At 36.7% G+C, this 72,089-nt stretch overlaps 2 protein-coding genes across 13 annotated transcripts; one reads left to right on the forward strand and one right to left on the reverse strand.

Annotated features, from left to right (window-relative positions):
• Positions 1–9,417: 9,417 nt before the first annotated feature.
• On the reverse strand, positions 9,418–20,726 carry LOC18446677 (uncharacterized). 3 transcript variants are annotated; one of them, XM_020675113.2, is made up of 5 exons: positions 20,507–20,726; positions 18,676–18,964; positions 10,378–10,496; positions 10,254–10,304; positions 9,418–9,632 (listed from the first exon to the last, which is right to left on the reverse strand). In XM_020675113.2, exons 2-5 carry the CDS (start codon positions 18,749–18,751, stop codon positions 9,519–9,521), a joined length of 360 nt encoding a protein of 119 aa, XP_020530772.1. In that variant the 5' UTR covers positions 18,752–18,964; positions 20,507–20,726; the 3' UTR covers positions 9,418–9,518. The 3 variants fall into 3 exon arrangements, with proteins under 3 accessions (XP_020530772.1, XP_088705612.1, XP_006856849.1); XM_088849486.1 differs by lacking the exon at positions 18,676–18,964; XM_006856787.4 differs by lacking the exon at positions 10,254–10,304.
• A 14,083-nt stretch (positions 20,727–34,809) lies between these two features.
• On the forward strand, positions 34,810–58,046 carry LOC18446676 (sodium/hydrogen exchanger 4). 10 transcript variants are annotated; one of them, XR_016042545.1, is made up of 16 exons: positions 34,811–35,351; positions 36,841–36,959; positions 37,073–37,170; positions 37,779–37,838; positions 37,961–38,007; positions 38,112–38,306; positions 38,477–38,523; positions 38,628–38,694; positions 38,815–38,874; positions 39,003–39,103; positions 40,388–40,489; positions 45,787–45,818; positions 50,835–50,976; positions 55,961–56,023; positions 56,142–56,225; positions 57,491–58,046. XR_016042545.1 is itself a non-coding variant. In XM_020675100.2 (15 exons), the coding sequence occupies exons 1-15, from the start codon at positions 35,196–35,198 to the stop codon at positions 57,749–57,751; spliced, it is 1,602 nt and encodes a 533-aa protein (XP_020530759.1). In that variant the 5' UTR covers positions 34,811–35,195; the 3' UTR covers positions 57,752–58,046. The 10 variants fall into 10 exon arrangements, 7 of the variants coding, with proteins under 7 accessions (XP_011627976.1, XP_020530759.1, XP_088705616.1 ...); XR_016042546.1 differs by lacking the exon at positions 38,815–38,874 and having other exon boundaries at positions 34,810–35,351; XM_020675100.2 differs by lacking the exon at positions 45,787–45,818.
• The last annotated feature ends 14,043 nt before the right edge of the window (positions 58,047–72,089 follow it).

Consider the following 72,089-nt stretch of genomic DNA (forward strand, 5'->3'; position numbering starts at 1 on the left):
TGGAGTATATAAATTTTGTGTTTTATATCTTCAAACTTCTTAAACTAACTTTATCTACTTTAATTTTATTTTTTTAACTCAAACTAATTTTAAAAAACAACCCTTTTTAAACCATCCTTTCTCTTTCCCTGTAACTTTCCTTCTCTCTCTGTATTACCCCCTTTCTCTCTCCACAGTGTAACTCTAGTTTCACAAACTAATGGAAATTCCTCTTATTTTTATATGTGGAAAGCATTATAAAGGGAGTTTTGGACTTTAGTGCTAGTTTTGGACTTTAGTGCTAGTGGAAACCCGTTTCATATTTGCATAATGACCTAAGGATTTCTTTGAGGTATTCAGAGTACCAACCAGAGTTTGTGATTGGCCAGAATTTCCGAAAGGCACCCTATAACACAAAGTGGGTTTGCTATGCTTGCGTGAATTTCTTGAATAATAATGTCTCTGATAGCTTTATTGATCTATAATTCTTATCATCTAATTTTCCCCTATTGAAGAAGACTGCCTTCTAACGCTTTGCTATTCAACACCTACATGCACAAAAAGATGGAATTGTGCATAACACCAATTCCAAAGGTGAAATTATTCAAAGAAGCAGCAGTAGTAGTCAAAAAGGCTGAGCACTGCTCCCCTAGAATCACAAAGGCAACTGCAGCACGAATCACAAAAGCACTGTTCCCCTAGAGAGAAGGGGTTTGGGGAGGGTTACGAGGGAGAGAAAAGTTTGGGAATTGTCAAAATAGTTTAGAAAGAGTTGTCTTTCTAAAAAGATATTAAACCTAGGATTTTTATGCTTCAAGATATATTTTGACTATAGTTTTATAGAGATATAAAAACTAAAAATAGAAATATCAAGATATTTTCCCAATTGGATATTTACATAAAACCCTAAAACACTAAATAAATAAAAAAAGAAAGAAAATAATTACATATTTTATATGCATGAAAAATAGTCATTATTATGCTAATAATTATTATGAAAATTAAAATAAAAAACAAAATAATAGCATTAAATAAAGAAGGGAAAATAACCCCATACCTCTTATTTTTTGTTTTCATTTATCAAGAGATCCAAGAATTTAAATTATTTCTTGTAATATAAAGTCTCTATTTTTTCTACCTTCTTACCCTTGGACCCTTTTTATCTTTTCTACCTTCCTACCGTTGGACCCCTTTGACCATATTTTATTGACCTAAACATTTTATAAAATAACTCTCTATCTCTCTAAAAACTCTATATCTCTCTCCTCTTTTTCTCTCTCTATAAAGTTTATCTCTCACCTCTCTCATCCTCTCTTTCAATTTTTTGAGCTTGTAAAAGACTAGTCTACTCAACTGATGAGGCTTATCTTTCACATGAGAAACAAATTTCCCACCCTTAATTCTGCAAGAACTGTCGTCAGACTTTGGGGTTCTATTGTTTGAGTTTTTGGGCATGGAAGGGTTTAATGGTCTTCTTGTCCATCAGTGAAAGGGTTTCTGGAGAGAGAAGAGGTCGAGTTTTTGGGCATGGAAGGGTTTCATGGTCTTCTTGTCCATCATTGAAAGGGTTTCTGGAGAGAGAAGAGGTCTTAGAATTAGAGGATGAAGCTCCACGACCTTTGAAATGAGCATCATCATCAGATGGGCTGTTAGAAAATTTGTCATGAACATATGTAGAGGAAGTCTCTTTGAGGAGGGGGAGGAGGCCAAGTTGCGCCATGATGAGATGCTCATTCCCAATTGAAGGGCGAGTCTCGTCTCCACCAACTCTGCGTGTTCTCTCTTCACCGGAGGCTTGTCTAGGGAAGACGACAATGATTTATTGAGCAATTGGTAGAATCCAGTGTTGTTCCTGTACATCTCGAACACCATCCAGACCTGCCCACCATGGTTGAAGCACATGCCAAGGCAGCAGCCACAACATTGTTGTTGAGCCCCCAAGTGCCGATCCCACAGTCGCAGCGGCAATCAAGATGGGCCCAGCCACAACCATCTCCCTATTGCAATTCAAAACCAGCTTGCTGAGCATCATGTACTCCGCCGTGTTCCTCTCCCGTACCACACCTGCCAACTCTGCCATCTCCCTTTCCATCTTAGTGCTCCACCCATTGTCAGTCGTCTCCTCCTCAGTCTTGGAAGGCGTAGCAGCAGCTCTCTTGGGCCACCACATTGCGGGCTTCATTTTAGAGGGGAACTTTTCGAGCATGCCAGGGAGCAAGGACAGGGGGTAGGCTTTGTTGATGGCCAACACTTAAGCCATGGCATCATCCAGAAATTGAGAAAGCTCTGGGCAGAGAGGAGTGAAGGCCCAATGTGGATTGGATATGTAAGTGGAGGTTCTTGAAGAGTCGCGCGGCTTTCCTCAGCTCCTCTGCTAACTGAGAGGGCTGGATCTTGCTTATCACGCACACCATGCCAGTGGCGGCCGACTAGAGGAAGCTGGACGAAAGGGTGAGGGAAAGAGCTCGAAAATGATGCGCGGGCCGCCATGGTTGCAGCCGTGAGTGTGATTGAATTGGTGTTTTTCAATAGAGTTCTCTTTGAGGAGGTCTGAACTGAGTTTGAGTTTTTTGACTGTTTATCTTTGTTCTTTTAAAACTCTTTCCATTTTTGGGGGCAAAAATAATAGATGCAGAGTTTTAGAGAGAGATGGGGGACTGAGATACAAAGTTTTGAGAGAGATAGAGATGGATTCATTTTACACAATGTTTAGGTCAATAATGTACGGTCAAGAGGATCTAAGGGTAAAAAGATAAAAAAGATAGAGATTTTATGTCTCAAGAAATAGTTTAAATAAGTGTTTTAAAAAACGTTGAGTCGAACCGAAAATCGTGAAAAGGGGACCGGATCGCCTAAAAAATCGGAAATCGTCCGGTTTTAGAGAGAACCGGACGATTCTGTACAGTGAATCGCCGATTCACTGTACGGAATCGGCGAGTCCGAACAGTGAATCGGCGAATCCGTACGGAATTTTTTTTTTTTTTTTTTTTGTAATCCATGATAGATTTTTTTGTAATACTTGATCGATTTTTTTGTAATCCATGATCGAATTGTTTTTGTTTTTTTGTAATCCATGATCGAATTTTTTGGTTTTTTGTAACCCATAATAGAATTTTTTGTAATCCATGATCGAAATGTTTGTTTTCTTTTCTTGTAATCCATGATCGATTTTTTTGTTTTTTTTGTAACCCATGATAGAATTTTTTGTAATCCATGATCGAATGTTTTGTAATACATGATCGAAATGTTTGTTTTTTTTTTGTAATCCATGATCGAAATGTTTGTTTTTTTTTTTGTAATCCATGATTGAATTTTTTTGTTTTTTGCTTTTTTTGTAACCCGTGATAGAGTTTTTTGTAATTCATGATTGAATTTTTTGTAATCCATGATCGAACTGTTTTTTTCTTTTTTTGTAATCCACGATTGAATTTTTTGTTTTTTTTTGTTTGTTTTTTTTTGTAATCCATGATCGAATTTTATGTAATCCATGATCGAATTTATCGAATTTTATGTAATCCATGATTGAATTTTTTGAAAATTTGTGATTTTTTTTTTTTAATCCATGATCGAATTTTTTTTTGTAATCCATGATAGAATTTTTTGAAAATTTGTGATTTTTTTTTTAAGCCATGATCGATTTTTTTGAAAATTTGTTATTTTTTTTTTTTAATCCATATTATTCAAAGAGAAAATGAGAGAGATGATGATTCTGAGGCCACCCTATCCCAGCAATATTATTCACATATCGAGTCCCAACAGCAACAGTGTAGAGATGAGCACGAAATACTGTAAATTAAATTCTGAATGGCGGTTCATGCAGGGAAAGAACATATCAATATTCGCATATTCATTCAAAAACATGAAAATTTTTAATGGAGTACCCTCATTTTTATTGAATTCCTAAAAAACAATATTTATAATGAATTTTAATAATTTTTTCGAATTTTTTTTAAGCTTTATTCTGACCGATTCACCCGATTCCCGATCCGGATCGCCGATTCGCCGATCCGGATCGATTTTTAGAAGCCCTATCCGGGTCACCGATCCGTTTTTTAAACCATTGGTTTAAATTATTGAATATCTTGATAAATAGAAACCAAAAATAGAAGGTCTAGAGATATTTTCTCAATAAAGAACCTAAAATTAATGAATCTAGCATAAATACAGGTGAATTAGAAACTATAAATGAAGAATGTTGTACTAAATGCTCTTTTATAAGCGTTCTAATCACAGTACAAAATATGCTATTAAAAAACTTCAGAGAATTAGAAGATGGTGCAAAATTACGACGACCCGGTTTCTATGTAGCCAGCCCTCACATGTAAAAACATAGGCATATGTAGAAACGTGGGCCTCTTAATAAATCTATTTTGAGATGGATTTTAAGACTTAATTTTTAAGGACATGTAATCTCTAACTTGGAGATCATGAATATAAATATATAAATAAATTTTAAAAACTAAAAATGATAATTCTTGTAAAAAAATATTTGGACCGTTAGTTTTCATAGTTTTTAGATGAAACACCTAGTTGCATCCATCTATAAGATGGATGTTTTACACGACCGCATATGTAGAGGTGCAGTCTAGCCCGCATGAAACAAATTTTCAAATTACAATTAATAGGAGTGTTTTGTAAATCTAAATCAACCAAAACCTAAAGAAAATAAACAATTTTATGATTTTCAAGAAAGACAAAGGAAGAACTTTATGTTGGAGATATGAAAAGAGAAATAAACGAAACCAAGCAAGAAATTAAGGAACTAAAACAGAGAGTCAAACGTTTAGAAAAAAAGAGAAGCCTTCTATGAAGAAGAAGATTTCCGACATTCCTTAACAATAATAAAACTTGGCAATTTTGTTTTCCAACTACTGCTCTAATGGATTTAGGTGCATATTTAAATTTTTATTAAAGAAGTAATTCCACCAAGATATTTTGAAAAGATTGATAAGAAATTATATAATTTAATTGATATGCAAATGTGTGTGCACACGCGTGTATGTCTTATTATAAAATTAAAATTATATAAATGACATTTATTTTGAATATCTTATGTTTCTCTCCCTTAATATCTCATCATTTAGGACATAAAAAAGAAAAATAAAAAAAAAAGGGTATGTGAAATAATGGTATCGTAATATTGGCGTATATTGTCTTAATATTGATGTTATATGATTATAATATTGTAATTATTACAATTACGACATTATAATATAGTTACAATATTGACATTTAATGCCCCTACAAAGTTTTGAGGGTAATTTCATCATTTTATTTTATGACTATTATTTTTAAATATTTTATTTTAGTGCGACTTGATCATATGTATACATGTTCTAAATTTTAGATAAATCTGATTTGTACAATAATTATAAAAATTCAAATATTACCGGACAATTGTAACCGTATGATGAACTTTTGACGGTGATGAGATATAGGTGAAGTACGTTAGAACATCACCTATAAGCGGTTTGTAGATGCTTCCTTTTATTATGGAAAACACTACAAAACACCTATAAGTAAAGTTCTACAATACTTCACCTACAGTTTTATCACCGTTCAAAATTTATCACACGATTACAGATGATAGTGTTTGAATTTTAATATTTTTTTTACAAATTATAATGATTTAAAATTTTATAGGTTTGTGCGCCTTAGTGAGATTCACATGATAAAAATATAAAACAAACAATTTAATGATAAAAATTACGTAAAATACCCCTACAAAGTTTCGGGATAATTTCAGCATTTTATTTTATGACTATTATTTTAATAATTTTTGGTACAACTTGATCATATGTACACACGCCCTAAATTTTAGATAAATCTGATTAGTACAATAATTATAAAAATTCAAATACTACTGGACAATTGTGATCGTGTGATGAACTTTGGACGGTAATGAAGTATAATTGAAATACTATAGAACTTCACCAGAACTTCACCAGTAGAGATAGTATCATCATCATGAATTGGGTATGCATGGTGTACAATCCTATTTGTTTTTTTGGTGATGTGCAACAGTTTTGAGGAGAGAGAGAGAGAGTTCAGAGTGCTCTAAAGCGTCATATCGGTATGGGTTTCAAAATTTCATCAACAATGAGAGAGAGAGAGAGGGAGATGAAGCTTCATGTCTGACTTAAAAATCAAAATTTCATTAACAATTAAAGAAGCACACTTCCCAAGAAGCCTCGGAAACCGAAAAACAGTTGTATTCAGTGTCAACCCTTGAAATGCATTGGGGGAACCAACTGAAACCATGCACATAGAGCACACCAGTAGGAAATACATTAAATTCAGCCCTTCATTGAAACTAAGTCCAGCTTCCTCTCAAATTGCCTATAAAGTCACCAGTTTAGGAACAAATTTCCACTACTTCAACTCTCTCCCTCTCTCTCTCTCTCTCTCGCTGTGATATAAATAGCGTTTCTGGAATTCTCATGCATAAAAGCAGCTAGAAAGAGGCGATTGAGAGGAGGATGGATAGCGTGATAGAGGTAAGGTGGGCAAATGTGGTAGTACTAGTAGTACTAACAATGATAGTATCGCATTGTGTGGCACGGAATGAAGATAATGGTGGCAGCAACTGCAAAGGCTGTATAACCAATCATTTTGACCACAGGTGCCCCCTGTGTAGGCCGGTGCTTCGATGCGTGGCCGGTTGCCTTTGGAATGGTATATCGAAGAGCAAGTGCGTCAAGACATGCAACTCTCGCAAGCGGAAGCCTCGTCTTGAGGACTGCAAGAGATGCATGGCTAGCTGCAAGTGCTCTTGTGTCACATAACCACCCCCTCCCCACCACCACCAGCTCTCTCTCTCTCTCTCTCTCTCTCTCTGTATCAGTTGATCTTTAGTAAGAATAGAATTCAATGGATTTCACTGAAATTTGGCGATATAAATCAGACCCTTGTGTCATGCTTGACGGTCAGTGCTCTAAAGCATCATATCGATTGGGAATTTTCATCTTAATGGTCAGAGAATTTGTCTCACACAAACATTCGGCCATTTCCAACAGAGGTTGTTCGGTCAATTTTAATTGAGTTTCGTAATTTTCATTAATAAATAATTGTTTCTAGTTTGATTTACTTGAATTTCTGCTAAAATCAAAACTAAATGCAAAATATAGCATGACATGCAACTCCGTGACATCACAATATGGTATTCATCCATTTACACCACACCGTTCATGGCACACATATTCAAGTCCTTCGATGGCCTCAGCTCCGGCACCTATTGATTTAGCACCTTCTAACATCTCGAGTTTGAGTTGAGAATATCATGCTACTCTCTTTTCATGTCCTGACATTATGACTCCTTCCTTTCCCTATCTCACCATGCACTCGTTTCAAATGCATGATGGACTGGAATAGATTACCTGTAGATGTTCATTACCAACGATAGGTATCGATTGATACATTCCTGCTTGCTTTGCCATCAATTCCTTTACATGAGAGGTTACGTCTACCGACTCAACATGGGAAGGCTCAGGCAATTCTGATTTACAAAATCTTTTCTAACTTCATTGGGAGATTTAAGTAATATCCATGGAAATAAGATAAAAATTCCCAATCCTTTTGATATCCCCTCATGCCCATCAAATGTGTTGTTCATCATAGGTCACAGTAGTCGTAAGCATTCTCTGTAAATCTGATAAAAACAACTCCCTAGTTGTCTTTTCCATGCCAAACGACCAAAATTCACGAGAGAAAATAAGCCACTGGCAACAAAAATCGTTGCATGGAGTAAAATTCCCTGATGTTTGCTTTTAAAATCTGTTACACAGAGGCCATAGATGGATATCTAAAAGGAAATCAATGTCCTAAACGTGGTTTTTCTTAGTCCACTCACAAACACAGATGAGATACTTGCGGCCTTCATCCTTCAATTATTTTTTACGTGTTCACCAAAAGAAAGCAAGCTTATACCCTTCGACCCACAAAACATATCCACACCCCATTCCATCAAACACCAAACCTCCATGTGTGGTTGATACAAGCAATACAGTCCTGAAGATATTATTTGGGTTTGTATTGAATAGTACATGAAAGATATGCCCTTAACGAATAAGAAACCAAGCCACTAATGCATGCTTCTGATTAAGGAAAAATAACTACATCAACAAGGATGTTCTTTCCTAACTAAGTAACCCTCAGATACTATGAAATATTGGGTTTGGAACATGTGAGCAGTTTGCTACACACACCCACGACAAAGAATGCATCAGCCAAAACTAGAGTATTGGATATTCCCTTTAGAGCCATCCAAAGCTCTTCAGGTCAGTAGACTCTAGTCCAAATTACATGTCAGTTTTATCAGAAGTTCACTTGTTAAATTCGAACTTAGGATGAAGGGTTGCAATGGCCAACACCTCACCTCAAACGGTGAAGCCCAAACCCAGAATCATGATTCCCCATATGATCAAATAAACAAAAAAAGAACATTTTTTTGAGGTAATTAAAAAAAACAATATTCAAATTATGAAAACCCAAAACTGAGCAACTATAACAAGCACGACTTTTTTGATTTCCTAATACTAAAAACATGAAATGAAACAAGCAAATAAATCATGTCCCTAAAATTTTTGAACCTTTGCGTCAAATACAAATATCATTCAACTAGTACCAGGTTGAATAAGCAAACACCAAACTTTATTACCAAACTACAAATAGCAATCATGAATTATCGCTTATCATAAAGATAAGCACAAGTTCAAACTTTTAGGAGACAAATTGTCTTCATTTAACCATCTTCCCAAATCTGAAAGTAACTTTTCAGATTAATTAATCCAACTGGATGGTCTACACTAGGCTTTGATTTTAGAATTTTTTGAAGTTGCTCCCTAAGTGACAATATCAAGATGCCTGTACGTGAAATGTTCATATAACCTTCTTTGAAGTTGGAGGGGTTTCAACTTTCAAAAATATAACAATGCAAAAGTGTCTCACTATAAGGCGTGGTTCGAAGGAACCTTGATTGAAATATAACTCAACCCATATGAACAATCCTGTTAGGACAATTATTAGCTTGAACCCAATGTCCATCTTCAGGTTTCTAAAGTCACTCACAGACAAAATGGACACAATTATATTGAGTGTTAAATGTAGCACGTAGTCAAATGTGAAGCACATTTCATAAAAGCACCAAAAAAAGCATGGAAACCAAAACAATGGCAGAAGGCTGCCAGTTGGTTAAATTTGATGCCGAAACCTAAGCTCAGCCCAATTGTACAACCACCACAAGAATAAAGTGGAAGACTCACAGCTTATTTGCGTGATTTATGTGTCAATTCTTTAAACAAAGTGGTGGTGTTTCTTGTACCGATGCACACATAAAAAACAAGTAAAAAGTAGCATCCAAAGAAGCCACTGGCACATATTCCAGTCCTCAGTGAAAAAGCCACTGAAAACATGTAGCATGCATTTTGGGAAGCATCCAGACACACCTTTAAGCAGAAATTTTATTACTTGAGACTCGAATTTTTACAATTTAATTCCAAGGGTAAGCATGAATATACCCAAAAGCCAGCAACATGTTTTTGTCATTCACCCTCATTTATGTGACCAAACAGTTCTTGCCAATGCGTCGAAGCTTCCTCCACATTTCGGAATGACCAAATATGGGTCCTGCTCTTCTCACGAGCCTCAAGAATCTCCTGAATCACAACCAATATCATGGAGTGTTACCAAAGAGAAATCAATCTTCAATACACTAATGAGGCATAGGCACAAACATGCAGGACCAGTATATAAAGATCCCTGATATGAAGAAAGCAGGTAACACAAACATGTGATACATGACAAGCGGCAGATACTAAACAATTGAAAAGTACTAGGAAAAAGTATAAATCCAATCATGGTGCCGTTCTTGCACTATAAGACTGAAAACTGCCCTGGCTTGAATTCAAGATAGTCAGTCATGGTCCTCTTGAAGTCAAACGTGCAAATGATATTTTGATTCAAGATCTGATACCATGTCCCTTTGATAGCATTCAAGTTACGTCAGCAGTATCAGGTTTGGTAAATTTCAGAATTTCAGAATGCACAAATGGCAGCACCGGGAAGTAGAAACACATATATTCACTATGTTTTGTTCAAATAAAGAGAATACCCTCTCAAGCCATATGGAGACCTCAGAAAAGAGCCCCTATAAATGAATATATATCTATACCTGAACAATATCAAAATCAGACAAAGGTTATACATAGATGATAAGGAAGGCTTCAGAAGAAATTATCCTCTGTTAGAGATAAGGAATGCCTCAGAAGAAATCATACTTCTTTAGGTGCTGCACTTGCATCATGCTGAGGTGAATTGTCAGGAAAGTACTGTATAGAAAGCAATGAAAGTCTCTCATATCAAGATGTAGATAAAGCCAACAACTCCGGTTTCTTATATTACCTCGACTTCAGATGTCCGTTTTGTTTTTAGATTAAGACAATCAACTAGTGCATTCCACTTTTCAGAGCAATTATCCAGAACTCCAAGCCTATAATACTGCTGCATTTGGTGAACCGGAGCTGCCAAGAGAAGCAGAGAGATAAGCTTTTCATGTTAACAAAAACAGACATGAGAAGTACATAAAGCCTGCCATAATGGAAACAGAAGAGTGATATCAAATCCAAACAAAAGGATTTATATATCAAATATAAAGTTATAATCCTGCACACCAGAAGTCTGATCTCTGGAAGATGTGAATCTACCATATGATTAAACGGAAACATGCTTTCCTTTTTGAGATAGACACCAGGATCTCTTTTAAACCCAAGCAAAGAAACTGACGCACCCACATATAGCATAGCAGGCACACTAACAATGGAATCTTGTTAAATTTGAAGGATTATTTATGATTCAAAATACAAGAAAAATAAAGCAGAGGTGCTCAAAAGTTCAGAACAGAAAGGACACTCTTTAGGAGCCCTCCGCCTCAACCTAAGTGAGTTAAGACCATGGTTTTAAAATGCAGCTGTATAAAGAGTAAGCGCTGGGAAGTGCATCACAACAGACCGGACATGCGGCTGCATCCTGCATAATCCGCATATGCGGCCAGTCATTTCCGTGGAAAAAAAAAAGCCCTCGGGCAGGGGTACGTTGGACATGTTGAGCCCTGAAAATGGGGGGAAAGGGTTTTAGAGCGTATTATACCACCCCCAAAAAAAACAACTAAAAACAGCCACATCATGGCTTTTTATGAATCAAATCAATAAAAAAATAAGAAGTGGAAATAATTTTTTGTGAAGTTATTAGAGTTTTGTATTGCTTAATGATTGGTTGTCGATTTACTTCTTTTGGGGTGTTGATTTGAGGAAGTTTAGGCGAAGTTTAGAATGATGATGCACATGGAGACTCTCAAGATAACTTCTCGGATTAGGATTTGAAATTTAGAATCTCAAGACTTGAGAGTTGAGAAATGACGATGATTTGTCTTGAGCTTGACTTTTGAACTCTTTAATCTTCATAGACTTTTAGTTTGTATTTTGTAACTTTGAAGTTTGTGGTTGCAAATATGTGTTTATGGTTGTTGAAGGTTTTATGAAGCTAGTTTCAAGTTTCTAGTTTCTATCAGGAGATAGTCGATACAGAATCTCCGACAGGCGACAACTGATACTTTTGGAGTTAATGAATACTCTAAATACTTGATAAAACATAAATCACCTCCATATTTTTTCTTTTATGCATTAACCTATTTTATTAGATTTTTTAGAATTTTTTATATTTACTGATCGCATCACAGCGATGTACCCACGTTTGGACCGCATCGCAGCGATGCACCCGCGTCTGGACCGCATCGCCCCCCCCCCCAACACATTGGGTCGCATCTTGCATTTTAAAACACTGATTAAAACCAAATCAAATTAAGAAACCATATGGAAAAGGCAGTCCCATTCAAGTTGAAGCATTTAATAAGCCATTCAACCCAGTGATGAAGGTTCAACTTGGTTCTCTGGGCTTCTCAAGAGGAAGGAACCATCAAGTAAACCAGTTGATAGTCCACTTCAGATCCAAAGCGATTGAACTGGCCAGACTGATCCAATCGTTGTCTTACTGGTATCAAGGTCAATGTCTGGCCTTGGAGCTATTATTTCTTTCTTTTCTCTTTGTTTTTTATTGGAAAAAGTTTATATGGAGCCGAGGCTCTAAACAATCAAATTAGAGCCCACCTCAAAAATTTCACTAGAAGAGGTTGTTTTGATGCTCAAATATCCTTAAATTGATCATCACGACATCAAGATGCATGGACATGAGAAAAAATTGGTTTTCAAGTTTTGGAAATAGTGCATCTTGTAACGCATTTTTGGACCGTCAATTTTCAAGATTTTCAAGTTTTCATAGATCTGCTCGGTCTACACTATTTTTGAAGCTTTAAATTTTATAATTAAAGATGAAAACATATTTTAAGGCCATCACAAAGATTTTAAGCATTGAAACCACATTTCTCAACACTATTTGAAGGTGCGCTATACTTTGATTGTTAGGGCCTTGGCTCTAAACAAACCACACCTTTTTTTTATTTTATCTTTTGGTATGAAGCTAAAAATACACTACACAATAAACACGAGTACACATATACCGAGTTTAAACCAAAGGTACAATGAAAGACACTAGTTTAAAAACATAATCATGGAGAAAAAAAATTGTCCCAACCAACAAGAATTTTCCCCCCAAATGCCATTCCTTCAAAAAAGCTTTATCTCCTTACTAGATTTCATGTTCACACGGGAGTAAGGATTAGGCATCCTCCCCAAGCATTATGATTCTTTGATCGTGTTAGCTTGGCTCCACAAATTGCCACTCTCAAACTTCCCATTTGATGATGTTACATTAGTCACCTGCTACTCATGTAAGAATATTTTTTATCAACATCTAAGAATTCATTTTTGACCTCAATATAATTGGTACTCTTAATTTCACTTGTCAAATAATGGTTTCATTGTAGTTAGTGTGTTTCAAAGAACATGCTAGACCAAATTATGAGTATAAAGCATGGCTTTGTGAAATTATGTAACACTATTTGTCCGTGTTTCAAAAAATTATAGGGCAGTACCTAGGCGGCCAAGGGGATCCTGGTTGTCCAGTGCCTAGGCATGCACCCAAAGACCTGGGCAGCCCAGGTTCAACATGGGCAAGAGGGTGTCCTGGGAATCTTGTTTTAAGTCCAAATTTTGTATAAAAATGCCTATATTCCGGCATTTTTATACATTTTCATGTGGAATCATACCAAATCCCAACCATAATACTATGGTACTACCAAAAGTACACAATCCATAAACTCACTCCAAATTCCATAAACATAAAACTAGTACCATATCACATTGGGCAAATGACAATAATACATTGGCACGTCATAAAATATTGAAGTCCCATAATCCAAAGTTCCAAACCAAAGTACTAGACTACTAGAACAACCAAAACACACACACACACACACACACACCCCATAGTCACAAATCACAATTCATAATTTATAGTCCATAGACCATACTCCATTGTCCATCATCATCAAATCATCTCCCTCTTCAACATAACACTCGTCCTCCTCCAATTCTTATAAATCTGCCTCCTCCTCTTCTTCCTCTCACCCCTCCTCCTTTGTGAAGATAATCTCATAGTTACCAGGATCTACTTTGGTAAGTGATCCCTTCTAGGATCTCGATTTTGTAGCTCCTAGATCGGATCTCTCGGGGATCTTGATTTTTAAATTTTGGGATCTCGAACCCCACTCATAGGGATCCCTATTCCTGCTGTTAGGGATTTTGAGCCCTACCTTAAAGACCAAGACAACAACCAAACTGATAATTTTCTTTGTTTATAGCCAACTAGCAACACAACCATTGCTTGCTTGCTATCAATCATAAGATCCCTATGTTAAAAACTATACATGATTCTAGATTATCATACACATTAGGCTAGTACGAGATCCCCAAAAAGTTGGGATCTAGATCCCAACAGGTCAAGATCAAGATCCCCAAAAGGTGGGAATCTTGATCGCCAACATATAGGAATCTCGATCCTTAACATGTGCATCGTACAGAGAACGTTCCCGAGCATAGGGATCTTCTAGCATTTTACAATCCCTTGCACCCGATCCCGATCCTGGTACCATTCTCGCTCCAGATCCCAACAACTGTGGATAATCTAGTGGCCCTACGAGAGTCGACTGCTCTACTAGATACCTTTTAAACCATATCCCATGTCAGTCCCTCATGCCCCTTGACCTCATCCTCTTAAACAAACCACTCAATAGCATTCTCCATGTCCTTCATTTTAAGTGGGTCTCTTTTATCGCCATTGGCAAATCTTTCCTTTAATCTTCAATTGTACTTCAAATAAACGAAGTCATCGCACCTCCTTGATCCAAGCATGTTTCTTTTCTTTGTATGAACCTATATGGGAACAAACACATAAAATGAAAAATATCAATTATATTATCATCATCATCTTCCAAGCCTTATCCCAACTATTTGGGGTCGGCTACACGAATCTTGTTAAGTTATTCTGCTCTATCAAGGGTCATACCCTCAATAAGACCATAAGTCACCATATCTTTTCTCACTACTTCAAACCATGTCCTTTTGGGCCTTACCCTCTCCCTTTTAGAGCCTTCTACTTGAACCAAATCGCACTTCCTAATCAGTGTTGTATTAGGCCTATGTTACATGGCCAGCCCATTTAAGTCTACTTTCCCAAAAATATTAATTAGATAGTAATTACTAATTGTTGAACTAATAATTTGATTAAATTTCAGTTTCACAAAAAAAAAAATGATAAAATTTAAGTACTTGATAGAGTAAAGTTAAAGACTTAACATGACAACATTATATTAAGCAAAGTAACATACCATTTCAAAAGCACTCCATTTCCGCTCATAACCAAATGAGCTAGTGGTTAGGCTCAAGAACCCAATGGCCCCGATTGTTAGTTTGGAGCACTATACTCATGCTTGCTCCACCAATGGGCTGCAAATTGATTGCGATGTCCATAGTTAATTATGAATTATAATGAAATGAAACATCAAACGTGAAACCTGACCTAAAAAGTTGAAACTCAAAACGTGAAAGTAAGTAATTAAAACACATAGAAATTTAAATATTACTTGGATCAAATTTTGACCCTTTGCCTCACCGTCGTGGCACTCCCAAATGGCTTCAATGCACACTTGTATAGAATTATTTCCTCAGCACATATCTAATCCTAGATTTCCTAACTAGGAACGAGCCTCTCAAGACAAAGATTAAATCCAATCATAATTATGTCATTTGTCTAAATATCTATATCAACAAAACAGAAAAGTTGGGTTCAAATAATAACTAGGTAAATGCAATGGTAAAGATAGCAGCCTATCCCACTTCTCATCAACAATCTCCCAAACTGGCTTAGAGAGGTTCTCATCATCGCCCAAGTTCTCAACTATCTATCTCTTATGACTTTCTATTGACTCACATATGTAGCCCATGGAGGGGAAAAAAAACACTCACTAAAGGGGGAAAAAATATGCCTTAAGCACTTGCTTGACAGCACGCCAAAAATTCCTAGATAGGATGGTATCTCATGCCTTCTTTCCTTATTGATGCTTGGCCCACTTGCATCCTATCCAATCCTCAAAAGTAAACATCTCCCTCAACTAGTTTCTCCTCATATATATGCTATGCAAACTAGAACCAAGTAGCAAATCTTGTGCCCCCCGGCCTCACTATCTCCTTTTCTGTAAACTTGTGCGTCATGTTAAAAGTGAGGGTGTGGCATAGATGAAGGTTGTAACTGACCTAGCCTTACTAATTGTGCCTTAATCCTAAACATACCGCCAATAGCATCAAGCATGAGTCTATGCAATGGGCTGAGCATGGTGTCCAAAAGATACTACGGTAGTTTGGGCTCAACAAATTAGAAGTAGCTATGTTAGGAGCAGCATTGTCTGTGACTACCTGATTAACACACTGCTAAGTAACCTCCTCAATACCCATCTCAATCATTTATATATGTATCAAGTATCATGTAGTCATCAATAGATTTCAAAAAAATTGTCCCTAAAGAATAGTTGACCAAAATTCATCTAACTCGTCTTGCTATCACTCCAAGAGTCCGTCATACTAGATACCCCATATTAAGCTGATGCCTTCTCTTGTCAGTTGACAAACTCCTTCATAAGTTCCACCTCTTTTTCAAAAGAGGCTCTAAAATCTCATATGGGGTTGATGACCTCAACTCAGGCCCAAATTGGCCAATTGCTTCCACAATGGTGTAGAAGCTACTTCAGCAAGCAACATTGAAAGGAATGCCCACCTCATATGTCCACCGAGCAATGTACTTATTTACTCAGTTTCTCTCTTCTTGATCGAATTAATTTTCAAAGGTGGCCTGCTTCTTTATTTTCTCAACTGTAACATCAAGGTTAGGGACAAAAACAATACATAGGCCCCTTCACCCTAGACCTCTTAGGCCCACACCCAATTGCAACTCCCTTACCTCTCCTAGACTGGAACAAAGCCATTGATCTACCTTAGCACCCCTTCATCCTCATTCTCATCATAATCAAATACACAAACCCCAGCCCTTAAAAATTGCTATGCAAACCTCCTTTTGTTCTTTTTCTGTTTTACCAAATTTGAATATTGTTTAGTTTCCTCCCTGAAAGCTTCAAGGACCTTCTTACAATGGGCATCCCCCAACACCGGCAAGGTGTTTCTTGAACTGGTTTATACCCCCATTAGTATCTCGTTTACAATCCTTATACATTTTTTGTCCTTCCAATTCGGGTTATGACCATACTTCCAACCCAATCGTCAATGTTTTGAGATGTTTGCCAATCTCAAAATCTCGCTGATATTCCTCTAATAAACATCCAAAATGCATGAAAATGTATCCTAAACAAATGAATGATGTTTCAAACAATTTTTGAAAAATTCAAATTTGAAGTTCAGTCCAACCAAATTTGAAATTTGATAAAGTTTTTGAGTTTGAGTCTATTAGGGTTGAAAATGGGTTTAGGGGCTTAGAAACCTCATTTCCCCCTTATCTTCGGGAAAAAAAAAAAAAATGCCCCCACCTGAGGGCCATTTTGGGCCTTTGGCAAGGTCTTGTTCCTAGGTGCCTGCCTAGTTGACCCGTCCAAGCCTAGGCAATGCACCTAAGCCCCCCTGGCCTGCGTAGGCGCTAGGCGAGCTGCTTTTTGAAACATTGCTATCAGATTTAAATTTCAATAATATTTCTAAACCCCATTTCCCCCTTATCTTGGGGAGAAAACACAAAAAATGCCCCCACCTGGGGGCAATTTTGGCCCTTTGGGGAGGTGTTGTCCCTAGGTGCCTGCCTAGTTCACCCGTCCATCCTGGGCAATGCGCCTAGGCCCCCCTGGCCTGTGTAGGCGCTAGGCGGGCTGCTTTTCGAAACAATGCTATCAGATTTAAATTTCAGTTAAATATTTCTAGTTGGATCCAATTTTTCTTTCTTAGGAAGAAAGCGAAAGTTCCCAATTATTCTTGTCCTTTACAACATTAGACGATTCTTTTATTGAATTGGCCCAATTATGGTTTAGGAAACCAAAATAGTGAGTAAAGCAAGAGAGAAACAATGAGCATGAAGCGTGAATTGAACAAATTAAAAGAACAGTGGAAGATCCACACATCGCTTGCATTGTGATTAGCCTACAGTAGACATCGTGATGCAACATGTATAATTTCCCAATCTATTTCCTTTAGCCATGGTTTTGCAGTCATAAAAGGCTTCAAACTGTAATAAGATCCCCCTAATGAAGATGTATTCTTCTCTTTCCGTCAAAAGTCATTAAGGGGAAAAAATTAATAGAACTCGTAGAGCTAGTTAGTGTCATTGGAAAAGTTGAAGAAGGATCTATGTACCTTGTAATTAGTTTATAAGAGTAAAATTTTCATTGTTGATCATCTATAGTTGGTGGTTTTCCATTGGCTGCCAAGTGACCTTTTTGTAAGTAATAGACTGACTTCAGAGCATGCCAAGTGAGGCGCCAAGTTTCTTTAATCATTTTGCAGGTCAAAATGTTTTGGGTTCAAAGAATCTGGAACGTCTATCACATTAGACTACTGACAATACCCATTGAATTTCACCCATTCTTACTTTTCAATTTGATCCATTGTGAAAAAAAAATTTCCCATGTCAAATATCAGCAATACATACGAACAAGAGGATTCATTTCCTCAAAATCATAAAAAAATGCAGAAATTCAACTGCATAGCAAAAATCAATGCACTTTTTTTTTGGGTAAGTCAAAATCAATGCACTTGTTCAGCATGGAGTTCCTTGCATCTATCATTGGCAAAAGAAATAAATGAAGGGAAAGTATTTTGCATGGCAGGGGCAAGCCCCTTACCTGGATCTTCCGTAAAAAAACTCACCCATAAAAGAAGAATTACTAATAAAATAAATAAAATAACATTGTCAAAAAGAATTAAAGAGAAATGTATGGCAATTGCCAACATAGTTCCTCCTAATTTCGATGGAAAATAAACTCAATTGAAGCTCGACAATCTTCCTACACCATGTCAAATGAGAATGATGATACAATAACAGAAGACATGAAATGGAATCTATGCTAAAGAGAGGCAGTTACAGTGGAGATATTGACCAAACTTCCCTTATAAAATCAAAACCAAAAGCCTACAATATATACATGAAAAGTAAAAAGAGAGATAATGGCGAAAGTAATTGATAGGACAGGTAGCTTACAGTAACAGAACCAGAGAGCGTCAAAATACTTGGTGCAAGAGAGGCGTTGGCGCTTCTCCGTAGATGATGAATCCATGGAGGCAAAAATATTTCTAGGTTTATTCAAGTCTCTTATCCAATACACTCATTCAGCTGAGTCCCTAAGGGTGCATTTGATAACTTTCTCTGCAATTTCCCAGGGATTCTCCCTGCTGCTGACTTTCTGGAATATGGAAGAAAGTGAAAATTGGCAGCCTGTATGTTGGGAACCTGTGGTGCTGCTATTTTTGCCTGTTTGGTAATGTTGATGCTGGGAAAGCAAGAAACAACATGTTTTAATCGTTCATTATGAATTTTCATGATTTGATGCGTTTAATGAATATTTTTTAATAAGATTTTCTTGTTACTATCTATCTAATGCATTTCTGACAATGCATGGTTAAGATTGAAATTTAATCTTGCATCTATGTAACTTAGAAATAGCCTCAATAAAATTGCAACACGTATAAGGAAACAGAGAGGCGGAGTTAATCACACAGAATTCTTAAGCCAAGTGAAACTAAAAGTAAGTTCCCAATCATGATACTTCTGCAATTTTTATGTTTTGAGAAATCAACGAGAAAGAGACATGAAAAAAGAATATAGAGACTAAAAGAATTAAATTGCCTATGAATATTACAAAGAAAGAAAAATAACAGTTATATGAACCGAGAGGGTTAAAGTCAGAGAAGTATCACAAATAATTTTACTTCAAGATCAACATCAATAAATTGTATATCTACGTATATTAATCTCAAAACTCTGAATGCTTGGTATACAAGCATAACACAACATTGTTTGCACCGCATAATATGTATTAATAAAGAGCGAATTTCAAAACCAGAACGTGAGAAATCAACATGCCACAACATCTAAAGCAGAAACTAAACTTAAAACAAACCAAAGCAGGTAAAATAGTTCAAACTTACAACTTCCAAACTGAATTATATGACAAACATCGCAATTCAATCTAGAATGATCTTGTCACATGGATAACGAAGTGAACATGGTTAAAAATTTCAATTTCACAACTTTCTATTAGCCAGTGAGAGATAATGCCATTTCAACAACAACATAACAAAATTAAACCCCAGAACTTGTCAAGTAACCAGAAAAACCCAAGAATATATCATTCTGCAAAGGATATTCCTCCATAAATTTCAACCCAATGTTGTACAAAAACCAAATAACAGAAAACCCCATAAATTATATAAGCAAATGACAATAGAATAGAACCCACTTTTATAGATATCAAATCCTACTGCATAATACAACCTCCTAAATAAGATTTCATCAATAGACAAAACTAAAAAGAATAAAAGAGTACTTCGATTATTAACTCATAAAACCAAATGAAAATTAGTTCAATGACACACCACAAACACAAGATGATAGAAACAATGATCCATTAATCAAACACCTAAAGCCCAAAAAACTTTACATAATAGACACAAAATCAAATTAATCAAACTCTTGAACCCCGAAGAGTACCTCTCAATAAACAGAAAACCCACATCAAAATTTATGTAACTAGAAAAATAAAACACAAATAATAAATAAATAAACTGTGTCACTATATGAGGGTTTTCTTCTTTGTGCATAAACAGGGGAAAAAAAACAGAAACAAAAAATCAAATAAAAAAGCTCTCTGTAGACTTGGAGCTAATCTTATTTGAGCCTAATCAGAAAAAACAGCAAAAAAAAAAAAAAAAAAAAAAAAAAAAAAAAGAACCTAAATCAGAAATAAAATCTCATTTATATCTGGGTTATTTTTTTGAGCAATAAAAAATAAAAAAAATTAAAAAGGACTCACCGTAGCCTTCGCTGAGCTCTTAGCTTGCAGCAATGGGGGCGATGAGGGGAATAGACCTGAGCTGAGGAGGACAGGAGTTGCTGGAGGGTTGAGCTTCGTTTGGGCGATTGGCAATTGATGGTCGAGTTGCAGGTTTTGAGTGAGAAAGGGTTAGAGAGATGGATGGTTGAGTTGCTAGGGATTTTTTGGGTCGAACATTTTCAGTTGTGCGCCACCCTCGTCCCTTCGTGGTATAATATCTACAGGCGCTTCTTATTCGCCTTGCCAAAATATGCGTGGCCAAACTAACACTTCATTGGGCTTGTGTGAGACACATACCCTTATCACAAAAGAGGTCACATCATTACTAGCTTGTCAAATTTGATAAAAAAAAAATTTCTTTTTGAATCTTGAATTTCGCTACTAACACACCTGATTTACAATCTAACGGCAAGAGTTGTCGTGGCTTTTTTGTACTAAAATAAAAAAAGGGAAAAGTTTATATAGAGTGAAGGCTCTAAACAATCAAATTTGAGCCTACCTCCAAAATTTAAGTAGAAGAGGTTGTTTTGATGCTCAAATATCTTCAAATTGATCATCTCAACATCAAGATGCATAGACATGAAAAAAAAATAGATTTCAAATTTTGAAAATAGTATATTTTGTAATTGAACCGTCAATTTTCAAGATTTTCAAGTTTTTTTAGATATGTTGATCTATATTATTTTTGAAGCTTTAAAACTTTTAAAGCTATCAAAGCATATTTCTTAGCACTATTTGAAAGTAGGCTCTAATTTGATTGTTTAGAGCTTAGGCTCTATACAAACCGCACCCATAAAAAAAGGGTAAAGTTTATATAGAACTAAGTTCTAAACAATCAAATTAGAACCTACCTCAAAACTTTAACTGGAAGAGGTTGTTTTGATGCTCAAATATCCTCAAATTGATCATCTCAACATCAAGATGCATGGACATGAGAAGAAAAAAAAATGATTTTAAGTTTTGGAAATAGTGCATCTTGTGACACATGTTTTCGACCATCAATTTTCAAGATTTTCAAGTTTTTATGGATATGCCTGATTTACACTACTTTTTATGCTTTAAATTTTATAATTAAAGATGAAAATAGAATTTAAGGCTATCACAAGACTTTCCAGTATTGAAACTATATTTTTTGATACTATCTGAAGGTGGGCTTTAATTTGATTGTTTAGAGCATCGACTCTATACAAATCGCACCTATAAAAAAAGGTTTATTTATATACTTTGTCTATAGGATTGAGACTAATAAGCAGTCAATCCGGGTTTATGGACCTTGGAATTGTTTGATTCCTTATATTTTTCTAATGGCCCAATTCCCAATGGCCTGGATTGCTAACTTGTACCAATGATAGTAGTATTGTGATTATTCTCTCTTCCCTCAAAATGACCAAAGTTTTTAGCTTTATTCATTCACTTACTAAAATTTGAGAGGAACAAAATGTCAAAATGTAAGTGTGGCTGGTAGTTTGATGTACGTGATACTCTGCACTTATCTAGATATTGGCTATGCAGGGGGGTCTTATTAGCCGGTATGAGAGTAATCCTTGACAAGATCATTAGCAAGTAATGAAGATGATTTTTTGATACTTTAGGGGAACTTCGGGTCAGATGCGATGTTTCTAGGGAACCGATTTGTGGTTACGGGATATAGTGATGCTGATTGGGCAGCAGACCTAAATGAGTGTAAATCAACTTTAGGTTATGTCTTCTTGCTAGGAGGCAGTGCAGTCTCATAGTGTAGCGAGAAGCATTCATGTGTTGCTCTCTCCACTATGAAGTCTGAATACATTATTTATAGTGGAGCAGTATAAGAAGTTATATGGATAAAGAGATTCCTAAGAAAATTGGGTGTTATTGCAACTGCTAATGAGCATGTCACTGTATTTCATGATAAAACAACTCGCTTTTGCAAAATACCCTAAGTACCATTGAAAGTCAAAGCACATTGATGTTAGATATCATTGTATTTGATGCATTGTTGTACATGGACAGGTGGTGTTAACTCATATTCTTACAACTAAAATAGTGGCGGATCCCTTGAATAAGGCAATTATCAAAGCCACTTATTAGATTCATGCAAGAAGTATGGGCCTCAAGACCCTATGCTTTTATATAACTCTATAGGATCTTGCTCCCTTGTTATAATAGAATATGGATGTTATTTTACATTATGATAGATGGTTTGTGCACTTTAAACTTGTCATTTAATTCATTGGCATGCTAAAGTTCATTGCTCGTATGAGCTACTCTCAATATCTGGGATATTAGAGGATGAGATATATACATAGTATGTTTATCTCTTTGACCAAGGGTTCGAGATGAGATTCCATTAAGAGAATTGATATGATCTATTCAAATTGATGTCCCTATGATCATGTAGCTTGTAAGAAGCCAGGGATGAACATCAAGGATGTTCATGTTGACACATGGATGTGACTGTGAAGTGCTAGGTGGTGACCGGTTGCTTGGTTGCGAAAAGACTTTAACCTGCATGGTGTGGATTCTGATGCACAATTTATGTGATCCACTATGACGTGTGATTCATACCACATGTGTTATATTAATGACTAAGACACTTACTCATGTGGAAAAAGATGATCCATGTTCCTTTTTGCCACTATACGAGGCTAATAAGTAGGTGACGCATGATGCCCTCATAGACCTTAGACTGCATTAGGAAATTCTACTTCGATTATTCACCTTGGTATATACTCCTTAGAGTCAAGTATGAGACTCATTTGAGACTTACTGAGACAATGGTCGGGCTAGAATAGAATAATTTAAGTCATAAGGAAAGACCATTTGATAGCACAATATGTCTTGGTACTACAAGAAAATCGTACACATTGCATGTACATTGAATGTAATTGTGTAGGAGTGAGCTAAGTAATCTTCTGAGCTGGACTCATGAGGGATTAGTTGAGAACTTAGCCCTGTGTGGTCAAATCGGGTCTAGGGTACGTTGAGTAATTTTTTATTTTGTAGGTATTAGAGAGATGAGGTGTTCTATGCCAGTTGGTTGGAAACTTGGTATGGATCTCTCTAATAGAATGTTCATTCCAGTGGGTCACACACTGCATTTTCTTTTTGTATAAAATAATATTCACAATGCAATACTGAACAACAACTCTTATTTGAATATGTAACCTTTCTCACATACAGAACGAGTGGGAGATGTAGACATGAGGGTGCGTCCTTAGTGTGAGGACACACCCAAGTCGATCACACCCCCTTCATGACTTACATTATTTCATGGAGGTGGGGGGTGTTTGAACATCATCACGAGGGGGTTACTCACCCATGAATGATATACACTATGCATTCTAATGGTGCCCATTTATGAGAAGGTTACTCCCACAAGAATGAGAGGGCCCTCTCTCTCACTAAAAGGGGGAGGGGTAGACATTTCTATACAACAACACACACACGAGAAAGAGTGTGAGAGCTTTATTTGAGAGAGAGAGGTTGAGTGTCAGAGAATACAATCACTCTCCCATTTGAGTTATAAAGAGGGTCTCGGGCCTAAGCGATAGAATTGTGTGTGATAGTCGAGCTCAGATTGCTTCTCAGGATTTGCGACAGAACTGATTTTGGTAGCTCTAATAGTTATCGAATTTGCCTATGCGAGTCGATCATCCATCTCCAAATTTGTTCATTAAAATTTGTTTGCGAGCCATATTTATTTAAGTATTCACGAGCTTCCACCTTGATTTGCAGTGGAACTGATTTCAGTAGCTCTTGTAGTTGTCGAATTTTTCTATGCGAGTCGATCATCCATCTCCAAATTCATTCATTAAAATTTGTTTGCAAGCACTCAAATATGATACTCGGTTCTTGATTGTTTATTTTGCTTTCGCGTCAAACGTTGGACTATTTATTCCAATAATAACAGATAATCAAAACAGATTCTCTTTAATCCTAAATGGTTACCAATTACTATATTGAATAATAATAACAATATAAACAAACTTATTATTTTAGTGATACAATAATATGAGTCCCAATAAGAAAAGGGATACCATTCTGCAATATAGCCAAAATAAAAGGGAAAAGTAGCAATATTATATGTACAATAGTTCAATACAAAACTTCATTTCTCTCATTTAAAAATGAAAAATACTTCATGTGATGAACTTTTCCTTAGTAGTCCTACTAGTTTGTGCACCTGCAGATAAAATAAATATTTATTTTTTCAAAATAGTCATTGGCATATAATTTCTTAATGGGAAAAGTTTATATAGAGCTGAGGCTCTGTATATTGCAGCTACTGTTTCAGTCTCTTTCTCTCATGTTTATTGTGAAGCTAATAGTGTGGTTGATTTGTTGGCAAAGGGTGGAGCCTCTCTTCCGTCTCTTGTTGTTTCTAATGATGTAATTTTCTTTTTGTAGTTATCAATAAAAGTAGTAACATTTGTCAAAAAAATAAATATTTATACAATATTGTTAAGAAGTGCATGACTTATGTATATCAATCCCTTTTCTATCTCTTTATCTAGTATACAAAAAGGAAAGGTTGCCCCTCTTTGAAATTTAGGATTTCTCTTGCCTTTCTTCCTATATCTCTACATACAATATTTATAGGAAGTCTCTATCTTTAGAGATACATTGGATCAATGAGTCTCTCTATATCTTTAGATATACACGTATAATTTAGAAGTGCTCTCTCTTTCTATAGATATACACCCGCACAGTATTTTTGGGAGATTATTCTCTAAATTACAAAAAGGATACAGATTCCTCTCTCTAAGAATATTGCAATGCAATATTTTTTAGAAACATGGCCTCTCTCTAAAATTTAGGATTTCTCTCTATCTCTTTACATGTACACCTCTCTCTAAGAATATTGCATGCAATATTTATGCAAGGGTTTTAGGAAGTGCATGTCTATTGTACATCCTTCCCTTTTCTATCTCTTTCTCTAGGATACAAAAAGGAAAAGTCGCCTCTCTCTAAAATTTAAGATTTCTCTCTATCTCTTTAGATATAGGGAAAATTACAAACCCCAAACTAGACTTTCTACGACTTAACTTTTTTCTCCAAACTACATTTTTCTAGCAAAACGTTTTTCCCCAAAATATATTTTTCTAGCTAATACCCCCCCCCCCCCCCCCCCCCCCCCCCAACCCAAAAAAAAAGAGTATAAACTACCCTCCCTTATTTTTACCCATGCGTCTCTCTCCTCTTTCCCACAAAAAGGCGGTTCGATGTATTCTTAGAACGGTTCAGCAGTGTAATGTCGGTCCAATAAATAACAGTAGCGATCCGATATTACAAGTTAACAGAACAAAAAGGGATTCAACGATTAGAAAAGCGCTTTAGCATTTGCAACAAGGGGTCCGGCTTTTGAAAAGTGTAGCCCGGCACTCATTTTTCGGGAATAAGGGGTCTAGCAATTCAAAGGTCGATCCGACATAAATACAAGGGCTTGGCAATTTGATTGTGCAGTCCGGCAATTGATACTCGGATCTGACAGTCCACATCAAATCCCGCCAAAATGATTTCTTGTGTACGAGAATGGCATTTTTGTCTAAAAAAATAAACTTTTTGACTTTAGGGATTATTTGCTAGAAAAGTGTGAAAACAGTTTGGTTGGGGATAACAATCATTAAAAGTCTAGTCTTAGGAGTTATTTGTAATTTTTCTTGAGATATACACCTATAATTTGGAAACTCTCTCTCTCTCTCTCTCTCTCTCTCTCTCTCTGTACAAAAAAAGAAATGTGGCCTCTCTCTAAAATTTAGGATTTCTCTTGTTTCTTTAGATATACACTTATAATTTAGAAATACACACACTCTTTCTGGCCCCGACGCTACTGTTTGGCGCTGTCCTCTACCAGATTTTATTTATCCGTTGCTATTTCATGATCTGGGGCAATTGACCTATTAGAGGGTTGTATGACAAATGTGTTTCTGTAGGGACCGAGGTTTTTAGGCAGTTGAGAGGGAGCAAGCTACCGTGGGTGCTGGGGATGCCGCCATGTGTATAAGAGAGAGAGCAAGCCGCCGTGTGTGCAAGGGATGTCGCCGTGCATGTAAGAGAGAGCGCAAGCTACCTTGCGTGTAAGAGAGGGAGCAAGCCGTCGTGCGTGCAAGGGGTGCCACCGTGCGTGTAGGAGAGAGAGCAAGCTGCCGTGCGCGTTGAAGGGACGCCGTCGTGCGCGACGAAGAGAAAAGGACGTTGTCGTGCGTGTCATTGCCACGTGTGATGCCGCCAAGCATGACACCGCCGTGGATGTTACTGCCCAGCGTGGATGCCTCGGGAACTGTTATGCATGGATGCCACCGAGTGCCACTTGCCTAGCTATATTTGCCACTTGTGAGCCCTTGCTTGCCACCTGCCTGTTGCCTTCCCCTTTTTGCTTATAAGTACTGCCCCTCTCACCCCTCCATGGATTTTTGCCCTCTCTCTCTCTCACTCACGACCCTCCCCTTTCAAGCCCTTAGAACGTTAGCCTCTTGGAACCATTCTTGAAAGCTTGGAAACTTGACCTGCATGGGGAAATTGAAGTATTTTTTGGATACAAGTAAGTAGATCTAGCATCTATATCTCCATAAGTTTTTTGAATCATGAAATTTAAGGCTATAAGTATGATTTTTTAATATGGATGTGGATGCATACTATTGAATTTATGCTAGAATGTGACCCATTTTTTCAGGACTGTGACTTGTATTTGTATGATAGATTGAGCATTAAAGATAATTCTGTTGGTTATGAAATTTGGTAGGGAAGTACCCCTTTGAGTCTAATTGAAAGGGGGATAGGGAAGTACCCCTTTGAGTCTAATTGAAAGGGGGAAAGATCCATATCCATATCTCTCTTGATTAAAAAGTTATGAGCCATTTGCTAAAACATGCCAAAATTGTATGCAGGTTTTTTTAATGGACTTTTCACTAATCAAATTATATCCAAATAAGCTCAAAACACTTTTAAATGAAATATACGTGAGCCTACTTCAAAATTGGTTTTGGGACCGTGTTGAAATTCCTCATGTCTTGAAACTTATGTTCTGTTTTGTATAAAGGTATCATTGTTGTGATTGCAGTGAATTTCCAAAACTGTTACACATTTTCGTAATGAACTTGTCACTGACCAAATTATGTCTAATTGAGCTCAAACCACTTTTAAATGAAATATGGTGAGTCTACTTCATAATTTGTTTTGGGACCATGTTGAAATTCCTCATGTCTTGGAACTTATGCTCCTTTTTGTATAAAGGTGTCATTGTTGTGGTTGCAGTGGTTGTAGTGAATTTTTGGAACTGTTACATGTTTTCATAATGAACTTTTTACTAACTAAATTGTGTCCAAGTGAGCTCAAAATACTTTTAAATGAAAGATGGGTGAGTCTACTTCAAAAGTGGTTTTGGGACCATGATGAAATTCCCTATGGATGAGAAGTTATGCTAATTTTTTGAGGGACTATCAAACTAAAATTCCTGCTATTTTCTGAATTTTTGAATAGGCATGGTTGTAACATGACATGCTTATGAGAGAGTGAATGTTTATGAATTGTGAATATCCATGGTTGTAATAAGATATGGATATCTGATATGAATGTGTTTGGTTTTAATAAGACATGCCTATGTGATATGAATGTGCTTGGTTTTAATAAGACATGCCTATGTGATATGAATGTGCATGATTGTAATAAAACATGTCGATGTGATATGAATGTGCATAGTTGTAATAAGACATGCCTATGTGATAGTGAATGTGTATGGTTGTAATAAAACATGCCTATGTGATATGAATATGCATGGTTGTAATGAACATGTCTATATGACATGAATGTGTATAGTTGTAATAAGACATGCCTATGTGATAGTGAATGTGCATAGTTATGATAAGACATGTCTATGTGATATGAATGTGCATGGTTGTAATAAGACATGTCTATGTGATATGAATGTGCATAGTTGTAATAAGAAATGTCTATGTGATAGTGAATGTGCCTGTTGTGATAAGACATGCCTATGTGATATGCATGTGCATGGCTGTAATAAGACATACCTATGTGATATGAACATGCATGGTTGTAATAAGACATGCCTATGTGATAGTGAATGTGCATGGTTGTAATCAAAGATGCCAGAGATGTGATAAGAGACACTACGCAACATGTCATCCGTTGATAGTGTAATGTAATCTGATTTGGTAAGAAAATTGTGTCGGAAGTTGAGATCTTTCTCTCACTCCCATGATATGACAGGGGTTAGGATGTGAACGGAATATTTGGGAGGGTCATGCCCCCCAAATCTATATGGGCACTACGTAGTGTAACGCTTTCTCACATTAAGGTCATAAGGAGATGGTCGTGTCTTGCAAGGCCTCTGCCTATCAAAAGCCTCAAAGCGCATTGGGATTGTGTGTGTGCGTAAAGGCATTACGTAATGAGTCATCCTTTTGTCATTGTATTCCCTCTTGAGTAAGGGTAGAAGTCCCAAGTGACAGGATTGACTTGACCTGATTGATAGGACTTCTACTTTGAAAGTAGGTGATGATAGGATTACCTGTAGTTAATATATATTTGTCTGAATCATTAATTTGTTATTTTGATAGAACTAATTTGATAGACTGTTAGCTCATTCGATGTATGATATTCTGATTTGTGCTTATTCCATTGTTGCTAATGAATTATGATACATGGCCCCATGTTATGACACATGCATGAATCTTGAGGATGATTAGAAATAACATTGTATAGGCAGGAATGTATGATGCTTGATCTGTTTGCTGGGCTTTATAGCTCATCCTTTTGTTGATTTTTCAATGTAGAGTAATAGCTCGCGGGTCAAGGATGGGTGGTTGGGTGATCACTGTTAGTGGCTGAAGACCCTCACCTGACGAGGAAACTCCTTTTGATTGTAGGTGTTAGATGGATGTGGGCCATATAGTTGTTTTGTGTTGTAGCCATGTATTTTGTTGTTGGGCATTTGGTGCCTTGGACACAAATTGTAATAAAATTTTGGAGCTTGTATATAAATTGGTTTTAATTTGTCCAGTTCCTTGCATGGCAGTGTTTAGAGATTTCTTTTTTTTTGTGGTTTGCTCTGATTCAATCCTCATAAGGTGTAGAGCGCACTCCCACCTGAGTGGCATTCGCTATCTCTGATCGTGGTCCCGCACTCTGTTGCCCTCGGGCAAGTACGGCAGGATACTAGGAGGCGGGGCTGTGATAGTTTCCTTTTTATTTAATCAATGAAAAATGGGTAGGGGGACCTTCTCCCCCACTAACTTACCCAAAAAAAACATACACTCTCTCTCCCTAGATATACACCTACTCACTATTTTTGGGAGATTATTCTCTAAATTACAAAAAAAACGAGCCTCTCTTTAGAATTTATGATTTCTCGTGTCTCTCTATAACCTACCCTTAAGTACATACCCTAATTTTTGAGACTCTTTACGATATTATTATCTATAAACTTAGAGTCCCACTTTATTCTTGTGACATGTGTCGACCCCTTAACTCTGGCTTATTAAAATCTTGGCCCATTTGAAACATATGCCATTTTGTAGGGAATGAAATAAACTTTTTGGCGGGTCAAATCTCACTTCAACATGATATACCATTTGAAATTAGTAATTGATTTACTAAACAAATTTAAAATTCTACATTATTGCTAGATATGACACATGTATTGGATCCAATACAATATGTACCAGGCTTAACGCATTATGTATTGGACCTTGGCTTTTGCGTGAAAATCATATTTCTCCACCTAGAGAAACACGTAGAAGCATGCACAATTGAAGTTGTTTGTTTCACAATTTGAAGTGATTTGATGATGAAATCTCGTTCATTCATCCGAAATCCCATCCCCTCACCTTAACCTATAAAAAAATCTCTCAATGTCCAATTCAAGAGGCCACAACCTTGTTCTTGAGTCCCAAAGCTCTGACAAGAATCTATCATTTATACTCTCTGCTCCCAAGCTTTTCTATTTTCCAAACTATCATTAGAAAACCTAGAAAATTCCAATGAGATACAAATGAACCCCAATCTAGGTATAGTTTACCTAATTACCCCTAGTTTTCTTAATTGAATCCTAAACCTTAGCTCTATGAGTCCTAAATTTTTCCTCTAATCATTTCCCATTGATATTTATACCATAATCCTTTCCCATGAATATTTATACCATACTCTTCTTGATTTTCACTTTTCAGCCTAATTAAGCCTCAAAGCCCTAAATTTAACACGATTGATCAATATAAGCCATATATATGTGATCACCGTGCTTGATCACATAGTCCAACTTTCATATCTCCCATCTATCATCATGTGCCTTTCTTTTTTTTTACCCAGATTTACTGAATCCTAGTCTGATACCTTCTAGTTTGATTTTATCCGCCTTCATATAAGCACCTTAGATATCTACTTCCAATCTCATATATCCATTTCGTCTAATTCTACTTATTGCTCTCTAAGGCTTTACATCAATGATCTCAAAAAAGTTCATTTTCTTTTTCTTGCCTTGTAACCTATTGTGATTTTAACTCTCATAGTTTATTACAATTTCTAAAGGGAAAGGTTTCTATACTTCGCCTACAGCATAGAAGATATATGCTTCCCCTTCCATCTAACCGTTCAATTTTGATCAAGAGAGTCACTCACTGTTTGATCTTAGATCCAACATCTCAAAGTATTTTATTTTAGTTTTTTTAATACAAATTTTATGAATATAAAATTTGGTACGTGCCATCTTCTCATTGGGATGCACTTATAAAAAATATTAAAAATAATTTTTCTATAAAATATAATGACCAAAATACCCTTTGAAATTTTTAGGGGTATTTTGGTCATTTTATTTTATTGGAAATATTTTTTATATATTGTTTCACTAGTGAGAGTTTAATAGAGGACTGGACGACCAAATTTTGATGTCAAAATCATTTATAGAAAAAAATTAAAAATAAAATAGTGAGAGACGTGACATTGTGATTGGGACAACCTTAGCCCTCCATTCATAATGGACGGTTGGATAAGGGGGAGTATATAAATTTTATATTGTAGGGGAAGCATAGAAAGCTTGCCCATTTCTAAAACCCTTAACTGATTCCTTTCAGGCCACAATATTTGTCCTATGATCTTTTTAATTTAGGTGTGGTTTGTGATGCTTTTTACATCACTCTAGGTGGTGTGCAAATATAGAGATATATTTGTATACTTTGGCTCAACCCTTTGTTCCACTGAGTTTAAATAATTTCTTTCAAATTAATATTTAATTTACAAAGAAAAAATATTTGATGAGTCAGAGACGCATGCACCCCCTTGACCATCAAACACCCATCTTGACGGGACACCGTAAAGAACGACCCAACTTAAATCCAAATAGAAGACGTAATTTTTTTAAAAAAGTATCACTTTCCAACTTTTAAAATTTACTGTTTTCATATTCGTGATCCTCATGTTTGATATTATGGAACTCTAAAAATTTGAATCCAAAATCTATGTTTAACATGAATTTTAGAGGAGGGACTCGACATCAATTTGCAGAAGTTGAATTAGCTTGATTGACGAAAATTACATCAATTTCTAGCAGAAGAAAAAGCTTATATAAGGTGTCCACCTTGAACTGTAGAAGTAAGTTGTGCCTCAAGATTTCCACTAGAAAATGGTTGTTCCAATGTCGAAAAACCCTGTAATTGATCGTTTGGATCTTGAGATGTATGGATATAAAAAAATGTCGATCCTAAAATAATACATAGTGAACGAATTATCTAGACCGTCTATTTTTTTTTAAAAAAAAATCTTTATATATTTGTTCAATCTATACTATTTTTAGAACTTTAAATTACATAATCAATGGTGCAAATAGATTTTCAGTCCATTATAAGGTTTGCCAATGCCAAAACTACAACTATTAATAAGATTTAAAAATACACATTACTTTAATTATTTATTTATTTTGGACTATGTTAAGAACTTTTATTAATCGCTGGGAGTACAAAGTACATTTACAAAAGTAAGTTTAACGTTTCTGAAACCCAAAACTCCAATAACAATGCACCCCGTCTAACAAGACCATCTGCCGTATCATTTGCTTCCCTATGAACATGGTTAAAAGAAAATGTAAAAGAGGTACTTATTTCCATAATAGATAATCGCAATGACCACATGCTCCATGGTATTATCTTATCTTTCTTGCACCACTTCGTTATATTAAGTAAATCCCCTTCAACATACAAATGACCTCCAATCTTCTTCCCTTGAAATATCTTAAGACCCTTGCAATAAAGCACTAAGGTCCACATGATCATAATTGTATTTGCACATGGTCTCACATTACAAAAACCTATAAACCCATTTCAATATCTAAAAACTCCACCAAAACCTACAGGGCTGGATTCTCAATTAAACGACTATCAAAGTTCATTTGATAAGATACCTCTAATGGCAGATGCCACCTGCAAATTGGTATAATCTTCCCCATCTCCTATTTACCCAGATTACCCAAGTTCAGAGCAACATCAGTCTCCATATTACCCCACCCTTCTTTAGTTACCGAAAACCAACTCTACAAAGTATGTTGAATTTTAACCTCAAATCTATCCACATCCATTAGAGACCGCTCTGAAGTCTTTCTAATTCCTCTCTCTCCAAATCTCCTACATTATCGCCACATGAAAGATTTTCCACATGACTTACTCAGTATTCAGTACTTTTGGTATGTTTGTTTTCCAAATAATTATGATTATTTAAAGTAGTGAATGAACAACTCGAGCTGAGTACGCGGCCCGAGTTGAGTTGAGTACTGTAGCAGTGAAAAACTGTTAAAAAAGTAAAAAAAAAAATATAAAAATATATGTTTAAAGTAAGATTAAACAAAATACATCTAAATGAGGTTAAAAAAGAGGTAAAATAAATAAATTTTGAAAATTCCGTTTGGGACAGGGTATTTTGGAAATAATCCAAAAAAGATGGGAAGCTGTAAAAATAAGTATTCATGGCTAAAATACTTTCCAATATTTGCCAAAATGATAGAATACAAATAAACATGTTACAAATAGATTTTTTTTTTAATCTTTTATAAAGTTTTTGAATTTCTTTTAAGATTTATGAGTTGAACCACCTACTCGAGACAACTCAAGCTCAGCCACTATCCCAGCTTGGGCAACTTGGTTGAGTCAAGGCTCAGCCGATTTTTCAAACACTAATTTAAATTTGACGCTTTATATAGGCCACGCCTTTTACCGAATTAATATCTAATTTACACCCAATGAGACATGCATCACAAAGCAAATTTGCTTGCAAGCGGTTTAGTGCCATGGTTGCAGTGCTTCGGTGTCACTTGAAACCAAGGTTTTAAAAATGGTGATGTGGATAAGGACCAGTCGATCTGGATCAAGAGTTGATTAGAGCAATCTGAATCTATCGGGAACTGGCTAGTTCTCCTATTTTATTTTTTAAATATTTTTCAATTTTTAATTTCCTAATTTTGTAAACTTTTTATTCACTAGTTGACTGGTCCAGATTGTCGGTCCGAACCACTGATCTGGAAAGATTTTTTGGAGTGGTGATCCAGATCATCGAGCCGTATTTTTAAATCTCGCTTGGAACCAAAAAAACTTTTGTAAAAAAAAATTTGATACAAGGTGGTCACAATTCCTTACAACCATTTGATGTGAAATTTGATAAGTTGGATGTGCCATAAAGTTTTAAATTTTTTTTTTTTGAAGATTGAGATTGGTCAATGGAATAATTGCAGCCACCCAGTTTCACATTCAATGGCCAAGATTAATGTGACCACTAATAAACGGTTCGGCATTTATGAGCTACGGTCCAATAAAATTGAAAATTGTCTTTGGAATAGGCGGCACGGCACTGTACAGTTGCGGTCCGACAGTCATGCGTTTCTTTTTATTGGGATCCGAAAATGATTTGTTATGTATAAGAAAGATATTTTTGTTAAAAATAAATAAATTTTTTATATTAAAGGTATTTACTATAAAACTTGATTTTTGAAAAACATATGTTTAAAAAAATTAGGGTGGGAGTAAAGTGGCTATACAGTCTATTTGAAGTTTTCTTTTTTATTATTATTATCGGTGGTTCCCACGATAACTTTAGACTTTGCTTTGTTTTGGGTGAAACCACTAAAAATTCGGTGAAATTTATAAAGTTAGCGCACCATTATGTTTTTGATTTGTGTGCTTCTGAAAAGCCTTTTTGCCTTTTTGGACTCAACCTACGAACCAACGAACTTCTTTATTAAATGCAACAATTAAACGATTTCTAGTATTCGGACAAATAAATCTTCCACGTGTTAATAAATACAAATTTGCCGCTTCTTTCTCGGATCGTTTTTTTGCCACGTCTGACATCAACAGTGAGACCAACACCTGTCCCCGGCATCCTCTTCTTGCTCCCTCTGAAGCTCTTTCCTGCTCTCTCCTCTCTTTCTCTCTCTACAGTCTATTCCCTACTTTCTCTCTCTTCCCCTCCCCCTCTCTCTCTAAACTCTTTCCACCTTCTCTCTCCTCTCTCTCTCTCGTGTCTTTCAGCACCCAATTTCCCTCTCCATGCTCTCTCTAGGCCTTCCATCTCTCTCTGTTTCTCTTTTCAAATAAAACATTCTTCCTTGGAAGTTTGAACCATTAAACCTGCAAATCAAGGAGTATAATAAGAGGGGGAATGTGCGTGTATGCGGTGGTGAGCATCAGAGACAATGAGCTTACAAAATGTTGCGTTGGAGAATGGGACTGATCACAATCATGTGGTTTCCATCTCTATTTTTGTGGCTCTGTTGTGCTTATGCATTGTTGTGGGGCACTTGCTCGAGGAGAACCGTTGGGTTAATGAGTCCATCACTGCTCTACTAATCGTATGCTCTCTCTCTCTGGTCTTTGTTTTCGATACCAAGATGATGAGCTTAAAACAAATTCCCTGCTTGCAGTATTTTAGAGAGAGAGATGGAGAGAGAGTTTGGCTTGTTGGTATGTTTGGTATGGATGGCCCTGACTCTCAAATTGCAAATGTTGGGTCTGTAAATGGGGAGAAATTATTATACAGCCCGAGTTTTTAGATAAAATGTTTGAGACACCTCTATTTGTTCAACAGCAATGGTTATGCAAGAGGGAATGTAAGTTTTATTCTATTGTACTGCAGAGTAGGGATTTTTTTTTTCCATTGATTACAGTGTAGGGTAGTTTGGAGGAGTTTATAAATTTGAAGAGATTATGATTGATGTTATTTTGTACCGAGATTGAGCCCTATCTTTGATGAGGTTCATGATAGGTGTTTGATGTATCAGCAAACAAGATGTGAAAAAAAAAAGTTAATTGCATGGTTTAAAACAGCGTCTGAAAATTCTGCCGAGTTACTCAGACTCAGCCCCTTGCCGAGCGTAGTGTTCTGGCAAGATAAAAAGGTCCCAAAAAATATAAAAATACTTTTTTTTTTTTGTATAATATTGTACAAATATTTATGTGTAATTTTGATGCTTTTGGTGATGATTTGTGAGTTTTTGTCATATGCTCTATTTTTATATTTTTCTTTTTAAGGATTTTTCTGAAATGTTTCTAGCTATATAACAAATTTTTTTTTTTTTTCTAAATCCTCTCTTTTATATATTTTTCCATCTTATTTGGAATTATAATGTCGTTTATAGTTTAAATTTTGTTTTTTTTACCCTTGTTTTACCCCTTTTTTTTCTTTGTCTTTAGCAATTTTTTTTATTTTGATTTTGATTTTTAAGTCCTTTTTGGGCCTGTAAGTCGCCCGGATAACTTTGCTCGGGTCCGAGCCAAGTTTTTTAAACCTTGGTTTAAAATTTGGACTCTACTGTTAGTTTGGTTGTTGGTCAAAACCAGAATTTTGCAATTTGGACCTGAATTCTGCTGAATTTTCTTTTCTTGTAGAAGGTGGGAACTAGGTTAAAGATTTAAAAGAGGCCAATTTGATAAATGGACTGGCAAACTGTTCCAAATTCTTGATCTTGGTCTATGGAAAAAGTTCAGTTGAATAACAAACTCCACATCATGAATTTTGAGTTTCATATGAATCTCTGCTCAAGTTTTGGCAAAATTTGGATTGAAAATTTTGATCTTTAATGGATTAATGATATTGAGATATGGCTACTTTAGCTGGAAATGTGGGGTCTTGTTAGTTGGATGTTTGGATGTTGATTCCAATGTCAGTTCTCACCAAAAACAAATTACATTCCAAACTGACAAAAATTCAGAGTAACTGAGATTGATGATTTCCCTATGTGATATATTGTACAAAATGATTACAGGTTGGATTACTTTAATCAGATTCATGTTCCATTGCTTCCATAAATTCATGGAGGCATTCATATTGTTCTCATGCAGGGATGCTTCACTGGCTTTATTATATTGCTATGGAGCAAGGGAAAAAGTTCTCACATCTTGAGATTTGATGAGGAATTGTTTTTCATCTACCTTCTTCCCCCCATTATCTTCAATGCTGGGTAAGCATGTATGTGAACCTTGCCCTTTTTATAGTTCTTACGCAGATAGAAGCCTGAGACACTTATTTCGAAAGTCAAGCATTCGAAGCTCAATTTTTTCATAACCCTTTCAGATTCCAGGTCAAGAAGAAGCAATTCTTTAGGAACTTTTTTACTATAATGCTCCTTGGTGCAGTTGGTGTTTTCATCTCATTTGCCATCATTTCTGCTGGTACTATACAAGCCATTCCGATCTGTTACTTGCCTTTTCAATGTCCTTAACTTTTAACAAGAGAACTATGAAGAGCATGAAATACCCTCATGAATGTAGAGATTCCATATGCATTACCATCTCTCATATTCTATTATCTAAATATATGTTGGTGATTAGGAATGTTTGTCAGTGTATCCTTACTAGTGGGTTGGGCGTGAGAATTCTGCTGGTCGCATACAATGATGTATTGGCCGTGAAGAAGGCTTGATCCACAACCAATTTTAGTTGAGTTAGTGGTTGGTTGGGACTTTTTTGAAGTGTCAATCACTTTAAACTTTCAAAGTTTTGTATGCATGAGAAATATGTATGTACAATAATCTTCATCATTCTTACTGTACAACTTGAGCTAGCTAAATGTGGTTGTTGTCCTTGAATGGTCTTTAAATATTGTAATCTCTATGAAATTTGATCTCTTTGCATGATGGATCAAAATTGTGTCCATTAATTGAACTAAAACTGCATGGGTCCATGATTCTGCTTCATTTATAGTGTCAGTTCGATCCAGTCAAATTGGATATTTTTCATGAAATGTATAAGTGAAAGCTTATTGTCTTGTGGTTTTATAGGTTGTTGGTGGCTATTTCCAAAGATCGGATTTGTTGGCCTTAGGGTGCGGGATTATTTTGGTGTGAATCTTGTTCCCTCTGTTACCTGAGTATGTTTAATGGTACCTAAAAATATGTGCCCCTTTGCATAATATTGTTCAAATATTAATCCCGGATATTAATGAAGTTTTTGCATATTTCAGCACTTGGAACAATATTTTCATCAACTGATACTGTCTGTACCCTACAGGTGACTTGAATATTGTGAATTCCGGAAGAGAAAACATGTAGAACTTCTCATATTTTACGTGGCCAACTTTACCCTGTCATGACTAATTTTTAATCAAAATGCAGGTACTGAATCAAGATGAGACACCTCTTTTATACAGTCTTGTATTTGGTGAAGGAGTTGTAAACGATGCTACATCTGTAGTTCTTTTTAGAACAGTCCAAAAACTTGATGTTTCAAGGCTTGATCTTCGTGTGGCATTATATACTTTCAAAGATTTTCTCTACCTTTTTGCTACAAGCACGTCTCTTGGGATTGTGGTAAGTCAAGATTCATCGACCTTTTTCTAGATAAAGGAAATTCCAGGGCTTAAAATTTTCTATGTAAAGCAATAATTTATTGATTTCCCTTGACTATTGTGTTGTTCTATTTTGACTATCTTTGATTATAGACGTTCATTGTCTCCTAATTCGGCTTGTAAATGTTTTAGAGTGGGCTTTTGACTGCATATGTTATCAAGGCCTTGTACTTTGGTAGGTGAGTGACTTCGCTATCTGCTATGCTCTCAGTGGTTTACTGGTTTTATTTTTGCTCGTTATTGTGATGAAATTTATTGCATTAATATTCTGATTCACTAACAGGCATTCAACTGACCGTGAAATCGCCCTCATGATTCTAATGGCTTATTTATCCTACATGCTGGCTGAGGTAACATGGCCTTATCCTGTTACGATCCACACATGCACAATGAGACAAACTTGAATATGCTTATATGTCTTTATGTTAGTTAAAGTACAACACAAACATATGTGTTCACATGATGCGCAGGATGCGGTGTTGGGGCATCCACCATCTCTTGGGTTCATCTTCACTGCCTGTTTTAAGAATATATGGTTGATGTCCCTCCCCCTGTGGATTGCATCTGTATATTCTGTGTTCTGCTTTATGTTTTAATGTCTATAGATGAATATAAGCACATTTACATACATACCTCGATGCAAATTTTGCTCGTGCAGTTATTACACCTAAGTGGGATTCTCACTGTCTTCTTTTGTGGGATTGTTATGTCACATTATGCATGGCATAATGTAACGGAGAACTCAAGGATCACTACAAGGCAAGTAAAACTGTTGCTTACAAGCAATGATAACTGTACTTGATTATTGGTTGAATTTTTTTGGAAAGCATGGTTTTCTTCTGCCTTCATCTACATATAACAGGTGCATGTTATATTCATGTGCTGTCTCTTGCAAATCTGTTTGTCAATGCACATATACTTTTCCCACTACTATATGGAGTTAATGCAGAACGATCTTCTTTGTGCTTGTTTCGGGAATTGTGCGAGGGAGAAGCCTAGAATTTCCTTTAAGCTGCAATTCCACTTCTGTGTTGGGATCTGATAAAATTAAGTTGTTTATCATTATTTTCATTTTTCAAATATATCCCCTTGAATGTATTTTCATCCATATTTTTATTTTATGGGTTCTATTGAACATCTTTTGAGCTCTCTATGTTACTTTAATGAGTTAGTTTTATGTATGGCTGTGCCAAATAAGGCCACTTTCTATCTGGAGTGACTTGAGCATGGATCACTTATGTTTTTTCTAATTTCATATTTGTGTGCCTTCATGTTTCCTTCTCCTCAATAAATGTTACTGTTACAACATTGATGTGCATGAATCCAATATTCATTGATTAGTATGTCTGATACCCTGGATCTGTTTACCATCTGCAGCACTACAAGAGGTACCGTGCCATCTAGTGATGAGCCCAAAATTCCATATAAGAACCTTCTCACGATCATTGTGATGGTTTTGGTTTTGCAGCATCTTTAAACCAATCATTACTAAATTTTTTTTTCCAAATGGTATTTTTTGGTGGTTTTGCTTTCATTATTCTTGTGATAGACTCTGATGCAAATTGCTTTGATGTGTTAACTTCTGCGGTGGTCATTTATGTGCAAGTTCTAGATCTGCTGAAGTTCTCGATGTGTGCATGAATATGCAAGCAACTTTTATTCAATTCCTTTGAAGTTCAGGAGCATACCTGTATTTTATTTGCCTTTGAAGTTGAGAATTGCACTTATCAAGAGTCATGCTTTGTGCAACCATATTTGGCGGTTTGGGACGAAAGCATGACATGACAGTTCATTTTTGAGTTGGGTGATTGAGTTTCTCCTTTCATTCTTTAACAACCTGAGAAAAATGGCACCAACCCATTCTTTGTGCATCATTTTATCTCATGATATTTCGTAGCTAGTTCTGAGAATGGGATTTTACTTTCTTCAATAATTTCTTCAAAATCTCTTGATTGATATCTTAGCTGGTCTTTTCTACTGAAATGAATGTACGAGTCAACAACAAAAAGATGGACTACTAAGAAATTCTCAATTATTTTGTAGGCATGTTTTCGCAACAATGTCCTTCATCTCAGAAACATTTATATTCCTTTATGTGGGAATGGATGCCTTGGATATCGAGAAATGGAGGATGAAGAAATCGAGGTCTAAACTTTTATTAACTGATTTCTTATGGGTAGTTTATTGACTGTCCCTTTTATTGACCATGAATCATGGCTCTGTTGCAACTATTTCCTATAGCTCATAAGAATTATAATGTTCTTTCATCCATTTACTACTTTTCTTAGATAACAATGAAAGGTTGAAACCTTATTGCAATGGCAATGATTAAGGCTTGTTTGTTTCGTGTGGGGTGCACATGCACGTCCATATTTCATAAAGGGTGCGGTTTGTATAGAGCTTAGGCTTTAAGCAATCAAATTAGAGCCTAGCTTCAAATAGTATCAAGTAATGTGGTTTCGATACTGGAAATCTTAGTGATAGCCTTAAAATACATTTTCATCTTTCTTTATAAAGTTCAAAGCTTCAAAAATAGTGTCGATCGACATATCTATGAAAACTTGAAAATCTCAAAAATTGACGGTTCAAAAATGCGTTATAAAATACACTATTTTCAAAACTTGAAATCCATTTTTTCTCATGTCCATGCATCTTGATGTCGAGATGATCAATTTGAGGATCTTTGGGCATCAAAACAACTTCTTCTAGTGAAATTTTTGAGGTAGTCTCAAATTTGATTGTTTAGATCCTGGGCTCTATATAACCTTTTCTGTTTCATAAATGACTACCTTGCACATTATGGAAGATGAACCAACAAAGAAAGTACGGACTACTTTTTTTATTAGAATTTTCTTCATATTTTTTTTATTAGAATTTTCTTCAGAAGACGATAAATATTATTGCCTCTATACCTGTTATAAAAGTATGACTTATTTTTGTATTTGCTGCCTATTGATAACACATCCAATTTACAATGGTTCAAATAGCATCTAGATTGTAACTTCCTTGAGATTAGCTCAAAACATTTGCTTTTTTCTTGATGGGTCAACTAACTATTTGTTGAAGACATAGCTGAATATAGTATAACTTGGCCACTCGAATTATTAGGTAATGTATTTTACCATGTTTAATAACATTTCTCTTTTTTGCCCCACCCTGTGCTTTATATTTTTTTTGAGAAATCATTTTTTTAGTATTTTCAATATTTCATTGAATTCATGATAGATAAGCAGTAACCTTGGCTTGAAATCTTATTACTCAAAAATTAAACAGCACATGGAGTCATAGACATATAATATGTGGGTGTGAGCACGTGCTAGATTATATTGCATTAATGCATCCCAGATATATATGATTTTTCATCATATTGATGCCATTCATTCAAGCTGCAATATTCATTTCTTATCAGTGCCTCAATAGATGGACTATTTGTAGAGTAGAAGACATGTACTCCAAGGGATAATGTTGGGATTTTCAAACGCAGAATATATTTAATTTTATGACTTTCTTGTTAGTGTTATGTTTTGAAGTTCATACTGCAGGTGTAGTCTCATACGTGAAAAGTTGATTGCGAAAACCCTTTCCTTCTGTAGACAGATTGGGTTCACTTTATCGCTATGAACAAGGAGTTATGATGTAGTGTCTATATTATATGTTGCATTGGACCTCTTCATTCATGTATGCACAAAATATTTTTATAAAGCATAAATGAGTTTATTTTTCATTAGTTGGGAAATTTATGCACATGTCCTCCTAAATTTTCGTTATTTTGGAAATCCCAATATTTTCACATTATTACATTCATACCCTTTTTTCCTGCAATTTTTTCAAAATAATGATATGGGATAGGTTTTTATACTTCCCGTATCCCCTACCATTCAGCCGTCCAAATTTGATCAAGAGAGCCACTCATTGTTTGATCTTAGATCTGATGTCTCAAAGTATTTTATTTTTAATTTTTTTTATACAAATTGTATGAACATGAATTTTGGTACGTGCCATATTTTCATTGGGGCGCACCTATAAAAAATATTAAAAACAAATTTTTGATAAAATTTAGTGACCAAAATACCCCTTAAAAATTTCAGGGGTATTTTGGTCATTTTATTTTATTGGAAATATTTGTTTTATATTTTTCGCTAGTGCGAGTTTAGTAGAGGATAGGACGTACAAAATTTGGTGTTAAAATAGTTTGTAGAAAAAATATTAAAAATAAAATAGTGTAGATACTTGACATTGTGATTGGGGCAATCTTAGCTTTCCATTCAGAATGGACGGTTGGATAAGGGGAGATATATAAGTTTTATGTTGTAGGGGAAGCATAAAAAGCTTGTTCCTAATGATATTGAAAGTCTAAAGTTTTACACTTGAAATAAAGTATTTGGATAGTGGTTATAAGGCTTTTTGGAGGCCAAGGCTTTCCTTAGAGAACTTTGGAATTTGAGAATTTCAAGTTTCTTAAACTAGATTCTTAAAATCTAAAGTTCTTTTAGAAAATCCTTGCTCTCTAGGGAAACAAATTTTTTTTTTTAAATAATTTAATTATTTCGGATTTTAAAGTTCCAAAGTGAGGGCAAAAAAAAAATGATAAATGGGTGTGAACGTAATATTCACATGTTAAGGAGATTTTTCATAACAGTAATTTAATGGAATAGATTTATAAAAAAATATGCTTAGGGTGTGTTAAAATTTTTTTATTTAAGTTGAAGAATCTAGGTGTCCTTTTAATATTTTTTATGGGTAGTTTTGCCCTTATATATATATATATTTTAATGATATATCTAGTTTAAGAGGTGCGTGAGGGGTCCGTCATGAACCTACCGGCCCTCATATCTCTCTCTGCTTGTGTCTTTCTCTTTTCTCTAATCTAGATTTTCTGACACGCAATCATTGTAGATTTTTTGACATGGTATCACTGCAGATCTGAGATGTTTTTGTCTTCCCCTTTCCTTTCATCTTGCCTATTCTTTTCATCTTCCTCTTTTATTGGACACTTTCCTTTAAACTTTGCCCTTTTGTTGAACCCTTTCCTTTCATCTTCTCCTTTTTTAACAAATTCTTTTCATCTTCCCTGCTCCTTTCATCTTCTCCTTTCTTCCCCTTTCCTCTTTCTTCCCCTTTCCTTTCATTTTCTCCTATTGTTGAATCCTTTTCCTTTAGGTCCGTTCGCTTTTTTTGAACCTTTCTTTTCATCTTCCCCTCTCCTTTCACCTTCCCCTTTTTTGAACTATTTCCTTCAAAAAAAAACAAAAGGAATCACCATCTCTTTCCCCTATCTTTATTTTTTAACCATAAAAACCTAGGACTGCTCGATCTAAACCCTATCTCTGTTTCCTAGAGCTTTGTGCACAGAAGGCCATGTGGATTTGTTGTTAGTGTGCTTAGGTTGTGTGTGTCTTTCACTTTCTAGATTTACAAAGAGGTCGTGATCTAGTTTCAATAATGGCAGCGTGGTGATGCTCAGATGTGTTTAATATGGTGTTGCTATAATTCTTCAAGTGTGAGAACGTGATCAAATCTAAATGATAAATATCTCTCTTTTGTGGTTCTAACATTTTTTTTTAGAAAGTTGACTTTTATGTTAATAAAGTATAAAGATACAAGTGAGAGTACTACGAAATTTAGGCTATCGCCTTAACAGGGTGCCCTACAACAGATTAAAAAAAAAACAAAAAAGAAAAAAAAAAGAAAAGAAAGGGGGAGTGCTAGGTGGGGTCAGGATTCCCTTGGGAAGAGTTGAGACTAGCTCCCTCCCTTGCTAAAGCATCTGCCTCATTGTTAGCTTTTCGATGGGTGTGTCTCCAAGAGACTTGAATACTGCTACTGAGGTGGCCAATTTCGGCAAAGATGTTATCTAATCTCCACAGACAGGGGGCAATGCCAGATGCCCAAGCAATGATGTTGCTGGAGTCCCCTTCTACCGTCACTTGTGTGCTCCATAGAGAATGAAATCTTCTAAGTCCCTCGAGTAGAGCCTTAGCCTATGCTATTGTGGAGTCCACAAGTCCTATAGGCAAGGCGTGGAATAGGAGGATCTGCCCAGGTTAACATTGTACTAGTCTTGTGTGAGTGACTGAAATTTGCCGCTCTTTGTTGTCCTCTTTCCTCTTTGTTTTATCTACTCATGGATAAAGAAATTAAACCTAGAATCCTTTGCCTTCCTTAAATTGTGGGGGGGGGGGGACAAATCACCTTGGTGAAATTAAATGTGTCCAATTATGTTGGATGGGCTCAATTTGTCATAAGTATCTCTTGGTGTAGGGGGGAAGCTGAAATACTTGACTGGGGATAAGCCTAGTAAATCTGATAGTAGATATTAAGAATGGATGAGGGAGAATTATATAATCATGACCTGCTTGTGTATTATGGAATTCCAAATTATCATGACTTGGTTGTGGAGTAGTATGGAATTTCAAATTAGTGCTAATTGATATTTCTTGATACAACTAAAGAAATTTGGGACACTCTGAAAGAAAAATTTCATCAGATAAAAATCGCTCATATATAAAAATCTCTCGGTTATATGAGCATCCAGGAAAAGTGTTCAATGAGTGAGTATTATAGTACCTTCAGGGGTATGTGGGAAGAGTTGAATATCGGCCTAAATCTAGTGTGTGGATTTGTAGAAGCAGCAGTGTGAAGAAATTAGGGTTGCCAAATTTTTGTCTGGCCTTAATCCTGAGTACCATTTGGCACGTGGACAGATCTTGGCAAGCAGCGAACTCCCATCTCTCACAAATATCTATGCGTGCATTGTACAAGTTAATATCTCTACTTCTCCCACTCCTTTTGACTCGAAGTATTAATGATGGATCGGCCTTGAATGCAGCTGTAGGGAGAGGTGATGGAGGCAGAGGTCGAGGATGTGGTCGTGACTTAGGAAAAGGCCAAGGTAGAGGTGATGGTGGGAGGGGTTGAGGAACTCACAAGTGTATGCATTGCGATATACAAATCATATAGTTGATAAGTGTTGGGAAAATGTTGGTAAGCATGCTTGGGAAAACTAGGCTACTTACACATCTTAGAGTGATGACCTTTATCTGAATCGACCTAGAGACACCAACTGTCGGATTCTGTTGGTGACTGTTGTGCTCTCCAAATAAGAATATAATATACTTGTTAAATAAGTACAGCAGTCTATGGTTCCCTCTTCCTCTTCTGTTGCCACTCTGCCAATTCAGGTACTTCTGTGCTTTTTGCCTACCTGTTCCCTGGGTCACTGACTCAGGAGCCTCTGATCACTGGTGTGTCATCTTTTTTGGCATCTCTAAATGACTGCACTTCTAATTCCTCTGTTACCCTAGCTGATGGATCACTGTCCAATTTGTCAGCTGAGGTACAATTTTCCCTTTCTCTGTCATTTGTAGTATACGTTCCAAAGTCCCCTTTTAGTTTATTATCTGTGAGTAAATTAACCAAAGCACTTCATTGCTCTGTTTCAGGCTGTAAAGACGAAGATGACCATTGGTGGCGGGTATGAGTTGACGACCTATATTACTTGGATCATAGTTTTTCTTCACTCTGTTGATTTTTCTTTCTTTTGGCATGGTTGGCTCGGTCATCCTTCTCTCAATAACTTGAAGTCCTTAATTCCTTGTTTGGAGTCTATGTTTGCTTTAAAACGTGTACTTTTTAGTTAGGAAAGAATCATAGGGTGTTATTTTGTCCTAGAGTTGAGAAACAGAGACTTGTTTCATTTACACTGGTTCATTTTGATATATGGGGTCCAATTAGAGTATAAAGTTTGTCTGGTCATTAGTATTTTGTAACTTTCGTGGGTGATTTAATAAAAGAGACATGGTTATATTTAATAAAAGAGAGATTATTTTCTCCATTTTTAAATTGTTTCACAAAGAGATCCAAACTTAATTCAATAAGAAGTGTGTATTTTACGTTCTGATAATGCTAAAGAGTATCTATCTAGAGAATTTCAGATTTATTTTGCTCAAAACGGGATTTTACACCAAACTTATTGTGCGCTTACTCTTCAACATAATGGGATTGCTGAAAGGAAAAATCAACACTCACTTGATGTAGCCCATTCTAAGCTCAGTAATATGCATGGTCCAAAGGTTCATTGGGGAGAAGCTCATGCTATTTAATTAATCAATAGTATGCACTCTTCAGTCTTAAATGGAAAAACACGACATTCAGTTCTCTTTCCTGATGTTCGACTGTTTGCTGGTCGTCCTCGAGTATTTAGGTGTGTTTTATTTTGTTCATATGTTAGGTGCTGGTAATCAGTGTTTGAAAAGTGGCATAGGCGGACTTTTTCAAAAAACAGGTGTGGATAAGGTGGACAGTATTAGGCAGAATCCTCTAGGCGCCCGCCTAGATGCTGCCTTGAAAATATAATAACTAATTTGTAATTATTAATTTATTAATTCATATTTATTAATTTGTATTTACTAAATTATTGGTAATTATTGATTATTAATTTATCAAAAATACTTTTGTATATGATAGTAATTATTAATTTATTGGTAAACCAAAACATTAGTATTAATTCGTAATTATTAGTTTATCGAAAATGCTTTTTGCATGTAACAATAATTATTAATTTATTGGTAAATCAAAAGATAATATTAATTCGTAAATATTAGTTTATGAAAAATGCTTTTTGCATATAACAGTAAGTATTAGTTTATTGGTAGACCAAATGATAGTATTAATTCGTAATTATTAGTTTATCGAAAATGCTTTTTGCATGTATCAGTAATTATTAGTTTATGAAAAAAGCTTTTTGCATCTAACAGTAATTATTAGTTTATTGGTACACCAAAAGATAGTATTAATTCGTAATTATTAGTTTATCGAAAATGCTTTTTTGCATGTAATGGTAATTATTAATTTATTGAAAAACAAAAAGATAATATTAATTCGTAATTATTAATTTCTTGAAAATGCTTTTTCATGTGATAGTAATTAATTTATTGGTAAACTGAAAAGATAATATCAATTTGTAATTATTAATTTATCAAAAATGCTTTTTGCATGTAATAGTAATTATGAATTTATTGGTAAACCAAAAAATAATATTAACTCGTAATTATTAATTTCTCGAAAATGTTTTTTGCATGTAACAGTAATTATTAATTTATTGGTAAACCAAAAGATAATATTAATTCGTAATTATTAATTTCTCGAAAATAATTTTTGCATGTAACAATAATTATTAATTTATTGGTAAATCAAAAAGATAATATTAATTCGTAATGAGTAGTTTATTGAATAATTTATTGGTAAACCAAAAGATAATATTAATTCGTAATTATTAATTTCTCGAAAATGCTCTTTGCATGTAACAGTAACTATTAATTTATTGATAAACCAAAAGATAATATTAGTTCATAATTATTAATTTCTTGAAAATGCTTTTTGCATGTGATAGTAATTAATTTATTGGTAAACCGAAAAAATAGTATTAATTCGTAATTATTATTATATAATATATACAATAAAATAGGGGGAGGTGTGGGGATCCAACTTAAAAAAAAAAAAAAAAAAAAATTGAAGGCCGCCTTTGGGTTTGGGCGCCTGCCTAGGCGGTCACCTCACCGCCTAGGTGGCCGAAAGCCCTTACCACCTAGGCGGCCGCCTACGCCTTCTTGAACATTGCTGGTAATGATAAGCTAGATCCTTGGGCTGTCAAATGTGTCTTTCTTGGGTATTCACAATTCTAGAAAGGTTATCATTGTTATGATCCTAGTTTAGAAAAGAATTTTTTTTTGTGCCAGGTTACATTTTTTTAAAATACTCCTTATTTTTCAGAAAAGAGTCATGTGCTTGATACAAATAACTTTTGTCATGCATTTGAAGAAGTCTCAAAAGCCCTTGCCTTCTATGATTCCTCTTCCTATTCCCTGTTGATACTTCTTCTTCACCCTAGTTACTTTACTCCACTGAATCTAGGACATCTACACATCATGATGTATCTCAAGAACAGCACATAAAGGTTTACATGAGAAGAAAAATGCAGGGTGGACATCCCCCACTAACTCAACCACCCACTCAATCATTGTCTTCGCCTAGTGATCCACTTCCTTATTGTGATGATGTTGTACTTATTGCCATCCGTAGAGGTATTAGGTTTTGTACTCAACATCCAAATTCACATTTGTTACTTTACAAATCCGTCTCCATCATGTCAAAGTTTCGCTTGTAGCCCTTTTATCTATTTTTGTTATCAAGAAGTACTTTCTCATACTGGGTGGAACAGAGCAGTGGAAGAGGAGATGGATGCACTTCATTCAAATGATACATAGGAAGTTATTGAGTTATCAGCTGGAAAGAGGGCTGTTGGGTGTTGATGGGTTTATGCAGTTCAAATATCAACCTGATGGCACTCTAGAAAGATTAAAAGCCAGATTAGTAGTTAAGGTTTATAACACAAACATTTGCATTCATTACTCTGAAAGATTTGCCCCTGTTGGTAAACTTAATTCAGTTTGAGTGGTTATATCTATTGCTGTTAACAAGGGGATGGCCGTTGTGGCAACTTGATGTCAAGAATGATTTTCATCAGGATGATTTACAAGAAGAGGTGTTCATGGAGCAACCACCTGGGTTTGTTGCTCAGGGGTAGTCAAATAAAGTGTGTAAGTTGGAAAAAGCCATTTGTGGCTTGAAGTAGTCCCCATGTGCATGGTTTGAAAAATTCAGGGCAATTGTTATAGCATATGGATTTTGGTGCAATCACGCAGATCATTCAGTATTTGTTTGGAAACAAGACTCTAGAATAATTGTTTTAGTTGTTTATGTTGATGATATTGTTGTTACTAGTAATGATCAAGTGGGAATCAGTCTTTTGAAGAGACGTACTAAGGTGTTTTCTCGGAATTGAAGTAGCTAGATCAAAGTATGGCATTAGTTTGTCTCAAAGAAAATATGTGACTGATTTGTTGATAGAAACTGGAATGTTGTGTGCTAGAGCAGTGGATAGGCCTGTGGATTCAAATATAAGATTATTGGCTGATCCAGGGGAGTTGCTTGAGGATCCAGGAGGGTATATTAGACTGGTAGGCAGGCTGATTTATCTGACCATCACAAGGCCAGATATTGCTTTTGCTCTGAGGATCCCCCATTAAGTCCCAAGTCAAGGATTGATTTACAAGCCAAATAATCGTTTAGCCATTTAAAGTTACTCAAATGCTGATTGGGCAGGTTCATCATCTGATGGGCAGGCTACCACATGTTATTGTACATTTATTGGTGGAAAGTTGGTAGGTAACATGGAGAAGCATGAGACAAGATGTTGTGGCTACAGCTAGTACAGAGACTGAAAAGAGCAATGACATGTACTAGATGTGAATTAATGTGGCTGAAAACACTGATGAAAGAAATGGGTTTGCTGTTCTTGAACCTATGAAGATGTATTGCAATAATAAAGCTGCCACTTATTTAGGCACTAATCTAGTGTTTCATGAAAGCACCAAGCATATTGAAGTAGGCTGCCATTTTATCCGAGAGACAGTTGTTAGTAAGCAGGTTTCTACTCCATATGTGAAATCTAAGGATCAGCTGGTAGACATCTTCACCAAAGGCCTTGGTTCTTGAAATGTTTCAAATAATTTGTTCCAAGCTAGGCATAGCCAACATTTGTGCTCCAGCTTGAGGAGTGTCAAAGTCTTTTTTATTTAAATTCAAGTATCCTTTCATATTTTGTACGGGAGGTTTTTCTGTATCATATTTTTTTTAGTGATATATAACAAGTTTAAGAGGTGCGCGAGGGGTTGGTCATGAACCTCATGTTACTCTCTTCTCATGTATCTCAAGTCTCTCTTTTCTCTTTTTTCTCTCTAGATTTTCTGATAGGGTGCCTTGTTTTTATTTTTCACATGGTAAAGTGATCTTGTCGCATCACATTGTAAATTGGAAATATGGTTTTGCCATTTGTTGTGCTTGAGTTGGTCTATACATATGTCTGTGATCTAATGTTGCATCACATTATAAATTGGAAATATGGTTTCGCTATTTGTTATGCTTGAGTTGGTCTATACATATTTTTGTGTTGTATGCTCATCTGATATCCATGTCAGATCTTGGCACCTTGAAATCAGTAATGTATGAATTTGTTTTGAGAATCCACTGGAACTATACTGACTTGTGCAACTACCCACCATATCTCTATATATCAGATTTCTACTTTCTGCTGATTTGTACCTGTTAGCCTGCGAAAGATATGCATAAGCAGTATGGACCTCTACTGCTAGGGTCTATATGCATGTGATCTGTACCCATCAGATCTCTACTTCCAACCAGCATATTTTTGGCCAATGGACTACAATATGTTTGTGTTGGTCATATGTTAAGAAGTCTGTGTTTGCTAAATGATGAGTCGTCCTCATTTTTTTTTCCTGGCCTGGTGGGGCGTTGAGATGCCCAAATCAACCTAGATTTTAAGCTATGCCTGTCAGTATATCTGTTTGTTTCACTTTCTGAATTATTCATTTTCTGTGTATCATTCTCATGAATCCTTCTCATTTTGCAGTTTCAAGACATCAATTGAGATCTGCTCTTCTGTACTTGGACTTATCCTACTTGGGCGTGCTGCTTTTGTATTTCCTCTGTGTGTTTTGGCCAATTATGTGACTGGGAAGGCTGAGAGTCCAAAGCTCACTTTTAAACGCCAGGTTTAATACATATCCGCCCCTCTTATGATACATATTACTATGGGTGTAGTCTATGAAGTTACAAGCTTGCTTAGTATTGACCTTTGTTTCCAGTTTGTTCATTGTCTTTTTGTCTATATTCACATTTGTTCATAGAAATCATTCACTAGAATGTATTGTTATATTATGTGAATATTATCAATGGTCTGTGATAGAAGACCTTAGAGAAGGTAAACCACAGATTGGAGAAGAAAATGAATAGGACTACTATTATGAATTGATTTTGGAACAAAACTAATCATTTATGAATTTGCTTTTTTCTGGATGCAAAATGAATCGAACTACTATTAACATGACATAATGATAGAATAGTTGTAACACTTAAATACAATTGTTTGTAAACCTCTTTAATAATTTCCCCTACCTTTCATGACCTTGAAAACTAGAGAGGTGGGAGGGATTGGTAGCAGCAGTTTTGTGTTAAGAGTCAATGGAACATACAAGAATTTTCATCGATTAGAGTTAAATTTGAATCCGTTATATACAAATGGCTGGATTTTATGAGGTACATAAATACCCCGGTAAAATAGTGTAGCAAAATTGCCCTTAAACTAATTAGGAAATTGTTACAAGACCATAGTTGAGATGGAGTGGAGGGTTAACCTGGGATGGCTGAAGCACCGCCTTGGAAGCACTGTTCAATGAGAGGCCTATGTATGGAAGCACTTGGAGGGTGCTTTTTCTTACACATGCATAGAATTTACAGTGATATATGCTGGTCAATTATAAATATGCATACATATATCATATGCATATTATTTAAAGTGATATATGTACGTCAATTATAAATATTGTGTGCGTGTGCATACACCGACCCCAATTAGTTGGGAAAAGGTTTTGACGATGATATATATATATATATATATGTAGGGAAAAGATCCTGTCAACCCACAGCCTAGATTGAATCTGGGCCCAATCCAATGGTCACGACCTCATTTCGTAATTGAATTTTCATTACTTTTATATAAATCCAAATCACTTGAAATTTTGAACATCTATTCTTAAAAAATATTAGAATCTAATAAAAATATTAAAAAAATAATGCAAAAAACATAAGTTGACCAAAATACCCCTGAAACGTTTTGAGGGTATTTTGATCAATTTATATTCTCGAATTAGTTTTTTTATAATTTTATTAGGTGTGCCTTGATGAGTAGAATGTACATCTAAATTTTCAAATAATTTGGATTTGTAAAAAAAAAATGAAAATTGAAATACAAAATAAGGTTGACACCGTCAGATATGCCTAGATTCAATTTGGGCCATTGGCTGACACTGTAGCAGTCAGGCCGTAGGCTGATAGCGTCCATTCCCATATATATATATATATATATATATATATATATATATATATATATATATATATATATATATATGAGTAATGATCCAATGCAATGGTTGTATCATAGTATAATGCAACGACACTTCTAGAAAACCATGTTTGTGGTATTTGTATGACCCCAAATTTTGCACACACCCTCTCTTCATCTGAATAATCAATCCCCCAAAAATATTTGAACCCTAGATATGGTCCAAATGAGTCCTCTCCAAAAACGAATCTAGACCATTCACTTTGTGAATTTCATGATCTTAGCCTTTATAAACTCAAAATCATTTTTTTCTTTTTTAACATTGTTCATCTAATGATAATGAAGCCATCCAAAAAAATTGAAAACGAAAAAATCCTTCTAAGACCTAGATCTAAACATCTTACAAAAATGAACGGCCAAAGTTAATTGGGCTAAAAAAATACTTTTTCGGTTATGTTTTCAAGTTTTTTTTTTTTTTTGTGATTGTTCATGAGAATGAAAAGAGTGCATGTTTCAAATTTTGGATCAAACAACTGACCATAAGATGGTTTTTTAAGATTGTTGCATCATATTACTATACAATGGTTGCATTGAATCATTGCCCTATATATATATATACATATGGAAAAAGTTTATAGAAGGACGCAACTTTAAAATGTAGAATTAAAGATGCATCTCAAAAATCCATCATAAAAGGTTGTTTGGATGTTGGAAAACCTCTAATTGATCATCTTGATATCAAAATGTATGAATATGAAAAGAAAAAAAGATTTTGAGTCCGCGAAATAGTGTATTTTGCAACACATTATCTGGACCGTCCATTTCAAAGTTTTCAGATGTTCATAGATCTACTTGATTTGAACCATTTTTAGGCTTTAAAATTTTATAATTAGATATGAAAATAAATTCTCAAGCCATCCTAAGAAATTTTTATATCAAAATTACATTTATGATAAAATTTATAGGTGTGTCTTGATTGGATTGTTTAAGGTTGCAACTTTATGCAAACTACACCCTATATATATATATATATATATATATATAATTGATATCTAAAAAATTGGAAATATGACCAACATTTTAGTATTATCTAAACAAATGCACAATGAGAATTTTATAGTATGAAATTCCTTTTAAAAATTGAGAAAAATGAGATTGTAGGCCATGCTAAGAACTGAATTTGGGAAATGCTCATGTCCCAACTGTGAACCGAGGGATTCACTACCATGAACAATCTGGTTTTGGAGAAACAGGGTGATTCCTCGATTGGCTTGGGACCATCCAGGACCAAGTACCCCTTGGTTTGAGCCCGACTCTGGCAATTCCAGGTTGGCTCGCTGGTTTTAAACCAGATTGTAGGCCATGCTGGTTTTCAACCAACGATGCAAACCATGACTATGAGAAAGGAAAAACTAGTCTACATGTGGCATTAGCTAGAAAGTCATCAGAAAGCAAAATATCTTGTCAAAATCAAAGACACTAGGTTGAAAATTTAAATTTTTTTGAAACGAGAACCCTTGATGGGGAAGGGACCTCTTCTTGGGCTCCAGCTTCAGCTCTAAGATTGCCATAGTGAGATTCCAAGGTGAAAATCACCAGCCCTCAACCAAGCTCTCTGCATCTACGCAAAAGACTAATATGCATTTAACATTCAATAAGCGCCCCCCTGGGTGCGAATTGGCGCACCCGTAGAAATGAGCAAGAATTGGCTCGCAAGATAATCATGCCACTATTTAGTAAGAGCCTTGTAAATAAGTCAATGAGCTGATCTCCAGAAGATGTAAGGGTGAGTAAGAATGTCACGAGCAAATCTTTCTTGAATGGAGTGATGTTCCACCTCATTATGATTGGTTTGATCATAGAATTCAGGGGATTGGTGGCAAACTTGATTGCCTGATTTAGGATACCTAAATCAAAGAGAAGAATGAGTCTATAGAAGTCCATCAGAGGCAACAGACATAACGCAACAAGTAGCTTCGGCTGTTTATTAAAAAACCACAAATTGTTATTTCCTTTGAAGGGAACTGAGAAGATGGTACTTCTGTAATCCAGTCGTATGACTCGTTGCACCTGAGGCAGGTTCCAAGACAGTTGAGAAAATTGGATTGTACACTAGGTATAACTGACAATGAAGCCTGAATGTGCTTGAAGAACTTATTGAGGTGCTTCCATAGAAAGAGATCCATTGGACATTACATATGAGGTCGCTATGCCTGAGTTTAAAATGAGTTTTCTATTAAAGAACTTATGATATTGGATTGATCGTGGTGAAACCCCAAAACAATTGAAAAATAGATTTCTATTAACAGACCTGAGAGAAATCCAAAAACCTCTTGAAACCTTATATACACGCGAAACTTCTTTGATTCAAACCCCTCCAATACATAGAATGGAATTGGAAGAACTAGAGAAGAAAATTCCTAAAGAAATTTGAGAGTTCGAGTGATTATATGGAAACACACCATCACGTGTACGGACTTGTACAGTGATCACTACACTACTGCCACAGTGATCTGCTATAATGATTGCTCAAGTACTACTGCAGTACAACTGAACAGATTCAGATTGTAGGTCCAAACTTAAAGACTGATTCCTTAAGGAGCGTTAACCAATTTTTGCATAATGTAGTGATTTTCTCTATAGATTCAAATTGAATGAGGTTTTTGATTTAAGTTTAGCTTTAATGCTATGTTAAAATCAGGAACTTGGAGGGAATTCTTATTTTTAGAATCATGGATCAGTCCTATATAGATAGATTGCTGGGTTGTGCGAAGTACATAAATAACCTTGTGCGATAATATGGCAAAACTATTCTCAAACTAATTAAAACATTACAATCTGAAATACAAGATCAATATAGATCTCAGTGGTGTGAACTCACAAACAAGTCCAACAAGGCTCAAAGCCTTCGTAAGTAAGATGGCAATTGATGTTCCAAAGATGCAAGTAAAAATAATATTTGACCATTGATTCAAAAGTGGTCCGCCCAGTGCTTAGGCGTGCTAGGGGGCTTGGGCGCAGACCAACTAGGCAGTTGTCCCTGGGTGCCCGGGTAGGGGCCTAGTACCTCGCGGTGGGCTCCAAGGGAACTGCACCTGCCTCGGTGCAAAAATAACCATTGGGTGGGGTATTTTTGATGTTTTTTTTGTTTGGTTTAAAAAAATGCATGAATATGCATTTTTTGTACAAAATCTGAACCTAAAATAGGATTACTAGAGGCCCCTTGCCCCCATTTGAACTAGACATCCCTTGTCCCCTTTTGAACCTAGGCAGTCGCCTAGGCTCTGGGTGGCCTAGACCCCTCTGGGCACCTAGGCGGCGCGGGTCGTTTTTTGGAACACTATATTTGACCTTTTGGATGCCTGCAGTCCAGAAGTATTGAGGTGTGCAATTTTGGCATTTTTATTTTTGTTTAATATGTCATATGAGACATGAAAAATTTCAATGGAGTTGTTTTTATTGGCTGGAAGCATCTGCCTGTAGAATTTAAGCTGGCTCTGAATATTTCTTCTTCTCTATGGTGATCTTGAATATCTTAGACAAAAACGCATTCATTAATTCGTTACATTTAAAATGAGGATGAGGATTTGTTTTTTGAGACTTAACTGTTGTGGAATCTTTTTGTGTATTTTCAGGTGGTGATTTGGTGGGCTGGTTTGATGAGAGGAGCGGTCTCCATCGCTTTAGCCTTCAACCAGGTGCATGATGTTCTATATAATTGCAGAGACATCAGGATTTTAATATTCTTTTGACACAGTTTGTATATTTCCTTTATACTTTTGTTTTTATTCATGTATCTATCTGCCGTTTTTGTAGTTCACCTATTCTGGGGTCACATGGGATCCTGTTCATGCTACAATGATCACCACTACCATTATTGTGGTTCTCTTTAGTATGATGGTACGTTGGTAACTTTTTTGGTTAGTTCGTTTAGGCAAGAAATCATCATCCACTCATCTTCGATGAAACAATGTTTTTCATGTTATTGGTTGTTGTTGTGGTACCATAAGCCTCTTTAGGACAAATAATCAAGCCAATAGGTCATTTTGGGATAGTGCATCAAAACTTGTGCTAGTGCGTATATGTAAACTCTTGTTATGTAAGTTTGAGCTGGAACTGAGTGTGTGGAATCCATTATTTGCTTCCTGGTTGATTTTGGCGCAGGATTATACACCTATAATTATGCATTTATTTATGTTTAGGATTGTATACAATGAGACTATTTACCTTTGCTACAAGGTGGTCACAATTCTTTACAACCATTTGATGCGATATAAAGTACGAGAAATTTTGTTTTTAAGTTTGAGCATGGTCAATGGACAAATTGCAGCCACCTAATTTCACATCCAGTGGTTAAAATTAATGTGACACTTTGTATGAAAGGTAAATGGTCTCGTTCTATACTTTCTCTTATGTTTATTATGTATATAATAGCATCATTAAATTTAAGTGAAATCATCTTGATAGGCTGGCCATTGACTAAACATGCATGGCATATGACTAGAAATTGGAATAGAAATTAGAGCTATTAGACCCACACAGTCCTGATACATATTGTAGTTGTGTTATAGTTTTGTAGGTATCTGTCCTAATTGTCCCAGAGTAACTAGAAAGAGTTTGTAGGTATCTGTCCGAATTGTCTCAGAGTAACTAGAAAGAGTTTTTTGCACAGTAAGAGTCTAGGTAGAATATCCATTAGTTTTGCAACTCCATGTAAATCAAAGATTTGATCTCTTCAAACTCAGTCAACACTCATTAAAAAGTCAGGCCATGGAGATACGAATGAACGTCATACCCAACAAAACCAAGACGCACCTTTTCTTCTTGCTTGCATAATTTAGGCCGCAAAAGCAGTGAGTTCCATCATATTTTGCGGAGTGTCCGCACAAATAATTGTTTGGCAGGAGGCACTCCGCTAATTGATTTGCAATATCTGCCGGTTCAGAATCTTCATGAAAATGACCAGGAGACATTAGGGTGGCATGTCTCCTTGCTGTTTTATATATATATATATATATATATATATATATATATATATATATATATATATATATATATATATATATATATAGAGAGAGAGAGAGAGAGAGAGAGAGAGAGAGAGAGAGAGAGAGAGAGAGAGAGCTATCGATTTGCTTCAGATTGTGAACTTATTTTGATTTCAGGTGTTTGGGTTCCTAACAAGACCACTGATAGATATACTCCTTCCACACCATAAAAAATCAAACCATCAAACAAGCCCACCATCTCCAAAGGAAGAACTCAGCCTCCCTCTAATTTCAGTCGAGGATTCTGGTGGGCACCACGTTCTAAGGCGGAGAAGCAGTTTATCGATGCTGTTGGAGAGGCCTGCCCACACAATCCATTTCTATTGGAGGAAGTTTGATGATGCCTACATGCGTCCTATTTTTGGTGGGCCGGGATAAGCGCAAGGCAAAAGAAGAGAGAAGAAAACGCACAGGTAGTATCATAGTCGGTCGGAATATCTGCTCATATCACTGGTTCCTCTCTTTAGAAAGATATTTTCGACTTAGAGAGACATTGTTGATACGTGTGGTTTGAGTGTTTGAAGCCAATAATGAAGATAAGGACATGAGAACACTGTACATGTTTGATGGATGCATGCTGTTTTCCTTTTTTTGTTCTATTTGTTTTGTTCTTTATTTCTCCTCATGTATCATCTTTCTTTCTGAATGTAATGGAATTCCCTTTTTTCCCCTACGACATAAGACTTATATACTTTTATACTTACTATTATCAAAACCTCCACACTGTATGTCATGTCTCCACATTATTTTATTTTTAATCTTTCTTTTGAAATTATTTTGACACTAAATTTTGTACATCCAATCTTCTATTAAACTATATAAAAAATGTTTTTAATAAAATAAAATGATCAAAATACTTTTGAAAGTTTCAAGAGGTATTTTGGTCATTATATTTTATAAAAAATTTATTTTTAATATTTTTTATAGGTGTGTCCCAATGAGAAGATGGTATGTACCAAATTTCATATTCATACAACTTGTATAAAAAAATTAAAAATTAAATATTTGAAGACATTGGATTTAAGATCAAACGGTGAGTGAGTGGCTTTAATGAGAGGTTTTTTTACAGTTTTAAAATGGCATGCACCGTTTTCAGGTTATGAGGGAGGGGGGGGGGAATATCATGGGTGAATAATTTTATTTATGTCCAGTGAGCTATTGAAGAGGACAATGATGGTAATCATGATGATATTGTTGAGAAAAGTTTTTATTTACCCATGAGCCATGGATTTTGATACATTTTTTTCATGGGAAAATTCCATTCGCAACCCTAATTCTGCATTTCATGACATGATAGATTCTTTTGTTTTTTTACTTTCAAGCGGCAAAAGAAAATTCTTTCAAGCAGCATAAGAAAATTCTTAAGGATTTCAATGTGCCTTCCATCTCTTATCTCTTCGTTTTGTTTATTTTTGAATATACAAGTTAGTCTCAACAAATTATTTTATATCATTTTAACTCAAATTTTGTTTTTATCATATTTTAGCCTTTTTCAACATATCAGATCTCCCACTCTCATTTCACCACAGTGAGCTCTTTATATCCACTATGGCAAGGGCTCTCTCTCAATTCACCATACGCTTCCTCTCGATTCACCACTAACGACCTAGTAACCTCTCTGCCTCTCGCAGTCTCTCCAAAATTTGATAGCAGGTTCATCTCTCTGAATCTCTCTCTCTCTAATGGCCAACCTCGAAATTCTTAAATCTTTCATCTAACGCATTATGACATATATCTCTCGCTAACCTTGTGATTAAAGAGATAAAAGGAAATGGCTGCAAAAGTTAGATAGAGACTTATATTTAAGAGGGGGTGTGAGAGAGACTAATATGAGAGAGAGAGTCCTCAATGTAGTGAAGTGAGAGAGTGGGAGATGTAATGCATTGAGGGGCTGAAAAGGGCAAAAACATAATAATTTTTTTTTTTTTTTTACGTGGTGAATTGAGAGTGGGAGATATAATGGGGTTGAAAGAGAATGATGAAAATATTTGTTGGTTTTAGGTGGTATAAAATGGCTTATTGCGGTTAACTTTTATATTAAAAAATGAATAAAACAGAGAGATAAGAGATGAGGGGTTACGTTGAAATCTCTAGAGATTTTTTTATGTCGCTTGAAAGTAAAAAAAAGACGGTTTACCATGAAATGCGATGGGCAACTAGGGTTCCATACAAAATTTCCCTTTTTCTCAATTATAATCTTAAAAGGAAAAAGTTTATCCAAAGGTAGGGCCCTAAGCAATCAAATTAAGCCACACATCAAAAAATTCACTAAAAGAGATGGTTTTGATGCTGAAAAATCTTCAATTTGATCATCTTGACCATAGGCATAAGAAAAAATAGATTTCAAGTATTAAAAATAGTGAATCTTGTAATGTATTATTTACACTATCAATTTTCGATTTGCTCAATCTGTACTATTTTTGAATATTTAAAATTTGTGATTAGAGATAGAAAACAAATTTTTAGGGAATTGCAAAGAGTATTTATAGTTTTTATCAGTGTTTAAAAAAATGGATCGGTGACTCGAACAGGTCACACCCATACCCGGGTCAGATTGGTGAATGGATGGATAGGTTCGGATTTTTTTTCAAAAAATCACTATAAATGTCTAAAAGTAGTGTTCTTTTAGTTTCTAAAAGAAATTAAGAGTTATGCATTATGTACTTTCAATGCTTTGTAAAAATAGGTGAATACTGAGATGTTATTTTCCTATCTGGATGTCTGTATAATTATTAATTATAATGAGCATTATAATATTGCATCAAAATAATTTAAAATATTTAAAAACACTTCTATATTAAAAGATTAAAAACAATTCTTAAATAAAGTGAAATTAGTATCACGTCAAACATTTATTAATTCTCTTTACTCGGCTAAAATTATTACAACCTAACTAATTATAATATGGGAAAGTATATAATGAGATCATTTACCTTTTATATACGGTGGTCGTAATAATCTTGACCATTGGAAGTAAAGTTGGGTGGCTGCAATTATTCCATTGACCAGGTTCAAACTTCAAAAGAAATTTTCTCGAACTTTGTGACACATCCAAGCTATCAAATTTCACATCAAATGGTTGTAGGGAATTGTGACCACCTTATATAAAAGGTAAATGGTCTCATTGTATACAATCCCAATTAATATTATATATTGAAATTGAAATGAAAAGTTGGTTTATATTTTATAATTATTTTACTATAAATATGAGAACAAATCTAAAATATCATATAATATCATCTAATTTAAAAAATTTATTTACAACTATAAAAAATATTACGTAATTTATACTGCAAATAAATTCATAAATAATTATAAGATTTGGTTATCGATCTATAATTGTTAATTATAATATTATAATAAATATAATCAAAGAATTTTTATATTACAACTTAATACAATTCAAAATTATACTAAATTTTTTGCTGTATAAAATAAGTTATTGTAATAATAAGAAATTAACAATAACTTATTTGCTAATATTTGCAAAAAGGAAAAACTTTATATAAGGTTGCAACCTCAAAATGTAGAATTACATATGCACCTCGAAAATCCATCGGAAAAGGTTGTTTTAATGTTGCAAAAATCTCTAATTGATCATCTCGACATCGAGATGTATGAATTTGAAAAAAAAAAAAAAGAGAAGATTTTTTAGTCTAAAAAATTGAGCATCTTCCAATGCATTATCTACATCGTCTATTTTCAAGATTTTCATATGTTTTAGATCTACTTAATTTTAACTATTTTTGAAGTTTAAAATTTTATAATTAGATATGAAAGTAGATTGAGATAAGGGAAATTCCTAAGAAATGTTTTACCAAAATTACATGTCATGATAAAATTTGGAGGTGTGCGTTAATTTGATTGTTTAAGGTTGCAACTTTATAGAAATCACACCCTTATAAAAAGTATAAATATATTTATTTAAAATTACAATCTAGATGGCAAACCATAATAAGTATGCAGTAGGTTTTTTTTTGGGTGCAGAGTTTACGTACGAACCCCAAAATTCTTTATTTTTTACCAAGTTTACCTCTGATTCAATTTTTTAAACATCATACCATTTTTTTTTCAAACATGGCCATATAAGAATTGGACCGTTTTTTTTTTTTTTTCGAAAATACGGTCCAACGGTTCGAACATTGAACCGCCTTGTTTTCAATTGTTTTAAGTAAAACAAGCGGACCGCCTTCTTTTCAATTTGTTTTACACCCTTGCTGCATATCGTTTACATTATGTGTTACATCACCACCATCATCTCCACGCACTGCGGTTTGTGCTCTAAATTTTCGTAGAACTGTTGAGAGAAGAAGAAAATCGGATTCTTTTAAAGTGAGGGAAGCGATGGAGAGGGCGTATTCCGCATTGCTGAGAAAAGGAGAGCGATGGTGGGTGGAAGAGGCGTCTCTCTCTTTAAAGGTCTCTATGTAGAACAATGGCTCAATCTGGAATTTCACATGTATGATTTTGCTGTAATACACAGATTGGTCGTATGTTTTTGCAAAATCCAAAGAAGCCAATTTGCCCTTTGGGATTGGGGTTGTGGGTCTCATTCAAAAGCTGGGCTACTGTCTCAATGTTGACTGGGGTGGAGTGGCGAGTTTTTTGGGAGGGAGGGCGATGGAGCTCTTCTATGCTATGGAAAACAATAAATTTTGAGCCAATGTTGTTACGTATAACACTCACGCTATGCAAGGCCAATGGGGTGAAAGAAGCCTTGGAATTATTCAAAGATATGGGAAATTTCCTATGGTTTGATGCGGTCATCCGAACATTCCTTTTTTTTTAAAGTAAAACAAGCAATTCAATGTTTTAAATATCAGGCTGTTTTTTTTTTTTTTTTTTCTAGCTAAATCAAGTGGTTTGATATTTGAATCATCGGACCACATTATTTAATTATAAAAATTCTGATTTTTAAATTTTTAACATCGGACTGCTTAAAAAAAAATATTAAACAGAAAGCAGTTTGATATTTAAACCATCGGACCGTCTTTTTTTAGCCAAAAAAAAAGAAAAAAGACTGTCCAATTCTTACACAGCCATATTTGGTAAAAAAAGAAGAAGCATTTCGATGTTTGAACAATCGGATTGGGGACAAACGTGACAAAAAAAAAAAATTCAAAAATCCTTCCTTCTAGAGCCTACTTTCGGACTATTCCGTTATAAAGATGAAAAAACCTGGTCTCCACATAATTTCCGGTGATTTTTTTGTCATGGAAGAAAGGGAAAATTGTCCTACATCCGAGAGTTATCTAAGCTTTCGAAGGCACACATTAAATGAAACCCTGGTAGGGGTAGAAATGGTTGGGGTGGCCAACGTACCGCCACGTGGTAACATATGGTGTTGTATGGCCCTCCGTATTACAAATCAGAACAATGAGTGATGTTAAAATGTTGACAGCCGAATCCTGTTTTTCGGTAGATTTAGTTAGTATCTTATTTTGATTGTTTATGACACCTTATACAATTTACACACTCTAAATTTTGCTAATTGTTAAGTATATATTTTTTTTGGATTTTGATATAAAGTGATCACAATTAATCTTGACCATTGAATATAAAATTGAGTGATTATAATTATTCCATTGATCAAACTTAAAGTTCAAAAAAAATTTTCTTAAACTTTATGACACATATCAGTTTTCACATCCAACTATTATAAATAATTGTGACCTCTGTGGTATATAATCCTTTAGTTTAAATACCATGCTACCACGAAATTATTCAAAGCAACTTCCGCCATAATACAAACCTTACGAAGTTAGCCTAGCAACTTGGAAGATCATTCTTGCCTAATAAGTGTTTTTGCTACCTATAAGTGGCAATTGGCTTGGTTCAACTAGAATCAAGTCTAGGTCCGGGTCCAAATGATTTGGATGCCACTTGAGTCGGGTCAAACTTAGATTTTATCGGGTTAGGTTTGGGCTGGATAAGGGTTGGCCAGACTTCATGATACCAGGCATAAAATATATTAAATATAATAAATATATATATTAAATAGTTTATAAAAAAATATGTCCCCCTTTTAAGCAGACGAACATGGGAAGAGAGAGAGAGAGAAGGAGAGAGGGGTCAAAGCGAGTTGGGTCTCTCCGCTCTTGATTGGATCTGCCAAAACTATCTTTCAGATCATTTTACCCTTAAAGTTCCCTTTTTTGCCGTCACCACCCCTCCTTCTGCAACATCTGACCTTTTCTTTTAGGCTATGAGCTGAAGCCTCCATTGAACTTCGGTTATTTTTTAAAATTGCAGGTTTTGTTAAAAGCATAGGGGAAGAGAGTATCAAGCGAAACACCAATTGTGTGTACTTTTTGGCGTCTCCATCAACTTGCAAAACTTAAAATCTATTCTTGGTGTTGGGTGACTAGGGTCCCAAAGAATGGTACGCCACTCACGTCGTCCGTCCCCTCCCCTCCCCACCTCTCTTCCCTTCCGCCCCACCTCCGTAAGACCTGTGCTTCCGCCCTTTCCCAACCACCCTCATCCCCTCCTTCCTCTCTCGCAAATTCGAATACAGCCAACCTCCCCTCCCCTCTCCTCTCCTCTCTCTTCCCCGTCCCTCCCTCCACTTTATCACGACTATACCCATCTCTTTAACAAAACGCCCCCCCCCCCCTTCTTCACCAGTCATCTGCGCATCCCACTCAGGGGATCCGAAGTGCTGATCCTTCTCTCTCCTATGGCTCTACCCCACCCATGTTCCCCTATTGGGTCATGGAGGCCCAAGCTTGCCTCTTGGATGGTTGTCTCCGTATTTTCTCTCTATCCATCTCCTTCAAATGCCAGAACTTCCAAAAGACCCCGCCACTTTGTTGGTGGACCGGTTCTTTCCCAGAAGAGATGCTATCTGAGGTATCAAAAAATGGGGTCAAAAGTTTCAGAAAGAGCCACACTTGGGGTGTCGCAAGCTCTTCGATGGGTCGATTCTTTTCTCGTTCCCATCTCAAGTCCTCCTCGGTTCAAAGGGGCCTCTCTATCCCTAAAAGAGTGATCTCCTATTCTAGAAGCCTCGAAGATGATGCATCTGGGTCCATTTCTCCGACGTTCCTCTACACCTATGGCATCCTTCAACCTTCAATGCCTCAGACGATTGCATCGGAATCCCAACTCCCGTCCATTAGCAATCTTTGGAACAACTGCCCTTGGGCAACATCAGGCTTCTTGTGGAAGTCCCCGACCCTAAATCCATTCCATCGAACATTTGGATTGCAGCCTCCAACCTCCATTATCTAATCAAGCTTTCTTTGGCGACGGCATCTCCCAACGCCGAAAAACCCAGAAGCCTCAACCAAGATCAGTGGATCCAGGTGGTTAACAAAAAGCATAGAGCGAAGGTCCCTCATCATCGATTTTGCAATAGGACAGTCCTTAGTCTACCCCCAGGCCGTTGCGGCAATCGATGCCAACTCACCGGCTAGCGACCACATTGTCATCCTATATCATCGTAAGGAGAACCATCCAGATGTCGATCTAGCGGTGTCTAGTGCGTCACAACTTCTTTCATCTGCCTCTTTGCCACATTTACCCCTTAACCCCCCCCACTGTTCCCCTCATCTTTATCCTGTGAGGGACAAGCGTCTAGTAATATGCCCCAGCCCTTTCTGCAGATAGCTATCTGCTACCTCCGAGGGCAGCAGTTGCTCCACATGGCAGCTTACCCTTACGTGTTCCTGAGGCCCCTCTACAGTCTAAAAACATTGCCTCCAACGAAAACCACCTGGCCCACTTCATACCGCTGCACCTGAAGCTCACCCTCGTGTGGTCCCGAGGCCCCTTAGCAGTCTAGAAACACTGCCCCCAACTAGTACCACTTGGCCTACTTTACACCACAGGATGCCTCCCAGACGGTACAGTAGCTGCTCCACCTGGCAAATCACCCTTGCATGCATGGTCTTGAAGCCCCCTATGCAGTCTAAAAACACCGCCCTCAACCAGTTCCACCAAGTCCACTTATGACCTCTGGATGCTGGTACTCTCCAACCAGCAGTAGCCCGACGTGATCCCTGGGCCCTGGACGCTGATACTTCCCAAGCAGCAGTAACCTCGAAAACCCAGAGTCTTTCCAGCCCACCTTTCTGCGAATCTAGCTTAGTGCTTTCGACATTTCCTCTCCGCGTTGATGAGATCACCTCTCGAACAACTGTTTTTCTCTCACGTTTCTCCGGCAACCCCCAGCCACCTCCTCCTCCTTCACCCATCCCTACCTCTCACAAGCATCCATGCTCCCTTGCTGGACACCCACAAGCACCATGAAACTTCTGGAACACCAAAACAAATTGTAGCGTTCCGCTCATCTCTCGGAACCCCCATCCCTCCCCTCCTTGTGCCTCCTCCAACCCCTATTTGCTTCTCAGCCAGGACCCAGTTTTGAGCTCCACCTCTGAGATTGCCCCCGATATCCCTTCACTGCCTCATCTCTCTCTCTGCCCCCCCGCCCCCCCCCCCCCCCCCCCCAACCACCCGGGGTTTGCTTTCTTTACGTCAGCCACTCCCTTTGTAACATTTTCTCTCACCGAAACATTTCCTAATCACTACGCTCCCTACCCCTATCAGTTTATCTTTCCCTCTCACCTCTTTCCCATCTTTCCCTTCCCTCCCGTCACTGCCCAAGCTCATCCCATTCATTTACCCATCCATCCCCAATCCCTTTTCGGCCCCCACCCATGTTATTCCCCTACCCCCTCTTAGCCCTTTGCCACTTGGCCCTCCATCCATCCTGAGCGCATTTGTTCTCCTTCTCCCTATCATTTTCTCTATCCTCTTTCTCTAGCATCCATCCCGTACTCTCATCCCCCCTTCCCTGTCCTTGCCCTATCTTGCCCATTAGCCCATCTCAGTTGCTTATCCTCCTGGACCCATCCCCCTGCTTTCACCCCCTTCCCTTTCTCTTACGTCAACCTCTCCCCCTCAACCACCTTCACCCCTGATGTTTTTTCTTCTCCGAACTCCATACACTCTCCCCTCTCTCTGTGGACTCACAATTTGTGATGCGCAAGGCAATATCAAGAAGGTTTTCGAAGTTTTGGGATTTGGAAATCTCCTTAAAAAATAGCCAGGACGTCCCAAGCTTTCCTCGCAATGTATCCCCAATAGGAAGGAAGGATTTAGAGAACTCAACAACTTATATTTTGGATTTGCTACGACAATAGAAAATCTACAAGAGCTACCCCATCCCCTCTCCAGACCCCTAGCTCCTCAAAGGAGAGCCACAAGAAGATCCCTCACCCTATCGCCTGTCCGATGAAAATCCTTTCCTGGTACATCAGGGGACTCATGGACCCTTTGAAATCGAATTCAGTGAGAGATCTCTCCAGGCATTGGCAACCTCCGATCTTGGCTTTAACTGAAACCAAAAAACCATTGCCTTATGTTCAAGATATTCGCAAGGTTTGGGGAACCCCACCCTTTGGATCCTTTCCTTGTCTCTAGAGGGTGTTTTCTCTGTCACCATAGCCATTAGTAGGGTGTCCAATGGCACGCCCTGCAAATTCTCTGCTATATACGGCCCTAATGCCAATTGCTTAAGATCCCAATCTTGGGCAGAATTGGATTCCATTGGTGCCCTGTCACCTCAGTGTTGGTGCCTAGCTGGCGACTTCAATGTCACCGGCTGGTCCCATGAGCAGAATTCATCCTCAAGATTGAACCTCTCTATACTGGAATTCTTGGATTTTATAGTCAGAAACTCCTTATTGACATTCCTTTTGAAGGAGCCAGTTTCACCTGGTCAAACCTTTCCCGCAACCCTTCCTTATCCAAGCTTAACCGCTTCCTTATTTGCTTCCCTTGGGACACTCTATTCCCTGAAACCCATCCTTGGCCCAATCAAAATCCACCTTTGACCACAAACCTATTATTCTCGACACCGAAGCTATTTAAAGAGGCCCCAAGCTGTTCCTATTCGAATTAACTTGGTTGGAAGAAAACGAGCTGCTCACCTTGTTCCCCTCTTGGTGGTCTTCCTTTGCCCCCTCAGTCTCGGGCAGATTGTAGTGCAAACTTCAAATGTTGTACAATTCACTCAAGTCTTGGAGCCGAAACCTTGTCGGAGATTTCTAGTCCCAAAAGTCGAGCACTCTCTGAGCAATCACAGACTGGGATCTCTTGGAAGAATCTAGAAGTCTTGACCCATCCGAGCTCAATGAAAGAATCAACCTCAAGACCCTCTATCAAACTAATCCTTTACAAGGAAGATATCTATTAGTTTCAGCGCTCTAGGGTCAAATGGCTGAAACTTGGATATCAAAACACAATTTTTTTCTATAGAATTGCTAGCTGTTGAAGAAGAGAGAATTCCATATCTCAAATCAAGTCAGAGACTCGTACCTTTATGGAACCACTCCAAGTGGAAGCCACAATCACAGAGTTCTTCAACAATCTCTTCCAAGCAAGTATCATCCCCAAGCCCAAAATGTCAGACCTCTCTTTCAACACCATCCCGCTTGACAAAGCTGCTTGGTTAGAAAGGGCCTTCTCCGACGCGAAAATTATGAGGGCCATAGGGGATCTAGGCCAAGACTAAGCCCCGGTACCAGATAGTTTCCCAATTGTTGTGTTCAAACAATTTTTGGAAGTATTCTGCCCTGATCTTATAGCTTTCTTCTGTGAATTTCACGAGAGGGTTATTATCCGCAAAGCAATGAGTGCTACATTCATTGCGCTCATTTCCAAAATTGAAAGAGTTGAGAAAATCAAGGACTTTAGGCCCATCAGTTTCATCAACAACTCCTACAAGATTCTATCCAAAGTGCTGGCCTCGAGGATAAAGGATGTGATGGGTTTTGTCATCTCACAGAACCAATGTACCTATGTTTTTAGAAAGACATTCTTGACAGGTCTCTCATAGCGTATGAATATATCCATTCATGACACATGGCAATGAGGCGGGGACTCATTGCCAAGTTGGACGGGGAGAAAGTGTATGACCATATAGATTTGGATTAGGAGGTGCTGGAGGAAACACTAAAAAAAATGGGTTTCGGCCAAAAATGGAGGAGTTGGATGGGGAACTGCATTTCCAATGCGTATTTATCAATATCAATCAACAGGTCTCCCAAAGGCTTCTTCCCTTTTTCTAAAGGCCTCCGGTAAGGAGACCCCCTTTCTCCCTTCCTTTCATCATAGCAGCCGAAGTTTTCAGCCAATCTTTGATAAGGATGTACAACCATGGTCTTTTGGAAGGCTTCAAAGTTGGTCTTAGGCGCCCTATCATCTCCCATCTTCAATATGGTGATGACACCCTCGTCTCCTACGACACCTCTGAGCATCAAGTTTGCTCCCTATTCCTCTTCCTTAAAGCCTTCCAAATAGCCACGTGATTCAAAGTGAACCTGAACAAAACGAAAATGATGGGTGTGGCCCTCGACCCCCATCTCACTGCCCAGTTTGCTCACTCATGGGGATGTGGAGCAATTGTTTTGCCGACTTCATAACTTGGTTTACCCCTCTATCTAGGGAAACCTAAAAAGAATCTCTAGGGTCACATTATAGACAAGTTTGACTGTAAATTTGCAGGATAGAAGGGCCACTACCTATCCTATGTCGGGAGAGACTCTCTCATTAAGGCTACTCTATACAATGTCCCAATTTATCAAATGTCATCGTTTCACATCCCGGTCTCTATTGCAGCCCACCTACAGCAGCTTATGAGGTATTTATTGTGTTCCTGAGTGGTACAACCAACAAAAATTTCACCAAGGCTCTTGGGACAAGTTGTGTAGACCGAAAGCTTTAGGTGGCTTGGGCATCTGAAACCTGAGAAACAAATTCTGCCCTTCTACCGAAATTGTGGTGGAGACTTTTCTCACAAGAGGAACACCTATGGCAAGAGATTCTCCATAGAAAATACCGAATCCACCCTACCAGCTGGATGCCCTCAGGCCAGGCCAATAGCCTCTCCTCTGGCTTCTGGCGCTCTATTATGTGCTGCTATGACATTTTCAAATCTAATTCTCGCATTCTCCCAAGAAGTGGCAGCCACACTTTTTTAGAATGACACATGAGTTTGTCATACCCCATTGAGAGACGCCTTTCTCGACCTTTTTTTGCTTACTGTAGACAGATGCTTCCATCCTTGACCAATTCCCCTTAATGATTTCTAGTCACTCCTGGTCTCCCTCCTTTAGACAGAACCTTCGAGACCAAGAAGTGGAGCTTTCCTCCAACTCCAAGCCTTATTGCAACCCATTTATCTCCCACTCTCACGCATAGACAGACTTATTTGGTCCCCCAATTCTCATGGTCCTTTCATACATTCTTCATGTTATTCGAGTGCAGCATCCTCTCACAACCCTCCTCGGGCATTCCCATCTTCGGTCAAAGCCTGGTTATCCTTCATTCCTCCTAAGCTTCAAATCTTTAATTGGCTCTCTATCCACCAAAGGGTGCTTATTGTGGATCAAATTCAAAAGCGTTTTCAACCGATGCTCCATGTGCCATAATGCTGAAGAAACCAATGCACAATTGTTCCTCCACTGCCCGGTAGGCAAGTTCCTTTGAAGGTTCTTCAACTCTTTGATTGGGTTTGGGTCACCCCTCAGTATGTCCCTGACCTTTTTAACCCTTCACAATCCCTCCCATGGCCCAAGGCAGGAGCCGTACAATGGAAAGCCACAGTCTCTACCATTTTGTGGTCCATTTGGATCAAAAGAAACCATAGAATTTTCAAGGTGCCAGTAACTCAAACAGTTAACATCAAGGAGAAAGTGTTAACCTCGGTCATTTTTTTAACCAAGAACCTCAAGAGATTGGGGCTAGCTCCTCTTTAGAGTTTTACCTCAATTGGATCCATTGTGTCACCTTTCCACCCCGAGGGTGGCTAGGGCCCCCCCATTATGGAGGTCCCCTCATCAAGGATAGATCAAATTGAACTTCGATGGATGTTTCTTAGATAACCCAGGATCTGCCGAGTCAGAGGCCTGTTCAGAGACCATTCCGGTCATATTATTTGCTCCCTCTCCAAACACATTGGTACCAATGATAGCGCATGTTGCATTACTTGAATGTATGAAGGAGTATAGACCACAGTAAGGCAATTGGATTGCAATAGAAGGAGACTTCAAGCCTATCATCACTTGAGCCTCCAGTTCTATCGATCCCCCTTGGAGACTTGCCCACATCTTTGACGTCAGCACAATTGAAGTTTCATGGACTCATATTTGGCGAGAAGCAAATTCATTGGTTGATACCCTTGCAAAAGAGCAGCAGCTGCGCCATAGATTGGCACTTAAAACATTTCTTGTACATAGTTACAATCTCGAATTCTCAAATCGAGTGTACACAGAATGTTGCACATATTTTTGTATCTTATTTTCTCTCTAGTTGACACCCGACCCTGGAAACAGAGCCCCCCCTTTTTTGTATACTTACTCTTAATACAAGTTATATTCTCTAAAAAAACAAACCATTATAAAATAAAATTTTATTTTTATTTTAACTTCTAAACCCAAGTACAGGTTCAAATGACTTGGACCCAACCTGGGTTCAGGTCCGGGTCCGGGTTCGGGTTCAGGTCTGGGTGAAACCTAGTCGACCAACCCCGACCCAAACCCATTGCAACCCTTACTGATACCTCTCAACAATTCTACTTTCAAGTCAAGACCACATGCCATGCGGGCTAAAGCTTGGCTTGAAACAAAGCAAAGTCCACCTAGTGGTTCAAGGACCCTTCCAACTCAGCCTGAACCCCTAAGCAAGTTCATTCCAAATATGGCTATCAAGAGGCCAGTCTGTCCTGTGCCCTTTCTGGGTTCGGTCCAGTTTTGGGCTGCTTCAGGCTCCAAAGCAATGCCTGCATGTCAAACCTAGACCCAAGTACTCTCACTAATGGAGAATGTGCTACATGCCATGGTGGCTCTAAAACTTCTCCCCGACCAATCTTGAGACCGTTGCAGATCACTTTTGATTATCTTCATCATCATCAACATTAGAGCTTTTTCCTAACTATTTAGGGTCGTTAACAGCACTTTTAATCCTGAAACTCTTGGAACTCTTTATTTTGTCTTCATTTCTACTGAGCAATCAATTCCTCCCATTTTCTCAAATCTAGGATTTTATCACACTACTTGTGATGATTGTGCCCTGATTTTATCAATTCCTCCCATTTTCTCAAATCTAGGATTTCATCACACTTCTTGCAATGATTGTGCCCTGATTTTCTCAGTTCTTCAGTACAACTCTACTGTTTCCTTCTAGATTGCTTTCCTCTTCATTCTTCTGCAACTTCTAATATCCACTAGCACAGCTCTCATAGGTTTCCTTATTGATTGCTTTCCTCTTCATTCTTATGCAGCTTCTCATATCCACTAGCGGAGCTCTCATTGGTTTCCTTATTGATTGCTTTCCTCTTCATTCTTCTGCAGCTTCTCATATCGACTAGCAGAGCTGTCATAGAGGTAATAGGGCCTGAAATAGAGGTAAAATGGAAGAAAAGCCACTAGCAGAGCACTCACGGAGAATTAGAGGTAAAATGGAAGGAAGCTATGAGTTCAGTTCGAAAGGCTGGCTTGAAGCTGGAGCAGAAAACAATAGGTAAATTTCTTGGGTTTGTGGGCAGTTGACATTAGGGATTTTGGAATCATAGTTTCAGGCAACAGACAAGAATGGGAACAAATACAAAGAATAGAGAGAGAGAGAAAGAGAGGCAATATTTAGGATGGAGAGAGATGCATCCAGGCCAGGCTCAAGCCCTCAACATAGGCATTCGCGGTGGGCCCAG

The sequence above is a fragment of the Amborella trichopoda genome, chromosome 10, assembly GCF_054954075.1.
Source record: "Amborella trichopoda isolate Santa Cruz 75 chromosome 10, AtrichopodaSantaCruz75HAP2 v2.0, whole genome shotgun sequence".
Lineage (NCBI taxonomy): Eukaryota > Viridiplantae > Streptophyta > Magnoliopsida > Amborellales > Amborellaceae > Amborella > Amborella trichopoda.

Bases quoted from the DNA above. Each gene is read 5' to 3' on its own strand.
- LOC18446677 (XM_020675113.2), bottom strand. From the start codon at position 18,751: ATGGATTCATCATCTACGGAGAAGCGCCAACGCCTCTCTTGCACCAAG. The intron at 10,497-18,675 runs GTAAGCTACCTG...TTCTCTTGGCAG, and splicing joins CGCTCTCTGGTTCTGTTACT to CTCCGGTTCACCAAATGCAG. The intron at 9,633-10,253 runs GTATGATTTCTT...GTTGTGATTCAG, and splicing joins CAAGTGCAGCACCTAAAGAA to GAGATTCTTGAGGCTCGTGA.
- LOC18446676 (XM_020675100.2), top strand. From the start codon at position 35,196: ATGAGCTTACAAAATGTTGCGTTGGAGAATGGGACTGATCACAATCAT. The intron at 38,524-38,627 runs GTGAGTGACTTC...ATTCACTAACAG, and splicing joins AAGGCCTTGTACTTTGGTAG to GCATTCAACTGACCGTGAAA. The intron at 56,226-57,490 runs GTACGTTGGTAA...TTTTGATTTCAG, and splicing joins TGGTTCTCTTTAGTATGATG to GTGTTTGGGTTCCTAACAAG.